General features: G+C 44.8%; 8 protein-coding genes and 1 long non-coding RNA gene across 13 annotated transcripts in view; 8 read left to right on the top strand and 1 right to left on the bottom strand.

Moving 5' to 3' along the window:
• LOC311121724 (uncharacterized protein) overlaps window positions 1-4,952 on the top strand; it is a 16,094-nt gene extending 11,142 nt beyond the window's left edge. For all 3 annotated transcript variants that reach the window (XM_084157994.1, XM_084157995.1, XM_084157996.1), the window contains one exon: window positions 1-4,952. This exon is cut by the window's left edge and continues 143 nt beyond it. In XM_084157994.1, coding sequence (XP_084014120.1) covers window positions 1-2,946 — 2,946 coding nt within the window. In that variant the 3' untranslated portion in view covers window positions 2,947-4,952.
• A 7,120-nt stretch (window positions 4,953-12,072) lies between these two features.
• LOC311122426 lies at window positions 12,073-14,543 on the top strand. Its single transcript, XR_014612437.1, has 2 exons — window positions 12,073-12,243; window positions 12,681-14,543. It is a non-coding gene; the product is annotated as an uncharacterized lncRNA (long non-coding RNA).
• Window positions 14,544-15,048: 505 nt separating this feature from the next.
• Window positions 15,049-28,365, top strand: LOC311121693 (uncharacterized protein). Of its 2 annotated transcripts, XM_084157990.1 has the most exons (4): window positions 15,049-15,304; window positions 21,256-21,430; window positions 21,579-21,713; window positions 23,550-28,365. In XM_084157990.1, the coding sequence occupies exons 3-4, from the start codon at window positions 21,597-21,599 to the stop codon at window positions 27,507-27,509; spliced, it is 4,077 nt and encodes a 1,358-aa protein (XP_084014116.1). In that variant the 5' UTR covers window positions 15,049-15,304; window positions 21,256-21,430; window positions 21,579-21,596; the 3' UTR covers window positions 27,510-28,365. The 2 variants fall into 2 exon arrangements, with proteins under 2 accessions (XP_084014116.1, XP_084014117.1); XM_084157991.1 differs by lacking the exons at window positions 21,256-21,430; window positions 21,579-21,713.
• Window positions 28,366-28,845: 480 nt separating this feature from the next.
• Window positions 28,846-31,961, top strand: LOC311122090 (uncharacterized protein). The gene is made up of 5 exons (XM_084158031.1): window positions 28,846-29,084; window positions 29,403-29,578; window positions 29,763-30,351; window positions 30,616-30,885; window positions 31,151-31,961. Exons 3-5 carry the CDS (start codon window positions 29,787-29,789, stop codon window positions 31,411-31,413), a joined length of 1,098 nt encoding a protein of 365 aa, XP_084014157.1. The 5' UTR covers window positions 28,846-29,084; window positions 29,403-29,578; window positions 29,763-29,786; the 3' UTR covers window positions 31,414-31,961.
• A 1,285-nt stretch (window positions 31,962-33,246) lies between these two features.
• Window positions 33,247-34,693, bottom strand: LOC311122213 (trypsin-3). The gene is made up of 5 exons (XM_084158044.1): window positions 34,605-34,693; window positions 34,289-34,451; window positions 33,916-34,169; window positions 33,642-33,778; window positions 33,247-33,487 (listed from the first exon to the last, which is right to left on the bottom strand). The coding sequence occupies exons 1-5, from the start codon at window positions 34,642-34,644 to the stop codon at window positions 33,338-33,340; spliced, it is 744 nt and encodes a 247-aa protein (XP_084014170.1). The 5' UTR covers window positions 34,645-34,693; the 3' UTR covers window positions 33,247-33,337.
• Window positions 34,694-37,564: 2,871 nt separating this feature from the next.
• LOC311108000 (trypsin-3-like) lies at window positions 37,565-38,424 on the top strand (the record flags this gene model as incomplete). The annotated part of the gene is made up of 4 exons (XM_084150633.1): window positions 37,565-37,604; window positions 37,786-37,830; window positions 37,968-38,104; window positions 38,275-38,424. The coding sequence occupies 4 exons, from the start codon at window positions 37,565-37,567 to the stop codon at window positions 38,422-38,424; spliced, it is 372 nt and encodes a 123-aa protein (XP_084006759.1).
• A 711-nt stretch (window positions 38,425-39,135) lies between these two features.
• On the top strand, window positions 39,136-42,148 carry LOC311121918 (uncharacterized protein). The gene is made up of 4 exons (XM_084158015.1): window positions 39,136-39,263; window positions 39,559-40,287; window positions 40,454-40,879; window positions 41,007-42,148. The coding sequence occupies exons 2-4, from the start codon at window positions 40,032-40,034 to the stop codon at window positions 41,888-41,890; spliced, it is 1,566 nt and encodes a 521-aa protein (XP_084014141.1). The 5' UTR covers window positions 39,136-39,263; window positions 39,559-40,031; the 3' UTR covers window positions 41,891-42,148.
• Window positions 42,149-46,318: 4,170 nt separating this feature from the next.
• LOC311107990 (uncharacterized protein) lies at window positions 46,319-52,718 on the top strand (the record flags this gene model as incomplete). Its single annotated transcript, XM_084150623.1, has 3 exons — window positions 46,319-46,385; window positions 46,605-46,712; window positions 47,171-52,718. 3 exons carry the CDS (start codon window positions 46,319-46,321, stop codon window positions 51,034-51,036), a joined length of 4,041 nt encoding a protein of 1,346 aa, XP_084006749.1. The 3' UTR covers window positions 51,037-52,718.
• LOC311121678 (uncharacterized protein) lies at window positions 52,718-66,427 on the top strand. Of its 2 annotated transcripts, none has more exons than XM_084157989.1 (2): window positions 52,718-53,532; window positions 64,455-66,427. In XM_084157989.1, the coding sequence occupies exons 1-2, from the start codon at window positions 53,400-53,402 to the stop codon at window positions 65,900-65,902; spliced, it is 1,581 nt and encodes a 526-aa protein (XP_084014115.1). In that variant the 5' UTR covers window positions 52,718-53,399; the 3' UTR covers window positions 65,903-66,427. The 2 variants fall into 2 exon arrangements, with proteins under 2 accessions (XP_084014115.1, XP_084014114.1); XM_084157988.1 differs by lacking the exon at window positions 64,455-66,427 and adding an exon at window positions 56,163-61,934.
• Window positions 66,428-69,536: the final 3,109 nt, after the last annotated feature.

Below are 69,536 nucleotides of genomic sequence, written 5' to 3'. Positions count from 1 at the left end.
ACTGGATTGGCATCCTTGTTGGTGCACCAAGCTTCTCATGCAGTTCAATATGACAAGCAACCACCACTATCTGAGAAGCAGCCTCTCTGCACTCACTGTGGTGAAGTGTTTTCAAACAATGAGCTCCTAGACCAGCACTGCTGCAAAGCACTACCTGAGACCCCGGCTCCCTCTCTTTTTATCTGTGATTGTGGGGATGAGTTTCAGAACTTTAATGAAATGCTTGAGCATAAAAGATCTCATGTCTCAACCCCCCAGCAGCAGACCCAGGAGACTGATGCCAGATATTCGAGCCAAGGAGAATGCAATCTGATTGAACCTGCCCAACCAGTCTCCCCTCAGCCAACCCTTAGCCAAACCATTTTGGGCCTCAGTCCCCCCTCTCATTCCTCACCCCTATCTCCTGTCATACCTAGTTCAATTCTCCCACCGCTTAATAGCACATTCACCGTTCCTGAAGTCTATACAAATAAGGGATTTATTGCCCTAACCAGACCTCCAGGCCCAAGTGAGCAAGAATTACAGCCTGAAGGGCTTGACCAACCTGAGAACATCTCTACTGCACAGGAACCCTCAGCACAATCCGTCCAGGATGAGTCTCCTGAGGATACAGACTGTCCCGTCACAAGCAGCGTAGCTTCAGAAGATGCCGGCGCACCTAAGAATAAGACAATAATGAAGATGATAGCAAATGCCTACATGAAACGTTTTCAACCTGCTCAACACTACCCATTAAGACACAAGAGACATGTGGTCCCCAAAAGAGAGCTTATACCAGTGGAGGTAACCACAGAATCCAAACAAACAGCAGCATCCACAGCAGGGCCAACTATTGGCCAGTTACGACACCTGCTTACAAAGTCTGGTGCAAAGACAATAACCCGTCCATCTAGCAGTAGTGGTATCATATCTTTGACTCAGACCTTCTGCCCTGTGGTAGTTCTTGAGACCCGCCAAAAGCTTATTGATTCTAGCAATAGGGCCACACAGGGGAGATATCAATGTGGCCGCTGCCGGAGAGTTTTTCAGGATTTGGACAGCTTGACAGTGCATCATGCCTTACACAGGAAAGAGATAGTGAAGTGTTGTCGTCACTGTAAACAACTGATGATTGGAAAACCACCCCTGCCAGACAACCACATCTGTCCCCTGGCTCCCCAGCACCTTACCTCAGTGGGGAGTAAGTACCCCTCTATCAACAAGACTGCATCATTCCATAATCAAAAGCAAAAGAGGCAACAACAGCAAAGAAGCTTCCAAAATGTTAAAGCTAGGACACCGTACTTTTGTCAAGTGTGCAAGCACAGCTATGCCCGTAGGTATAATCTCAATGTGCACAAGTGTCAGGGGCCACCCAATCCTTCTGCATTTGGGACAAACATTAAAGCAAGGGAGCCTTTCACAGGCATCAACCAGAGGCCTCTGATCTCCAAAAGCATCGGTGTGGGCACTGACATCACTCGTCAGATAAAGGAGGAGGTGATATCTGCAAGGCAACATCCTCAGTTTCCTGATTTGCTCTGGTCCGGTTCACCTAAAAGCTTCTCATCCTTCGATCCCAAAGTTTCCAAACATGTAACACCAGGAGAAATTGATTCAGGATCTGCGACACTACAGCAAGGAGATGGAGTAGGTGAAGATAGTTTTAAACAAGGAGGGAGAGATGGAGAATGGACAATGCCTTTAGATGATTCTGAGATCGACGTGCTGATTGAGGCAGTAGATGCAGAAGACGACGATGATTTAATGCTACAAGAACCTATTTCTCAGGGTAATGTCGAGTCCACCAAGGATGGCGTGCCTTATTTCATAAAAGACGGTGCTAGACGTTTTCCCTGCTATAGATGTCAGAAAACTTACAGTCGAGGGTGCACATTAAAAAAGCATCAAAGGCTGTGTGGAAATAGGTCATTTCTGCCACAATCTACCTTCGGGGCGGTAGCACAGAAAGTCAACAAGGGTCAATTCCAATTTGATTGCCATGTCTGTGGGAGGAGCTTTAACCGCAAAGATAACATGTTGGTTCATAGGAAGAAGTGCCAGTTAAGTAGAACCGTGGCCAGGAATGATAATGGACATTTACAACAGTGCATATCAGCAGCCCAGGCACCACCACGTCTCGGGGCACAAAGTAGTAAAAGTCAGGAGGATAATGGGGCAAATTGGGGTATTATGTCATTGCCCAATGTTCTCCCCAGGAGAGTGACGTGTGAGTGTGGGGCAGGCTTCACATCCCCACGGCTCCTCCTAGAGCATTTGCAAAAGCATGCACAGGAGTCCTACACCTGCCCCACATGTGGTGAGACACTGAGTTCCTGGGCAGACTATGAAGTCCACCTACAAGTGCACATGCAACCTCGGCACCAGATGTACGGGGGAATGCAACCGCAGAGCTCTCCACCTCTACTGCTGAGGTTTCCACAGCAGCCACGTCAACGTCGGCAGCCCCTGCCAAAGCAGCGACCTGCGCTTCCGCAACACACTCTGCCAGCGCAGCGTCCTCAGCCAAATCAACAACCTCTGCGGAAGCCTAGGAAGCAGCAGCCGCGCAGTGTGTGCATACGATGCAGCAACACCTTTTGCAGTCGGGGCGCGCTGCTAAAGCACCTCTCCTGGAATCGGTGCAAAGGTGACAGAGGTGCCGTTTCAGCGAAGGCAAACCACTGTTCTCGCTGCAGCATGGACTTCCCCAATGGCCTCAGCCTCAAGTTTCACCAGCTAAATGGAATGTGCAAACCTGCCTTGAAGCCCATGCGTTGCCCTGTGTGCGTGCGCTGGTTTGGCACTGTGGAGGGACTCCAGAAACACCTGCAAACACACGACCAGACCAATTCGTTCCGCTGCCTCATCTGCCAGCGCCTCTATCCCAGCCTCCGGTCACTGAAAGACCACCGCAGAAAGGTCCATTGCATTTTGTCTGGAGACACAGCGCAGGTTACAGAATAATGAGAATGAATGCTCTGAAAATCATAATCCAAGTGAACATATATGAACAATGATTTTAGCAAAGTAATGTTTTTGCAAGATCGGTTATTGATTTGAGGGATGTCTTGTGTAACCATATAATCATTTTATTGTACTATACTACTTTGATTCTATTTTCACTGTCTAGCAATAGACTTTTCTTGCTCACTTGAACCTATTTTCATGGTCATAGTTGTAAACTGTTGTATTGTGCTGTAAAATGCAATATAATAATATAATATGCCATTTAGCAGACGCTTTTATCCAAAGCGACTTAGTCATGTGTGCATACATTTTTACATATGATGTTCTTAGCTTGGTCTTAAAGGGATACTTCGGGATTTTGGCAATGAAGCCCTTTATCTACTTCCCCAGGGTCCGATAAACTCATGGATACCATTTATATGTCTCTGCATAAAGTATGAAGGAAGTTAGAGGTAGTTTTGCTAGTTACCGTAGACTTTGTCATTGCGCTAACGCTAGTTAGCGAATTCCTTAAAACTGCACGCGGAGACTTAAAAATGGTATCCACAAGTTCATCTGACTCTGGGAAGTAGATTAAGGGCTTCATTGCCAAAATCCTGAAGTATCCCTTTAACTCCTCTTCAGCCATCATTAAAATGTGCCACTTATTGTTCAAGTGCTATTTTAGGTTGTGCTAAAACGTTGATGGTTATATCTTAGTGTGGTAGCTATCAGTGCATTGTGGAGGAAACAATTGTAAGTGAATATACACTACAGAGTATGTGCACACCTGCTCGTCGAACTTCATTCCAAAATCATGAGCATTAATATGGAGTTGGTCCCCCCCTTTTAGGCCTGGCTCGCAGTCGGCGTTCCCATTCATCCCAAAGGTGTTCGATGGGGTTGAGGTCAGGGCTCTGTGCAGGCCAGTCAAGTTCTTAAACACCGATCTCAACAAACCGTTTCTGTATGGACCTCGCTTTGTGCACAGGGGAATTGTCATGCTGAAACAGGAAAGGGCATTCCCCAAACTGTTGCCACAAAGTTAGAAGCACAGAATCATCTAGAATGTAATTGTATGCTGTAGCGTTAAGATTTCCTGTCAATGGAAGTAAGAAAAACCATGAAAAACAGCCCCAGACCACTATTCCTCCTCCACCAAACTTTACAGTTGGCACTGTGCATTGGGGCAGGTAGCGTTCTCCTGGCATCCACCAAACCCAGATTCGTCTGTTGGACTGCCAGATGGTGAAGTGTGATTCATCGCTCCAGAGAACACGTTTCCATTGCTCCAATGGCGGCGAGCTTCACACCACTCCAGCCGACGCTTGGCATTGCGCGTGGGGATCTTAGGCTTGTGTGCGGCTGCTCGGCCATGGAAACCCATTTCATGGAACTCCCGACGAACAGTTCTTGTGCTGATGTTCCAAACTGCATCTGGAAGCTCGTTAGTGAGTGTTGCAACCGAGGACAGACAATTTTTACATGCTTCAGCACTCGGCGGACCTGTTCTGTGAGCTAGATGCTTCCACTTCACAATAACGGCACTTACAGTTGACCAGGGCAGCTCTAGCAGGGCAGACATTTGACGAACTGACTTGTTGGAAAGGTGGCATCGTATGATGGTGCTACGTTGAAAGTCATTGAGCTGTTCAGTAAGGCCATTCTACTGCCAGTGTTTGTCTATGGAGATTGCATGGTGGTGTGCTCAATTTTATTCACTTGTCAGCAACGGGTGTGGCTGAAATAGCCGAATCCATTAATTTGAAGGGTTGTCCACATACTTTTGTTTGTGTGTATGTATAGTGTATCTGAGCACTTCCATCAAAACAGAAATGTATAGGAAATAGCATGTAGTGTGTGTTGCTCCTTGTTTTAATAAAGCCCCATTAATAGATGAAAGATTTGAGTTGATTGTCACTAACAAGGTTTCCAATCATTTTATGTGTATGAATTACCTGACAGAAACTCATGACAGGCCTGATGGAAACAGAACATTTCTTGGTAAAATGTCCTAATGTCGACAAAATAAATATGCCACACAAGTAAACAATGCGATGGTAACCTATTGAATGTTTTAATTTATTTGGTACATAAAAACGTAAGCAAAAAATGCTTTTTGTGTGGGGTCCTAATAGTTTGTAGCCCAAATGGTTCGGACACTACCAAACAGAAGTCGACCTTGCCGACTTCAGACGAGTCTCGACACTTGTGGTGTTTATGAGAGTATCCCCTTTCCAAAGAGTGGTCATAATAGTTTGTAGGTCAAACTACAGACGTTTTCGTGAGAAGACCGGTTTTCGGGATGTCTCATGGTCTGACAACCACTCAAGCCCTTTCACCACAGATGCGGAAGTGCAACACTGGGGGATGTGGCGGATTGAGATGCAGCCAATGCAAAAAAAAAGCATCTAGTTTAAACTGAGTTTTGATGGGGATTTTTTAAAATGTAATTTAGATTAATTCACCAGTGCATTAATCGACTCTAGGGGGCTTACATCCGTTTTTGTGTGCCACGAATTAAGTAGGAGGTAAAGGCTATACTATTTACAGAATCTTCCCATTTAAAAGACTGGTACTATTTGGTGAAATGTAAATGGACCACAGGGGGGGACTGACTGGTTGACCATTAAAGCTTAAAAAGGAGCATCTAAAAACGGTATATTTCACAGACTTGTTTTTAGGATAATGTGTGATAATGAATATGTTGATAATTGAGCATTTTTCCAATCTTTGCCTTCTTCCTAGCGTCGTACAAACCATCCTGATCTCGCGAACTTACATTCTGTGTAGCGGAACGGAATGTTAACTTGTGAGATCAGGATGGTTTGTACTAGGCTAGCTCCCCTCTTCCCTTCATTCACACATTACCAGACTCAACCAGAGATACTGGATATAATGACACGATGCTTGTCTCCACCCTAACAATGAGATTCTTGTCCACAGAGTGGAACAGCGGGCTGTCAAACTCCCGCCTATTCTTCTCTTTGGATTGGTGGATACATCTCGTCATTTTAATATCTATTTGAATATGCAATTAGGGGTGTTAACGTCAACCGCCTGTATTCAATGGAGAGTGAGATTCTATGCTAGCTTCTTAAATATACAGTGGGGAAAAAAAGTATTTAGTCAGTCACCAATTGTGCAAGTTCTCCCACTTAAAAAGATGAGAGAGGCCTGTAATTTTCATCATAGGTACACGTCAACTATGACAGACAAAATGAGAAAAAAAAATCCAGAAAATCACATTGTAGGATTTTTAATGCATTTATTTGCAAATTATGGTGGAAAATAAGTATTTGGTCAATAACAAAAGTTTCTCAATACTTTGTTATATACCCTTTGTTGGCAATGACACAGGTCAAACGTTTTCTGTAAGTCTTCACAAAGTTTTCACACACTGTTGCTGGTATTTTGGCCCATTCCTCCATGCAGATCTCCTCTAGAGCAGTGATGTTTTGGGGCTGTCGCTGGGCAACACGGACTTTCAACTTCCTCCAAAGATTTTCTATGGGGTTGAGATCTGGAGACTGGCTAGGCCACTCCAGGACCTTGAAATGCTTCTTACAAAGCCACTCCTTCGTATTCCGGGCGGTGTGTTTGGGATCATTGTCATGCTGAAAGACCCAGCCACGTTTCATCTTCAATGCCCTTGCTGATGGAAGGAGGTTTTCACTCAAAATCTCACGATACATGGCCCCATTCATTCTTTCCTTTACACGGATCAGTCGTCCTGGTCCCTTTGCAGAAAAACAGCCCCAAAGCATGATGTTTCCACCCCCATGCTTCACAGTAGGTATGGTGTTCTTTGGATGCAACTTTGTCCTCCAAACACGACAAGTTGAGTTTTTACCAAAAAGTTATATTTTGGTTTCATCTGACCATATGACATTCTCCCAATCCTCTTCTGGATCATCCAAATGCACTCTAGCAAACTTCAGACTGGCCTGGAAATGTACTGGCTTAAGCAGGGGGACACGTCTGCCACTGCAGGATTTGAGTCCCTGGCGGCGTAGTGTGTTACTGATGGTAGGCTTTGTTACTTTGGTCCCAGCTCTCTGCAGGTCATTCACTAGGTCCCCCCGTGTGGTTCTGGGATTTTTGCTCACCGTTCTTGTGATCATTTTGACCCCACGGGGTGAGATCTTGCGTGGAGCACCAGATCGAGGGAGATTATTAGTGGTCTTGTATGTCTTCCATTTTCTAATAATTGCTCCCACAGTTGATTTCTCCAATCCAACCTGCTTACCTATTGCAGATTCAGTCTTCCCAGCCTGATGCAGGTCTACAATTTTGTTTCTGGTGTCCTTTGACAGCTCTTTGGTCTTGGCCATAGTGGAGTTTGGAGTGTGACTGTTTGAGGTTGTGGACAGGTGTCTTTTATACTGATAACAAGTTCAAACAGGTGCCATTAATACAGGTAACGAGTGGAGGACAGAGGAGCCTCTTAATGAATAAGTTACAGGTCTGTGAGAGCCAGAAATCTTGCTTGTTTGTAGGTGACCAAATACTTATTTTCCACCATAATTTGCAAATAAATTCATTAAAAATCCTACAATGTGATTTTCTGGATTTTTCTTTTCTCAATTTGTCTGTCATAGTTGACGTGTACCTATGATGAAAATTACAGGCCTCTCTCATCTTTTTAAGTGGGAGAACTTGCACAGTTGGTGGCTGACTAAATACTTTTTTTCCCCACTGTACATAGACGCCTCAATTTTCACCAGGAATAACCAGAAGTGTTTTTTCTCCAAGTAGCCGGGATGTCCCGTGCATCACACTTATATCAGTACACTTGTTACAACCTAAGCATTACGAAACTTCTATTTGATCAAATAAACCTCATGTATAAAAACAGCTATTAATTTTTATCTTGACTAAATTCGACATTGACCCCCATACAAAAACGTCTCTCTTGCTAAGTAATTAATGTTGAAGCTGAACGAGAGATTCACTGAAGATGGCGGAAACGGATGATGAAGTGGAATCTGAATACAATGGCGGGAGAATTGGAGTATTGTTCAAAAGAATGGAAAACTGAGCAAAATAGGGTACAGTGATGAGAATGACCCTTCCTATCTAGTAGGAGTACGGTTTGTTAATAAGGAGCAGCTGAGCAGAGTACCAATCTTGAAGAAACCATTTGAGTTATCCAAACTGGTGGAGAGAGTGGTGGGTAAAGTGAAGGATATGAGGATCACGAGAGGCGGGCTTGTTTAGATTTTTTGTGATTCTGCTGAACAGAAGGAAAGTGCGTTGTGTCTTAATCGATTTGATACGTTTGAAGTGTTGTGTGTGTCTTTTCGGAACAGGCACCCCTTAAGGGGGTTATATCTGGCGTTTCGTGGGAAGTTGATTTGGAAGAGATGAAAAATATTGCTGGAGTGATTGAAGCACGTCGGATGAATCGAATGGTGAATAGGGAAAAAGTGAAGAGTTTATGTTATTTTATTTTATTTTATGGAGTCTCCCTAATGAAGTGCGGTTAGGGTATATTAACTACAGAGTTGGAGCATTTATCCCAAGAACAATGCAGTGTAGCCTTTTTCTGTAGCCTGTCAACTATGTGTCTGTCTATCCCTGTTCTCTCCTCTCTGCACAGGCCATACGCTTCACACCGCGTGGCTGCTGCCGCTCTAATCTGGTGGTCCCTGCGCGCACGACCCACGTGGAGTTCCAGGTCTCCGGCAGCCTCTGGAGCTGCCGTTCTGTGGCCAACAAGGCAGAGTTCATCTCAGCCTATGCTACCCTCCAGTCCCTCGACTTCTTGGCGCTGACGGAAACATGGATTACCACTGAAAACACTGCTACTCCTACTGCTCTTTCCTCGTCTGACCATGTGTTCTCGCATACCCCGAGAGCATCTGGTCAGCGCGGCGGTGGCACAGGAATCCTCATCTCTCCCATGTGGACATTCTTTATTTTTCCCCTGACCCATCTGTCTATCTCCTCATTTGAATTCATGCTGTCACAGTCACTAGCCCATTCAAGCTTAACATCCTTGTCATTTATCGCCCTCCAGGTTCCCTTGGCGAGTTCATCAATGAGCTTGACGCCTTGATAAGTTCCTTTCCTGAGGATGGCTCACCCCTCACAGTTCTGGGTGACTTTAACCTCCCTACGTCTGCCTTTGACTCATTTCTCTCTGCCTCCTTCTTTCCACTCCTTTCCTCTTTTGACCTCACCCTCTCACCGTCCCCCCCTACCCACAAGGCAGGCAATACGCTTGACCTCATCTTTACTAGATGCTGTTCTACTATTCTCACTGCAACTCCCCTACAAGTCTCCGACCACTACTTTGTATCCTTTTCTCTCTCGCTCTCCTCCAACACTACTCACTCTGCCCCTACTCAGATGGTAATGTGCCGTCGCAACCTTCACTCTCTCTCTCCCGCGACTCTCCTCTTCCATCCTATCATCTCTTCCCTCTGCTAAATCCTTCTCCCTCCGATCTCCTGATTCTGCCTCCTCAACCCTCCTCTCCTCCCTTTCTGCATCTTTGGACTCTCTATGTCCCCTATCCTCCCGGCCGGCTCGGTCCTCCCCTCCTGCTCTGTGGCTTGACGACTCATTGCGAGCTCACAGAAGAGGGCTCCGGGCAGCCGAGCGGAAATGGAGGAAAACTAGACTCCCTGCGGACCTGTCATCTTTTCACTCCCTCCTCTCTACATTCTCTTCCTCTGTTTCCGCTGCTAAAGCCACTTTCTACCACTCTAAATGTCAAGCCTCTGCCTCTAACCCTAGGAAGCTCTTTGCCACCTTCTCCTCCCTGCTGAATCCTCCTCCTCCTCCCTCTCTGTGGATGACTTCGTCAACCATTTTGAAAAGAAGGTTGATGACATCCGATCCTCATTTATTAAGTCAAAAGACACCGCTGGTCCTGCTCACACTGCCCTACCCTATGCTTTGACTTCTTTCTCCCCTCTCTCCAGATGAAATCTTGCGACTTGTGACGGCCGGCCGCCCAACAACCTGCCCGCTTGACCCTATCCCCTCCTCTCTTCTCCTTGACTGCTGGCCATGTCCCTTCCGTCTTCAAGAGAGCGAGAGTTGCACCCCTCCTCAAAAAACCTACACTCGATCCCTCCGATGTCAACATCTACAGACCAGTATCCCTTCTTTCTGTTCTCTCCAAAACTCTTGAGCATGCCGTCTCTAGCCAACTCTCCTGCTATCTCTCTCAGAATTATCTTCTTGATCCAAACCAGTCAGGTTTCAAGACTGGTCATTCAACTGAGACTGCTCTTCTCTGTGTCACGGAGGCTCTCCGCACTGCTAAAGCTAACTCTCTCTCCTCTGCTCTTATCCTTCTAGACCTATCCGCTGCCTTTGATACTGTGAACCATCAGATCCTCCTCTCCACCCTCTCCGAGTTGGGCATCTCCGGCGCTGCTCACTCTTGGATTGCGTCCTACCTGACAGGTCGCTCCTACCAGGTGGCGTGGCGAGAATCTGTTTCCGCACCACATGCTCTCACCACTGGTCTCCCAGGGCTCAGTTCTAGGCCCTCTCCTATTCTCTCTATACACCAAGTCACTTGGCTCTGTCATATTCTCACATGGTCTCTCCTGTCATTGCTACGCAGACGACACACAATTCATTTTCTCCTTTCCCCCTTCTGATAACCAGGTGGCGAATCACATCTCTGCATGTCTGGCAGACATATCGTCAGGGCGGCAGGTAGCTTAGTGGTTAAGAGCGTTGTACCAGTAACCGAAAGGTCGCTGGTTCTAATCCCCAAGCCGACTAGGTGAAAAATCTGTCGATGTGCCCTTGAGCAAGGCACTTAACCCTAATTGCTCCTGTAAGTCGCTCTGGATAAGAGCGTCTGTTAAATGACCAATTTATTTATTTATTTATTTTATATCAGTGTGGATGTCGGTTCACCACCTCAAGCTGAACCTCGGCAAGACCGAGCTGCTCTTCCTCCCGGGGAAGGACTGCCCGCTCCATGATCTCGCCATCATGGTTGACAACTCCATTGTGTCCTCCTCCCAGAGTACAAAGAACCTTGGCGTGACCCTGGACAACACCCTGTCGTTCTCCGCTAACATCAAAGCGGTGACCCGATCCTGCAGGTTCATGCTCTACAACATTCGCAGAGTACGACCCTACCTTACACAGAAAGCGGCACAGGTCCTAATCCAGGCACTTGTCATCTCCCGTCTGGATTACTGCAACTCGCTGTTGGCTGGGCTCCCTGCCTGTGCCATTAAACCCCTCCAACTTATCCAGAACGCTGCAGCCCGTCTGGTTGTCAACCTTCCCAAGTTCTCTCATGTCACCCCGCTCCTCCGCACACTCCACTGGCTTCCAGTTGAGGCTCGCATCTACTACAAGACCATGGTGCTTGCCTACGGAGCTGTGAGGGGAACGGCACCTCCTTACCTTCAGGCTCTGATCAGACCCTACACCCAAACGAGGGCACTACGTTCATCCACCTCTGGCCTGCTAGCCCCACTACCTCTACGGAAGCACAGTTCCCGCTCAGCCCAGTCAAAGCTATTTGCTGCTCTGGCACCCCAATGGTGGAACAAGCTCCAGTGGATAGGTCTTCATTGCAGGCTGCAGGGGTTGTCTTACACCAAGAGGATCCTGACATTTTAAAGTTTCAAAAGGTGGACTTTGTGGCCTTTATCACAATGGTGATAAATGGCACTGCCAAGATGGAGAAAAGATCTAGGAAGATTGAAATCATTGTGATTGCAGCAGATCGGTTCCTGGGGCTGAAAGATTTCACAGCAAAGGATTTACATGGAATATTAGCAAAAGACGTACCACCTTCTCAGGTCCTACGGCTTGAGAAAAGAGATCTGGAGAACCAAAAGTAGGAAGAAGTGGAAGTTTTGTTTGTTTTGGCAATGTACTCTTTTTATTAGGGTGGATTGTTAGAATCACTAAGTATGGATTTTATTTTATTTTGGGTTTCAAACCGTCCAGTTGGTGGCGGCAATACAACTGTTGGATGTAGTCCTCCATAAAACCCACAGAAGAAGAATAATTAATGTTCTGTAGACAGATTTTGGGCGGAGTAAACCCTCTCGCTTCGCCTCTTCCTCTTTGACTCAACTAATCAACTTGCATTCTCCAACCCGACAGGCGGCAGTGTTACATTGTATTTGCAAGTTTACCCGCCAACGAAACGAAGTAAGTTGTATTTTCCACCTCGCTGCTGCGTTCCAAAATTCAGCCTATAAGGTTATGAAATATGAATAAGGTTACGTAGCAATGGCATCGCTAGATTACAAATGTCCGAATTTTAGATGATCAATGGCAGTAATATGAACGTGGATAGCAGTGACTCGCAGGTGTAAGGTAATGCTGCTAACGTTAGCTAGGCTAGCTATGTTTGGGGGATGGATAGCTAACGTTAGCTAGCTAACTATACTAACAAACATTTCCTAGGCTGGCTAGCTATATAGTTCGGTGTGTATATATACCAAATATAATTACTTGTGTCGATGTATTATTAAGCTATAGTTTGCAGATTGGGTTTTCGCTTTTGAACACCCTACTGGTCCAAGAAACAAAGACCGCCATATAGTCCATGATGAGGCAGACCCCCAAATATGGACCAGCGCCGGGCTAGTTAGCTAGTTAAGTCTAAAGGCTAGCACGCCCTACAGCTACCTACTGTTGTGTTGCTGAATTATGTGCTCCTCTTTTTATGCAATACTTCCCTGTGGATATATCATTTGTAATCAGTACTGTTGAACAGGCTTTCAAAACTAATATCCTTTTTGTTACCTCAGACACTCCAGAGAGACCCTATTCTACATGAATCATCGCATCAAGGACAGGTCAAGATGCAAAAGCGGAACTATATGAAAGGGAAAAGGGAGCATGGTGATGATGGACCCCCTTTTTGCTTTAGTTGTGAAATGATCTTTCCAGACCAAACGTCATTTCATGACCACTTTTGTCCTGCAGCGGGTTACATCTGCTCCTGTGGAACAGAGTTCTCCATGTATGTTGATATGATGGACCACAGCGGATTACATGAACCAGGCCACACGGTAATTAATTATAGCACCATAAAGAAGGAACAATATCAGAGGGAGAGAGAGTACAAGGAGCAGCTTTCGAGGCTGGTATTGAAGGCGGGGCAGGGAAGCTGGGCTGGGCAGGGAAGCTGGGCTGGGCAGGAAAGCTGGGCTGTGCCTGCACCAACTCCGATGCTATCGGCCCCTATGCAACGAGCCACAAAGCCTCCACCTGGTCCAAGTGCCCCAACAACGGACCTCTGGCACCAATTCCAGCCAGTGGTGTTGGTGGAGACCCTGCGCAAGTTTGGTAGGACAAAGCCCTACAGGTGTGCCTACTGTGAACTGGGCTTTGCAACAAAAGACTTACTCTTATGGCACCACAACACTCATGCAAGAAATAAAGTCCATGGCTGCCTGCGGTGCGGGTTGCTCCTGCTCAGCAACAACAAGTCACCCCAGCCTGGCCACCACCAGTGTGGCTCTTATCGGGCAACTCCTGAAACCAGATTCACCACTGCCACAGTGCTGAGTAACAGGAAACAGCCCGCGGGGTATGCTAAGAAGGTTGTCCAGCGTCAGCACTGTCCTGACCCGTTCAGTGGGGAGCTGCAGCTAGGGATGCATATGGTCTCACAGCAGCCCGTTCCAGGGACTTCTGGAACAAAATACTTGAAGTGTAGAGTGTGTCAGGAGCTCTTCCAAACTGTCAAGCTGCTCGAGAGGCACCGTTGCACAATGGCGGCGTCCTTTTTTGCGCAGGAACTGGGTCAGACGTCTGGCAAACAGCTCAATGGTCACAGAAAAGGGAAGGAGGGGACCAGCCCATACTCCTTGCCTCGAAGGAATGGTGACAAGGAGCTGGCGTTCAACATTCAAACTTCGACGAATGTAACTGTATACGACCACAAGGCAGTAGGCCCGGATAGGGGCACCGGGTTGTCTGCCGTTTCTGTAAAAACAGAGGTTTCGGATGATGACTGTTTTGTGATTGAGGATGCGTTCTCGTGCTAGTCGGAACTAGGAAACTCTGAAATTTCCGACTTGCTAACTGGTTGAACTCGGCACGTGTATAACTACAACCAGTTAGCAAGTAGGACATTTCCGTGTTTCCTAGTTCCGACTTGCACGTGAATGTGGCATAAAAGCGCCTTCACCAAACCAAGTCAGCTGTTATACCAACAATTAACCTCTTCCCTCCCAGTACTGCAGACATGAACAGTGCAAATGTGAACCCACTGCATTTGCAATGGACATAAACATCTTCTATGGGTTATGGGTTTGGTCCCTTTTCGTAAGGTACCATCTTAACTCTTATCTAACTATTCAATTTACAACTAATCTGTCAGTAGCCTAGATTTAATTTTTTACTCCATTTTTTTATTTTATTATGAGTTGTGTGTTTGTCAAATGACATTGAACATTTTTACATATGCAGTATCAAATCAGTCTGTATGGTTCAGATAACTACAAACATTGTATGATAGTTTGTCTTTTGAAAATGCTGTTAGTTTTTTTTACAGGAGTTTGGCTGAAAATGTGTTATAAGCAGCATTGGCCATATCACAAGGACATGTTGGTTCTTTCTAGCCATTTCTGTGATCTTGGAATAAAATAAAGTATTTTTTGTTTCTGCTCTCTCCCTTTCCTTTGTAGCAACTAAGGTGTAATTATCTTTGTGTGTCTTTCATATTTCAGGGACCAATGCAATAGCTGCAGCCATAAGTGATAGCTGGAAAAGGCTATACGGACACTCCTGACCTGCAAAACACATTTTTATTTCAGAATTACTCAAAATAAGGTTACGGTTAGAGGTAGGGTTAAGGTAAGGGTCAGTTTTAGATTTTGGTAGGTTGTTTTACAAGTCACTGTCTGTTATAGCCTCTGCCATTTGAGCATAATGGATATGCAGATAATGTATTCACTGATTGCTTGTGATAGCTCTCTGACATAGTTTGTCACTTGTGTATGAACATAGCATAGCAAAATAGAGGTTAGTCGTCTTAGGATATTTTGATATGAGAATTTTATAAGCACCGCACAGAAAGTTGTTTTGGGAAATAATTTGTATTAATTTTTTTACACCGGTTGTCCACCTTTGATGAGGTAAGCATGTGACGCCATTTCCGGCCTACCGGATGTTGAGTGAGGAGAAAAAAACAATTGAATCACGAATACAATAAGCTCACATTTTAAATAATGTCACACAACATTGTATCTGAACGTTGTCGTAAACATGAATGTTATGTGCAATGCATTATTTATACATTTTGATATTTGTCGGCTTTGGACTACAACACGGTATGTTGACATTAGCTAGCTAGTAGCTTTCATCATGTCGACAGGTATCTAACTGGTGGTTCGAGGACAAGTCTGCACTAACACATATTTGGGTGAGTAACCACGAGTCTTACATTAAACAGATCTAGCTATGGCGTGCATGTTTCTTCTTTAGCTAGCGAGCTAACTGGATTTAGAGCATGTTTTCTAACATGTCGGCCTACCTGCAGAGTTTCGCTATAGCTAACGTTAGTTGACCCAGTGCCTTCCGAAAGTATTCACACCCCTAGAGTTTTTCCACTTTTTGTTGTGTTATAGCCTGAATTTAAAATTGCGAATTTGTCACAGGCCTACACACAATACCCCATAATGTCAAAGTGGAATTATGTTTTTAGAAATTTTTACAAATGAAAAGCTGAAATGTCTTGAGTCAATAAGTGTGCAACCCCTTTGTTATGGCAAGCCTAAATAAGTTCAGGAGTAAAAATGTGCTTAAGTCACCTAAGTTGCATGGACTCACTCTGTGTGCAATAGTGTTTAACATGATTTTTGAACGACTACCTCATCTCTGTACATACAATTATCTGTAAGGTCCCTCAGTCGAGTTGTGAATTTCAGACCGATTCAACCACAAAGACCAGGGAGGTTTTCCAATGTTTTGCAAAGAAGGGCACCTATTGGTAAAAAATAAAAATGCAGACATTGAATATCCCTTTGAACTTGAAGTTATTAATTACACTGGATGGTGTATCAATACACTCAGTCACTACAAAGATACAGGCGTCCTTCCTAACTCAGTTGCCAGAGAGGATGGATCAACAACATTGTAGTTACTCCACAATACTAACATAAATGACAGTGAAAATAAGCCTGTACAGAATAAACATTCCAAAACATGCGTCCTGTTTGCAATAAGGCACTAAAGTAAAACTGCAAATGTGGCAAAGAAATTAACTTTATGTCCTGAATACAAAGCGTTATGTTTGGGGCAAATCCAACATTTACATTTACGTCATTTAGCAGACGCTCTTATCCAGAGCGACTTACAAATTGGTGCATTCAACTTATGATAGCCAGTGGGACAACCACTTATTATTATTTTTTTATGGGGGGGGGGGGGGGTAGAAGGATTACTTTTATACTATTCCAGATATTCCTTAAGAGGTAGGGTTTCAAGTGTCTCCGGAAGGTGGTCAGTGACTCCGCTGTCCTGGCATCGTGGTGGAGCTTGTTCCACCATTGGGGTGCCAGAGCAGCGAATAGCTTTGACTGGGCTGAGCTGGAACTGTGCTTCCGTAGAGGTAGGGGGGCTAGCAGGCCAGAGGTGGATGAACGTAGTGCCCTCGTTTGGGTGTAGGGTCTGATCAGAGCCTGAAGGTAAGGAGGTGCCGTTCCCCCTCACAGCTCCGTAGGCAAGCACCATGGTCTTGTAGTAGATGTGAGCCTCAACTGGAAGCCAGTGGAGTGTGCGGAGGAGCGGGGTGACATGAGAGAACTTGGGAAGGTTGAACACCAGACGGGCTGCAGCGTTCTGGATAAGTTGTAGGGGTTTAATGGCACAGGCAGGGAGCCCAGCCAACAGCGAGTTGCAGTAATCCAGACGGGAGATGACAAGTGCCTGGATTAGGACCTGTGCCGCTTTCTGTGTAGGGTAGGTGGTGATCCGACATCCACACTGATATGTCTGCCAGATATGCAGAGATGCGATTCGCCACCTGGTTATCAGAAGGGGGAAAGGAGAAAATTAATTGTGTGTTGTCTGCGTAGAAATGATAGGAGAGACCATGTGAGGATATGACAGAGCCAAGTGACTTGGTGTATAGAGAGAATAGGAGAGGGCCTAGAACTGAGCCCTGGGGGACACCAGTGGTGAGAGCACGTGGTGCGGAGACAGATTCTCGCCACGCCACCTGGTAGGAGCGACCTGTCAGGTAGGACGCAATCCAAGAGTGAGCAGTGCCGGAAATGCCCAACTCGGAGAGGGTGGAGAGGAGGATCTGATGGTTCACAGTATCAAAGGCAGCAGATAGGTCAAGAAGGATAAGAGCAGAGGAGAGAGAGTTAGCTTTAGCAGTGCGGAGAGCCTCCGTGACACAGAGAAGAGCAGTCTCAGTTGAATGATCAGTCTTGAAACCTGACTGGTTTGGATCAATAAGGTCATTCTGAGAGAGATAGCAGGAGAGTTGGCTAGAGACGGCACGCTCAAGAGTTTTGGAGAGAAAAGAAAGAAGGGATACTGGTCTGTAGTTGTTTTTTGAGGAGGGGTGCAACTCTCGCTCTCTTGAAGACGGAAGGGACATGGCCAGCGGTCAAGGATGAGTTGATGAACGAGGTGAGGTAAGGGCGAAGGTCTCCGGAAATGGTCTGGAGAAGAGAGGAGGGGATAGGGTCAAGCGGGCAGGTTGTTGGGCGGCCGGCCGTCACAAGTCGCAAGATTTCATCTGGAGAGAGGGGAGAAAGAAGTCAAAGCATAGGGTAGGGCAGTGTGAGCAGGACCAGCGGTGTCATTTGACTTAATAAATGAGGATCGGATGTCGTCAACCTTCTTTTCAAAATGGTTGACGAAGTCATCCACAGAGAGGGAGGAGGAGGATTCAGCAGGGAGGAGAAGGTGGCAAAGAGCTTCCTATGGTTAGAGGCAGAGGCTTGAAATTTAGAGTGGTAGAAAGTGGCTTTAGCAGCGGAAACAGAGGAAGAGAATATAGAGAGAAGGGAGTGAAAAGATGACAGGTCCGCAGGGAGTCTAGTTTTCCTCCATTTCCGCTCGGCTGCCCGAAGCCCTCTTCTGTGAGCTCGCAATGAGTCGTCAAGTCACGGAGCAGGAGGGGAGGACCGAGCCGGCTGGGAGGATAGGGGACATAGAGAGTCAAAAGATGCAGAAAGGGAGGAGAGGAGGGTTGAGGAGGCAGAATCAGGAGATCGGAGATAGAAGGATTTAGCAGAGGGAAGAGATGATAGGATGGAAGAGGAGAGTAGCGGGAGAGAGAGAGCGAAGGTTGCGACGGCACATTACCATCTGAGTAGGGGCAGAGTGAGTAGTGTTGGAGGAGAGCGAGAGAGAAAAGGATACAAAGTAGAGGTCGGAGACTTGGAGGGGAGTTGCAGTGAGATTAGTAGAAGAACAGCATCTAGTAAAGATGAGGTCAAGCGTATTGCCTGCCTTGTGAGTAGGGGGGGACGGTGAGAGGGTGAGGTCAAAAGAGGAAAGGAGTGGAAAGGAGGCAGAGAGAAATTAGTCAAAGGCAGACGTAGGGAGGTTAAAGTCACCCAGAACTGTGAGGGGTGAGCCATCCTCAGGAAATAAGCTTATCAAGGCGTCAAGCTCATTGATGAACTCTCCAAGGTAACCTGGAGGGCGATAAATAAGGATGTTAAGCTTGAATGGGCTAGTGACGGTGACAGCATGGAATTCAAATGAGGAGATAGACAGATGGGTCAGGGGGAAAAAAGAGAATGTCCACTTGGGAGAGATGAGGATTCCTGTGCCACCGCCGCGCTGACCAGATGCTCTCGGAGTATGCGAGAACACATGATCAGACGAGGAAAGAGCAGTAGGAGTAGCAGTGTTTTCTGTGGTAATCCATGTTTCCGTCAGCGCCAAGAAGTCGAGGAACTGGAGGGTAGCATAGGCTGTTCGGCAGTTCCAGAGGCTGCCAGAGACCTGGAACTCCACGTGGGTCGTGCGCGCAGGGACCACCAGATTTGAGTGGCAGCAGCCACGCGGTGTGAAGCGTTTGTATGGCCTGTGCAGAGAGGAGAGAACAGGGATAGACAGACACATAGTTGACAGGCTACAGAAAAGGCTACAATAATGCAAAGGAAATCGGAATGAAATTTACCAAACATCTGGGAAAGCGAGAGAGCGGGGCCTCCCTCACTTACGTTTCACTGAAACACTCAAATATAACTCTCCCAACTTCCACTTTAGAAATTATAGAGTACCACTCTTCATATTTTCAAACATGGAGGTAGCTGCATCATGTTATGGGATGCTTGTCATCGGCAAGGACTAGGGAGTTTTTTATTTTTATAAAAATAAACGGAATAGAGCTAAGCACAGGCAAAATCCTAGAGGAAAACCTGGTTCAGTCTGCTTTCCAACAGACACTGGGAGACTAAATTAATCTTTCAGCAGGTCAATAACCTAAAACACAAAGCCAAATATACACAGGAGTTGCTTACCAAGATGACATTGAATGTTCCTGAGTGGCCTAGTTACAGTTTTGACATAAATCGGCTTCAAAATCTATGGCAAGACTTGAAAATGACTGTCTGACAATGATCAACAATCAACTTGACAGAGCTTGAAGAATTTTAAAAAGAATGTGTAAATATTGTACAATCCAGGTATGCAAAGTTCTTTGAGCAGTGGTGTCAAGCTCATTCCAGGGAGGGCCTAGTGTCTGCTTGTTTTTGTTTTTTAACTTTCAATTAAGACCTAGACAACCAGGTGAGGGGAGTTCCTTACTAATTTGTGACCTTAATTCAAGTACAAGGAAAGAGCGAAAACCTGCAGATACTTGGCCCTCCGTGGAATGAGTTTTTGTCACTTGTGTCTTAGAGACTTACCCAGAAAGACTCACAGCTGTAATCGCTGCCAAAGGTGATTCTAACATGTATTCACTCGGGTGTGAATACTTATGTAAATGAGATATTTCAGTATTTAATTTACAATAAATGTGAGAAAAAAAATCTAAAAACATGTTTTCACTTTGTCATTATAGGGTATTGTGTGTAGAAGGGTGAGAAAATATATTGAATCAGTTTTGAATTCAGGCTGTAACACAATAAAATGTGAAATATGTCAAGGGGTATGAATACTTTCTGAAGGCACTGTAGCTAGCTGCCTACAGCGACAAGAGGAATGGATTTGATTTGGGAATTTCCGTAGTTAGTTATTTTCACTTCGATTAGATCATCTGGATGTCAGACAGCCTCTATGGGTTGTGGTGCCTACAACTTATCAATTTGATTCAATGCATGGAAGACAGAAGTTGAAACACTCAAACCCAACAGAACAACAATGCATCAGTGTGTGAGTATGTGAGGTACATGTGGGCTGTTGTTTGGTGGGACAATTTGAATGACAGCATGGAAATAATATGGGATAAAATGTTGCACAGGCTGCTAAATACTGGTGCATAAATACAGATGCAAAATGTAGTGGTATGTTTATATATTTCTTTTTTTCAAGTCAGTAGCAGTAACTGCTATTCCAGTTTCAACTGTTCTGCCTGCGGTTACGAAACCCCTACCTGTCCCAGACCTGCTGTTTTCAACTCTTAATGATCGGCTATGAAAAGCCAACTGAGAGACCTGAGCCCTAGGACCATACGTCGGGACTACCGGCCGTGGTGACTCCTTGCTGTCCCCAGTCCGCCTGGCCTTGCTGCTATTCCAGTTTCAACTGTTCTGCCTGCGGTTATGGAACCCCTACCTGTCCCAGACCTGCTGTTTTCAACTCTTAATGATCGGCTATGAAAAGCCAACTGAGATTTATTCCTGATTATTATTTGACCATGCTTGTCACTTATGAACATTTTTGAACATCTTGGCATGGTTCTGTTATAACCTCCACCCGGCACAGCCAGAAGAGGACTGGCCACCCCTCATAGCCTGGTTCCTCTCTAGGTTTCTTCCTAGGTTTTGGCCTTTCTAGGGAGTTTTTCCTAGCCACCGTGCTTCTACACCTGCATTACTAGCTGTTTGGGGTTTTAGGCTGGGTTTCTGTACAGCACTTCGAGATATTAGCTGATGTACGAAGGGCTATATAAAATAAAATTGATTGATTGAGTAGCACAGCCCCATCCCTGTCTTGTCCCAATCTATGGAAGGGGTGTTCTTGGCCATTCTTGCAAGGGGCCCCACAGGGTGGGGGGATTATGTGTTGTGAGGGGCCCCAGCAAGACTGACTAACATTTCTGCAACGTGTGCAAAGGGGAAGTTAACTCAAATTACAACCTAACATGACTGTTAGTTCGATAACCCAAGACAGTTTTCGGATATGCATTTTGTTAAGTTATGATGTAGAATCAGGTGGCTCAAACTTCTATCTTCTGTTAAGGTACCTGGAGACGGTAGTGGGGGTTACCTGGCTAGTTTGTGGTGGAAGAGGAGAAGCATGTTTTGAACAAAAACTGGATGATCGTTCTTGCCTGGGCTGCTATTGGAGGATCTACGTTAAACATTTACATTTTCCTCATCAGTCCCGCCAGAGAGCCTGCCTAAAAATAAAGACCGTAAGTATTAAAATAGCATAAGAAAGTCACTCATGTGATGGAAATACTAGCGTCTTGTTACTAGTATTCCAGAGGCTAGAAAAATTCCATCCTGAATCTAGTTTTAATGAAAATTCTCCTCTTGCCTATGTTTGGTTTGAAAACACAGAGCAAGAGACTGACTGACATGGGAAGTAAAATGTCCCTCAGTAGAGGAGTCAATGATGAGGAAACGGAGTCAGCCGTATCTGCTGTCCATAGCAACCCTCCTGAACCCTTGCCTGCCCTGACTAACGAGAAATCGGTAACTACTGATACTGGCAATGGAGACACTACTGTTCTAATGTGTCCCTCTTCAGGGTGTTTTCATGTCTATAACTGTGTATCTCATACAATATACAGTGGGGAAAAAAGTATTTAGTCAGCCACCAATTGTGCAAGTTCTCCCACTTAAAAATATGGGAGAGGCCTGTATTTTCCATCATAGGTACACGTCAACTATGACAGACAAAATGAGAAATAAGTTTCCAGAAAATCACATTGTAGGATTTTAAATGAATTTATTTGCAAATTATGGTGGAAAATAAGTATTTGGTCAATAACAAAAGTGTCTCAATACTTTGTTATATACCCTTTGTTGGCAATTACACAGGTCAAACGTTTTCTGTAAGTCTTCACAAGGTTTTCACACACTGTTGCTGGTATTTTGGTCCATTCCTTCATGCAGATCTCCTCTAGAGCAGTGATGTTTTGGGGCTGTCGCTGGGCAACACAGACTTTCAACTCCCTCCAAAGATTTTCTATGGGGTTGAGATCTGGAGACTGGCTAGGCCACTCCAGGACCTTGAAATGCTTCTTACGAAGCCACTCCTTCGTTGCCCGGGCGGTGTGTTTGGGATCATTGTCATGCTGAAAGACCCAGCCACATTTCATCTTCAATGCCCTTGCTGATGGAAGGAGGTTTTCACTCAAAATCTCACGATACATGGCCCCATTCATTCTTTCCTTTACACGGATCAGTCGTCCTGGTCCCTTTGCAGAAAAACAGCCCCAAAGCATGATGTTTCCACCCCCATGCTTCACAGTAGGTATGGTGTTCTTTGGATGCAACTCAGCATTCTTTGTCCTCCAAACACGACGAGTTGAGTTTTTACCAAAAAGTTATATTTTGGTTTCATCTGACCATATGACATTCTCCCAATCCTCTTCTGGATCATCCAAATGCACTCTAGCAAACTTCAGACGGGCCTGGACATGTACTGGCTTAAGCAGGGGGACACGTCTGGCACTGCAGGATTTGAGTCCCTGGCGGCGTAGTGTGTTACTGATGGTAGGCTTTGTTACTTTGGTCCCAGCTCTCTGCAGGTCATTCACTAGGTCCCCCCGTGTGGTTCTGGGATTTTTGCTCACCGTTCTTGTGATCATTTTGACCCCACAGGGTGAGATCTTGCGTGGAGCCCCAGATCGAGGGAGATTATCAGTGGTCTTGTATGTCTTCCATTTCCTAATAATTGCTCCCACTGTTGATTTCTTCAAACCAAGCTGCTTACCTATTGCAGATTCAGTTTTCCCAGCCTGGTGCAGGTCTACAATTTTGTTTCTGGTGTCCTTTGACAGCTCTTTGGTCTTGGCCATAGTGGAGTTTGGAGTGTGACTGTTTGAGGTTGTGAACAGGTGTCTTTTATATTGATAACAAGTTCAAACAGGTGCCATTAATACAGGTAACGAGTATAGGACAGAGGAGCCTCTTAAAGAAGAAGTTACAGGTCTGTGAGAGCCAGAAATCTTGCTTGTTTGTAGGTGACCAAATACTTATTTTCCACCATAATTTGCAAATAAATTCATTAAAAATCCTACAATGTGATTTACTGGATTTTTTTTCCTCATTTTGTCTGTCATAGTTGACGTGTACCTATGATGAAAATTACAGGCCTCTCTCATCTTTTTAAGTGGGAGAACTTGCACAATTGGTGGCTGACTAAATACTTTTTTTCCCCACTGTACCCATATGTTTGTCTGATATGTGCAGTGTTTGCCTGTTTCTATATTTGATTAGGAAAACTAAGACAGCGCAAAAGGAAAGCATTACCATGTTATACCCTTAAAATTTTTTTTATATATATATTTGTTTTTTTTACAGCCATCTGAAGAGAAGATCAGCAAAGAGGTAGACAACTGCCATAACATGCCCCCTATGAAGGAGCCCTTACAAAGGCCCCAACAACAGAGAAAAAGTAGAAGCCAGCAGAACAAAGTGGTAGCTGAATCCTCTGACACACTGTCACTACCAGGTACCCCTGTTTCGGCTGACCTTCCTAATTCCGGAAAGGTAAACTCTGGTGACATTAATCACAGAAGAAAGCGAACAAAGACCCAGGCAAACGTGGAGAAAATGCATGTTAATTCACCTGCTACTGGTCATGCTAAAACTCACTGTGGAAGTGTCAATCCTGAAGGGCATTTATCACTTACTGGGAGTGAGCAAACAATGAACTGTGTCACAAAAGAGCTGGTGGATGTAACAAGGCCAGCAGAGGTAGACGTTGTTAGGAAACGTGGTCGCCCTCGCAAGAAGGCAAAGATGCTGCATACTGTGCTACAAACAGAGCAGAGTTCTTCTCATCTGAGCACTGCAGAATCAAAGGATTGGAGTGAAACAATGACTGACAGAGCGAATGCCATTTATTTTACTACAAACTGTGTAGAAAACAGGAATGACAAGTCTCTCAGAGCTAGGGAAACAAAAGCAGTCCCTCTAAACCGTAAACCAAGCAATACAGTGGTGTCTGTTCTTGACTCGTCGCCCCAAGACCATCAACCAGCCGAATCTAGCCCTGTGGCTATCGCACCCTTGGAACCAAAAAGGAAAAGGGGGCGACCGAAGGGGTCGACCAAGAAACGACCAGGAAAAACCATGAACACTATTTCAGTGCAACAATCCCATGTAACAGAAGACAAAATGGTCATTAAAAAGGAACCTGATGAGATGCTATCTGAGGAAAAGAGAGGAAACATTGGTCCTCAGCCTGAGGAAGCTCCTGTTGAGCCTAAACACAGAGTAGGACGACCACCAAAGAAAACAACGCTCGTGAGGCAGTTTGCATTAGCACAGAGAAAATCATGTTCCATTGCAGCATCTGTGAATTCCCAGGATATTTCACCACAACATCAGAAGATTGAGACTGAACGTTCACTAGATTATATAGCAAGGCATGTGTCTGTTTCACTTAGTCGCGTTGATTCTCAGAGAGGTGGGAGGTCAAGTGGGACTGCTGATGTGATCTCTAATGTGAAGTGTGAGGATATTGAAATAGAGCTGGGTGATTTTAATTCCGTGGCACAGTCAAATTGTCTCATGTCTTTTCAATGCCACACTGACACCAGTGTGAAGGTTGAGCCCTGTAGTACTAGTTGTGACGGCACTGAGTTCAAAAAGCCACTCAAAGTTGACAAACGCAGAGAAACTGCTGGCACTGCTCCCAGAAAGCGATGCCGGTTCGTTTTTGGAAAAATGAAGTACAAGAAGGGAAAGAGGAAAAGGTGCATAGATAGAGGTAGACTCCAACGTGAGATCTCACAGGGAGATCCAGACACCATGTCAAAGCAGGCCGATGAAGGCAATGGTGACGTTGGAGAGGGGATGGACTGTGGCGAATCAGCATGGGAGTATGAAGGTAACACAAATGACAGCTTTTCAAATGGAAGTAAATCAACAGATGAAGGATTTAAAGATTTGCCTGAGAGTCACCTAAATCCAATCATCACTGATGTAAACATATTAGAAACTATGTCGCATGAGTCCTTTTCGAAATCAGATGTCGTACAAGGTGAGGAATTCACAAGTAAGAAAATCAAGAAGGAGAGAGATGGTGTAGGCGATGAAACTGAATATAACTCAACAAGCAGTTGTCTGAAGGCTAGGGGTCGACCAAAAGGGAGACCAAAAGGCACAGGGAAAACCTGTGAGTACTGCGGTCGCCATTTTGATTTTGTGTCTGTATATACCGTCCATCTACGCACTCATACAGGCGAAAGGCCCTATAAGTGCATTGATTGTGACCAAGATTTTGCCCAGCTATCTAACTTAAAAAGTCATATCAAGAAACATAACAAGCGCTGTGGGCCTCTGAAGTGTCCTTATTGCAAAATCAAGTTCAGTAATTCAAAGGAATTGCTTGCTCATTGCAAGTGGCACTCGCAGAACCCGAACCAGGACTCTGAGTTTGGGAGGAATACGAAGGATAACAGAAATGATGCCACTCATACACCCCCTGTTTCCCTGAAAGAAAGGAGGAAAAGGGGGAAAGGGGGGATACTCAAATGCCACATTTGTGGGAAAGTATTTCCCTTTTGGTCTGGTCTACAGGTTCACATACGTATGCACACTGGGGAAAAACCATATATCTGTAAAGTATGTGGGAAAGCCTTTAGTAATCGCTCATCAATTCGTATTCATGAGGTGACACACTGGTCCATTAAGCCTTACAACTGCAATAGGTGTGGGAAGAGTTTCACTCAGTTGTCATCTGCAAAAAAACATCCCTGCAAGGGTCTGCGGGAGAGTAATGACAGAGAGTGCCGGAAGAAGCCTTTCATATCTTTTACATGCCACATCTGCGAAGAGAGATTTGTTCAGCGGCGTCAGTACAAAACCCACCTGAAAACCCATGCTGGTGCGAAGCTCTTTCGCTGTTTATTCTGTGACCAGCTGTTTAGTGTGATGTCAGAATTTGAAGAGCACCACCAATATTGCACCAAAGTTAGGGGGGAGAAGATGACATCCAAATCTGAATTTAGGATTTGGAAACCTAGAGCCCCTAATCAGCAGAGATCGCAGCAGCAAAGTGTCAAGAGTCATTCACCAGTCAAGATTCATTCACCAGTCACCCAATCAGTATTTCCTGCAGCTGCTGATAGTCAACCATTTCAGAACCTTGGACAGAGTTCAGCTTCCTCTGCCTCGTTGCTGAACTGTGAACCTACCCCACAGCAAAAACCAAGTGGTCATCAGTCTTCACAAACCCATCCCAAAAAACCCATTGCTGCAACTCTGCGCCCCTTCCAAACATGCATTATACCCACAAATAATCTCACCCCCCTTGTATCAAAGTTGAACAGCCTAGATCGTAAATCTGACCCGAGGAAGTACTTATGCCCACGTTGTGGACGACTCTTCAGACACACAGGGAGACTCCGAGCCCACATGCTAACTCATGCCCACAGTCAGAGCTACACCTGTGACTGCTGTGGAAAGACCCTGGAAAGCTGGAAAAAGCTTTGGCTCCACCAGCGAGTCCACAGACAGAAACTAGGACGGTTCTCATGTCCAAAGTGTCGTCAAGGTTTCCGCTTCGTTGGGCCCTACAAGCAGCACATGCTGCGAGAACACCCTGAGTACCAGTGGATCGATGAGAGACCAAACAAAACTCTCAAAGGACTTGACCAGCAGCAGTGCCTGCCTTATCAATGTGAGGAGTGCAACACCAGCTTCAGGACACTAGATTTGCTTTTCAATCATCAGCTTTGCCATTCCTCACCAGGTGACCACAGTATGTGGATACAGGACGACTGCTATGATTACTCTCCATCGACACATGAACATGATGTACTTTCCAACATGAATGGATTTGAACCTCACATGAACAGTGGCGTAACACACACCCATCAGGAACTCCACCATAGCTACTACCCTTCTCCACCTCTTCAAGAAAACCACCCACAAGGTTCACATCTCCCTCATTACTTTTCCAATCATTCAGACCTACCCCATTCACTGTCACCCCTTATACCCGTGCCTCCCCCAATGCAACACCCAGGTTTCCAACCAGGCCTCCAGTCATATGACTCCCCCCAGCTGCTCACAAGCTCTCTATCACCTCTGTACTCACAGGTAGAGACCATTCCAAACCCTGACAGAAAAGAAGGGAATGTAAACAGGAAGCGGAGTAGAATTTATGGGAATGCGACTAAACGTGCTGCTAGATCCAAGGAGGGCAAGGCGACAACGGGGGGTTTGGATTGTGCGGAGTGCGGTGTTCAGTTTCCTGCTGTGTCACAACTGTATGACCATTATTTGCAGCATGCCAGGGGAGAGGTGTAAGAAGCGAAAATGAGGGACCTTGTTTTATCACAAAGGCACGTTATCCCCCCATCTCTTGCTCAGAGGTTTACTTCTATCAGTTTAGAAATGACTCATAGGTCAACCAACAAAAATGGCATTTTTAACACATAAGGAGTTGTTTGGTTGTTGTATTGATTTTTGAGTGTATATTCTGTTGAATGGAGATTTTTACTCTGGTTGCTTGTTGGACATTAGGGAAGCTGATGACTTTTGGTTGTTATTTGAATTACTTACACTGATAAATTTTAAGTTGACAGTATTTTATTTTTTATTGGTCCCCTAACTTCACCTTTTTGTGGGAAAATGGAAATCTGAAAACATGGTAAGTGCTTTTATACATTGGAGTAGTTGTAGCAGGTTTGAGACGAGGACAGATCATGGCCTGCAATCTATTTTTCAATGGTAGTTTGAGTGTAAATTACAATGCTTTATCATGGAACATTGTCATACCTCTTAATGTCATTGTTAACCACTTACTGTCAGACTCTGATGCTCAACTGATGAAAAATAATGTCGTAGTTTAGCCTACCAATACAAGTGATTAACATCTATTTTTTTTCTGTCCATTTAGTTAAAAGAAAATTCTAAACCTCATGTTTTGCAAGTTACAGTAATTTATTCTGTGGTTAAGTGTTAATTTGTAACTTTTGCAAGACAAATCTTTTAACTGCAAATACTCTAGTCTTTTTAACTAATATGCCTACATTCCCTCATGTTTACAGAAAGTTATTTTGTTTAGAAAAGCAATTCTTGTTCTGTTGCTGATGAACTGACAGCTGTTTACATACTGTATATTTGACTTTCTAGCTTCACTCAGACAAAAATAAAAGCCACTTTTCTTATGTTGTGTTTATTTAATTGCAGACATATAGCCTAGCACAAGTACATATGTAGGCCTACAGGACACATGTCATGTGGGATTCACATGCTGGTTCGAATTATTTTGTTGTAGAATGCCCTTTTAAAGGCTCTGCTCTCATGGAAGTATTACATGGTTCTGTAGTTTGGTCACTGTGGAGATCAAACAAACTTTTCCCAGATGATGGGCAGTCAATGTAAGGTTAAACATTTTGCAAAAATTTAACTTTGAATTCAGATCGATGTGTTATGGACTACATTTTAATCTTAAGAACATGATCCTTGAGACTAATTTCAATTGTGACTAAATGTAATTACTATTCATTGCATTTCTTGCGCCCTTATATATAGTATAACATTGTAATAAAGCCTTATTATAATGTTGAGGCGCCGCTAATATTTTATTACGGTTACAAACGACAGAATGGGCCGTGATCCAAATGGGTGGCAGTAAATCAGTCACGCCACCTTCAAAACATTGGGGTGAAAAATATTTTCTTCACAATCCCATCATCGGATGCGCACCGGTTGACATCGAAAATGGAGAAGATGCATATAATTTAGTTATAATGCAAATATGTTGTTTCTTCTACTGCAAACAAGATATGTAGTTTACCGGTATCTTTGAAATATTTTACACCCGTACATTAAACCGCAAGGGACAGAGGATCCATTGAATCTTGAGGAGCAGGCAAGGTAGGCGACAGAATTTGAGGTTAATGACGGTCACAGCCATATTCCATACATGATATCTTGCACCAATTAGTCACCGAGTTATCCTGCATGAATGCGTTCTGTTTTGACCAAAATTTGTGATCTTTACTGCGTAGGCTATAAACTGAAGAAATAGCTCAAATGTGTTATTCAACCATGTGGGAAAAGTAGTCTGATCTGTGACCAGAGTATGGTTCTACAGCTGACAGAGTGTTTATAGTAAGCCTTAGCAATAAGGACCAAATGTTCAAGCCATTTCTTTTTGATCATACCCTATTGATGTGCCCACTAATCTCAAAGAAACAGTCTGATGGACACGGTATGTGGTAAAGGAGGGACATTGGATGGTGACACACTGATGGTCAGCATTAAACAAGAGGAAGAAGACGATATGGAGCAGATGTCCAATGGTCCATTGTCATCTGACATGCTCATCAAACAGGAGAAAGAAGAGGGCCTAGAACAAGGCAGTACAGGTGGGTCCAAATAAGTGTTTAGGAACCTGCAAGCCAACACTTGCAGAGAAACAGAATTGTTGTATTGATAATTTTACAACACATGATACAATATATTAGTCTCATATTTTCAACCTTGATAGTCAACACATTTTCTTCCCTCGCTCATGCTATCCCACTATATCACGGTCGCATTCAACTCCAGCTCCGGACGACCAACTCCCTAAGGATGAACCAGACACCCTGGAAGAAGCAGAGGAGGTTAAAGACAGAGGAGAGGTCCTGGTCTGCTGTTGAGACTGAGGATGTCTCTGGGTCAGACTCGAGTTGGCGCTGCAGACTGTGTCAGCGCTGCTTCAGTTCCTCCTGGGAGCTGACGGGACACTGCTGTACCGGCATCGCGGGGGAGGACGGGGTCGCCAACGGCCACAAGGTCAAACTGGAGTTCCGGTGCCCAGTGTGTGGCGACCGCTTCCTCCGGCCCACTGCCTTCATCATGCACAAGCGCAGCCACATGGGCCAGTCCCAGTACGTCTGTGGGGTCTGTGGACGGACACTCAAGAGCCTGCGCAAGCTGGCCTCCCACAGGCGCTCACACTCCCGCTGCCGCAGGCCTGTGGCTGAACGACAGCAGTGCCATGACTGCAGCCGGAGCTTCTGCAACCTGACGGCACTCAGAAGCCACCGGGAGAGACCGCACGGAGAGGAGAGGAATTGGGAGGATGAGGCGTACAGGGCGGAGGGAGAGGAGGGAAGCACTGCAGTGATCTCTAATGATTCAACCAGAGTTTCAGGTAAGGCTGGTTCTTTATTAGTATTTCCTCTTGTTTAGGCTATGGATTAACCTCTCATTTGCAAGGTACTTGGAATTCTGTGAACTTGTGTCTTGAATCTGATTATTCTGATCTAGATATGGTATGTATCTTGTTATTTTCTCTTTCCAATGACTCAGTATTTACCTGTATTTGACAACCCTTCCTCTTTGCAGCAAATCACCACATCACTTGTGTATACACTGGTTCTCCTGACCCTGTCTAATTTGCTCTCTCTTCCCCCAGCACAGCCTCCCCAGTCTCCTCAGTGCCATCAGTGCTTCATGACCTTTCGGGATGCAGAGACAGAAGAGAGGCATTTACGCTTCAAGCACCCAGTGGAGTATGAGAGACATCTCCGAGGTCGCACAGTGTTTGCCTGCTGTGTCTGCGACCTTACGTTCCCGTCCTCCCGCCTGCTCTCAGCTCACCAACGCACCCACAGCAAGTGGAGTCTGCCCCCCACTGGCCCAGAAGTCTCTTTGCAAGAAAGCACAGGCAGAGGAGAGGCAGAGGGTATATAGAATTTTTGAATAATTTTAAAACAGTCTATGTACATATTATTTGTTTCAGTTGTCACATGTTTTATAATATTTTATTTTCAGTGTTTTATCAAATAAAATTAAATGTTTCTATTGTCACACACCGAATAGGTGCAGTGAAATGTGTTGTTTTACAGGGTCAGCCATAGTAGTACGACGCCCCTGGAGCAAATTAGGGTTAACTGTCTTGCTCAAGGACACATCGACAGATCTTTCACCGTGTCGGCTTGGTATTTCAGGTATGGACAATGAAAAAAACAGAGCTGGTCCAACGAGCTGTGAGCACTGTCATATCATCTTCAATGACCCTCGAACCTGGGAACGTCACATGACGGCCAAGCACCCCCCATCTCTGTCGACACCTACTTCACCAGGGAATGCCTACCTGACTTCTAGACCTGCCAGGGGTCAACTTCGACCCTATCGCTGCTCCACCTGTGGAGAGAGATTCATACAGGAAAGCACCCTGACCAAACACTGCACCGAGGCACACGCCAGCTGAGAGAGGATGGTTCTGGGAGCATAGATACCAAGATGAAGAGGACAAGAGGCAAGTTGGAGCGATATATAGGATTGTTTTCCAGGAGGACCTTGACTAACTATTTACAAAGTTGTTTAATGAAGAAATGACGTGTCACTTATGAGCTGGATCCTATCATTTCATTGTAGGCCTTAGTGTCAACCGTTATGCCAACTCTCTCCAACACCAACAGAATCCTCACAAAATCTATTTTGAATTCATATCTCTTCTAGGGCTGTGACGATACCAGTATCGCAATATTTTTTCCATGGCAAAAATGAAAACACGAAGCAGAGCTGACTCTTTGGTTCTTTTATTTTCCAAGCTATAGCTTTGAAAATAAATACATGTGATTCTGGATGAAAACGTAATGATGTTTGTTTCCAACATTAGGGCTGTTTCCCTAAGTTAAATGCACTTCATTTGTTTCCTTGCCACAATACTAACGAGTATCGCGATACTGGTATCGTCCCGGCCCTAACAACATGAAAAGCTTGTGTCAAAATGGAGTTTTCAAAATTAAATCACATAAAAAAAATTATTCACCTGTGCCATGATTAAAGATAGGATGAAAACAGACCAAACCAGCTTTTGATCATTTTGATAGCAATAATGTCTGTGCTACGACATGTACACTACATTACCAAAAGTATGTGGACTCCTGCTCGTTGAACATCTCATTCCAAAATCATGGAGTTGGTCCCCCCTTTGCTGCTACAACAGCCTCCACTCTTCTGGAAAGGCTTTCCATTAGATGTTGGAACATTGCTGCGGGGACTTGCTTCCATTCAGCCACAAGAGCATTAGTGAGGTCAGGCTCGCAATCGGCGTTCCAATTCATCCCATAGGTGTTCGTTGAGGTCAGGGCTCTGTGCAGGCCAGTCAAGTTCTTCCACACCGGCATTGTCATGCTGAAACAGGAAAGGGCCTTCCACAAACTGTTGCTACAAAGTTGGAAGCACATAATCGTCTAGAATGTAATTGTATGCTGTAGCGTTAAGATTTCCTGTCAATGGAAGTAAGGGGCCTAGCCCGAACCACGAAAAACAGCCCCAGACCATTATTCCTCCTCCACCAAACTTTACAGTTGGCACTATGCATTGGGGCAGGTAGCGTTCTCCTGGCATCCGCCAAACCCAGATTCATCCGTCGAACTGCCAGATGGTGAAGCGTGATTCATCACTCCAGAGAACGTGTTTCCACTGCTCCAGAGTCCAATGGCGGTGAGCTTTACACCACTCCAGCCGACGCTTGGCGTTGCGCATGGTGATCTTAGGCTTGTGTGCGGCTGATCGGCAATGGAAACCCATTTCATGAAGCTCCCGACAAACAGTTATTGTGCTGACGTTGCTTCCAGAGGCAGTTTGGAACTAGGTAATTCAACCTAGGATAGACAATTTTTACGTGCTACGCACTTCAGCGCTCGGCGGTCCCGTTCTGTGAGCTTGTGTGGCCTACCACTTCGCAGCTGAGCTGTTGTTGCTCCTAGACGTTTCCACTTCACAATAACAGTTGACCGGGGAAGCTCTAGCAGGGCAGACATTTGACGAACTGACTTGTTGGAAAGGTGGCATCCTATGACGGTGCCACGTTGAAAGACACTGAGCTCTTCAGTAAGGCTGTTCTACTGCCAATGTTTGTCTATGGAGATTGCATGGCTGTGTGCTTGATTTTATACACCTGTCAGCAACGGGTGTGGCTGAAATAGCAGAATCCACTAATTGGTGGTGTCCACATACTTTTGTATATATAGTGTATGTTCCTCTAGAACAGGCATAATCCAACCAGTTAGTGAAAAAATTACCGAAGACGGTGTTTAAAAGTAAAATATATTTTATTTTCTCATGACAGTTGTTGTTATCATGGGTTTCTGTCTTAGAGAAGATGTCTCTTCCAGTCTAGATAATTAGTTGGAGGACATGGTGCTGCTGATCCAGGATTTGTAGTTGCAGACCTTGGTGTAGACACCAGGCTTGTTCCTCTGGGCACAGCCATAACCCCAGGACACAACACCCTGCAGCTGACCATTGCACACCACAGGGCCACCAGAGTCTCCCTAATAGAGAGAGGGGGAGACAGAAATTAAAGGTGAGCAGATTTGTTTCAGGGTATCAGTCAGTCTAGGTTGAAGAATGGTTATTCGAAATTATAGAATCATATTTTCATTAATGCTGTTAATGGATCAGTGGAAGTGCTTCAACTCAGCTTACCTGGCAAGAGTCCTTGCCTCCCTCCATGAAGCCAGCGCAGAACATGTTTGAGGTGATCTGTCCAGGATAGGCACTGTTGCAGCTGCTGCTGCTCAGGATGGGGAGATCCAGGCACCTCAGAGTGTCGGGGTAGTTGCCTAGAGACAGGCAGAAGAGGATTAGTTTCTCAAACATTCTCTCTTTGGTTCTGAGTGGTCAGTGATATAATTTATCATCAGTTTGATAAACAATGAATACCAAAAGTATTTGTGGGCATATTGTTGATGCTACTCACTGCTGCTGCCGGATAGGTTTCCCCAGCCAGAGACCAGACAGCGGGTGCCAGAGCTGGCACAGCTGGAGGGCAGAGCCACGGTGCTCACATAGCTGTTCAGAGAGGCGGGCTTGCTCAGTTTGATCAGCATGATGTCGTTGTCTAGGTTGCGGCTGTTGTAACTGGGGTGCATGATGACCTTCACTGAGTCGATGAACTGCTCAGTGCCCTCGTTGATGGCAATGTTGTGCTCACCCAGGCGCACCTGAATGCGGCTGGGGAGAGCGAGAGGGGAGGGTTAACAAGATGTACTTAGCCAAATACAGTTTCATGTCAAACATACTGTAGATGGCTTTGGTAAATGTTTTTGAAGAAAGTTTCATCAGTCACTTACGACTTGTAGCAGTGAGCAGCAGACACCACCCATGTGCTGGAGATCAGGGAGCCACCACAGAAGTGGTAGCCAGACTGCAGAGACACCTGGTAGGGTGCAGAGTTCTTTCTGCACTCATACCCTCCAACAATCTTGTCATCCTCATCCTCAATGGGGGCGGCGACTGAGTGGGAGAGTAAAGGAGAAATCTTTGTAAAGAAAAATGTCAAATGTACCAAACTTTTCAAGCAGTGTATACATAATTCAGTTTTATTTTCATGCAGTCTCCAATCTCTAGGCCCACATATTCTTTCCTGTTGAATGGACCGGTACTCACATGCCACAGCGAATAGAGCGAGAAGAATAATGGTCTTCATGGTTGAGTCCGTCTTTGCCTCGGTGCTGAGCTACTGTCAGAGCCCTTTATAAATCCACTCTGTCCTCTGCCATTGGTCAGTCCCAAGGACATACATGTATACATTTCCATTGGTACCTGTCTCTCAAACAGTAACTTGCGTGTGAACGGACAGATGGCTAACGAGGCTCCTCAACTGATGATGTGTGCTTAACGGCATTAGCTTACATCCCTATGTAAATTCCTATAATGTTAAACTGAATAGACATTTCCCCTTTTTTTGACTCCTCATTGAAGCAATATAGAAAAGTGTATTCATACAGTGCTTGGTTTTGTGTCACAAACGTTCTCCGAAATAGATTCATTATGAGGCCACAAGGGGGAGTTTCATGACCCAGCATTTAAGGTAAGCCTGGCATTTTGCAACGGTTTCCAGTCTTGGTCAGAAAGGAGTGTGTCTAAGGGTTCCTCAGCTTAATTGATCAATATAGGCTGTTTGTTACTGAGCCTGTTTCATTTATATAAAAAGAGCTTTAAAACAAACAGTATAACAACATGAATCATATGATCATGATATCTAATTGTTGTAATCTAATGATATCATGTTTTTCTTCCTTTATTGGTTTATTCACCTCAGACATACCTATACATCCTGTACAGTATCATAGATGGTGTTACAAATACAGCATAATGTCACTCATCATTTGCACATTTTCAGAATGTATTTAATTGCATATAAATTAATGAAAGGCATTATTTTTCCATATTCAGGGTAGGAAATTATTTTTAGATTGTGACTAGAATGTAATTCAATGGAATAGAATAATGTAATGCTCTATTATGCATTAGGAATTTTTCTTGGCATCATTACAGGCAAAACATGGCAGATATGACAAATATAAACACATAACATGACATAACAAGGTTAAAACGTTTGGTACAATGTGAACACAATGAATAGAATAGATGTTTAGTCTGGACAGGAATAGTCGGTACTGTTTGCTCAGTGAGATTATGATGTCATGGGGAATTGTTTCGGCCTTACAGGTGGTGTGTGACATGTAGGTGTGTTTGCCCGTGTTTTTCTGAAGCATGTACCAAGTCGAGCGACTGATCAGACAATTTCTCGTAAATCCAGTGCTGCCGTGAACTACATCTTAGATCATTCCAGTTTCTCTCTTGGTCATTGAAGGTGTTAACCTCAGCACAGTCCTCATTAGAGTTTATAGTGGCACCATTTGGCTCACCAGGAGACCAGAACCCTGTAGTCATTGGTGTCCCGTCCACCCATTTCCAAGTCCCCTTTGTCTCTCTGTCAGTCAGACCAATCCAGAAAAACTTTTTTAATGTACAGATGAATTCCTGTTCCTCTTATAATCACCAGGTCTGCTCCTCTCTTTAGACAGTTCTGTCTGCTCTCATCTCAGGATTCAGTCCTATCGGAGATGTAGTTCAAACTGGAACCAAACTTCTTCCATACTTCAGGGCAGGTTTGATTCAGCATAGTGTACCTTCTCTTTAGATCTGTCTTTTCTTTATCAAGGTTTTTGTTTTGGATCTGTAGCTCGTCTCTCTGTTCAGTCAGGTTGTTGTTGCTGGTTCTATAAACTAACAACCTCTCCTCCAAACTGACAGTGACTGTATTATAGTAGACAAACAGGACCATGATCCCAGCCAGTAGGAGAAGACACAGCAGGCCCAGACACACTGCAGCAACTCTGGAACGTCTCCCCATCGAGCTCTCAGAGCCTGAGTTACTTTCTCCAGGTCTACTCTTTGGTGTGGTGTCTTCTGTCTTGGTACCGGAATCATGTCCTTTCAGGGTCTCTACACTGACAAATTTGCCCGTAGTCCACTCATCATAATCACCACAGTCTCGTTCCTCCCTTTTAATGCATTTTGTGTTGTCAATGATACACTCAGACATTGTCATGTTATTTTCCTCTGTCATTCCAATTAAACTATAACATAAACTGTACTCTAATGCGTCTCTGTGCTGCTCTGTGACTGTGCAGTGTACTCACTGTGCTGGGGTTAAGACCCTAGGGAACAGGAAGACATTTTTCACACCCGTGAGAAAGGAAACGACAATGGAACCACCCACCATGCAATTGTTAAAAGTGTACAAATATACAACTACGTTTTGTGTGTATAAAAATAAGAATTTGAATAATCCGGATGCTTGTGTCACTTCAGGTGGACATAATGTTTTTTGCATGTAGGGTAATGTTTGAGCGTCAGATATAGGCCCACTGTTCACAGAAGTGCAAATCCTTGTGAAGATCAGATAATGTGGCCGGTGGAGTGGGTATATAACAGTTTGTCTTCATGATTGAGTCCTGTTTAGCAGCCAGTGGTGTAAAGTACTTAAGTCGTTTTTTTTGGTATCTGTACTTTACTTTACTATTTTATATTTTTTACAACTTTTACTTCACTACATTCCTAAAGAAAATTATGTACTTTTTACTCCTTACATTTTCCCTGGCTCCCAAAAGTACTTGTTACATTTTGAATGCTTAGCAGGACAGGAAAATTGTCTAATTCACACACTTATCAAGAGAACCTCCCTACTGCCTCTGATCTGGCAGATCCACTAAACACATGCTTCGTTTGTAAATTATGTCTGAGTGTTGGAGCGTACCCCTGGCTATCCGTACATTTAAAAAACAAGAAAATGGTGGCGTCTGGTTTGCTTAATATAAGGAATTTGAAATGATTTATACTTTTACTTTTGATACTTAAGTATATTTTAGCAATTACATGTACTTTTGATACTTAAGTATATTTAAAACCAAATACTTTTAGACTTTTACTCTAGTATGATTTTACTGGGTGACTTTCACTTTTACTTGAGTCATTTTCTATTAAGGTATCTTTACTTTTACTCAAGTATGACAATTGGGTACTTTTTTCACGACTGGTAGCAGCCAAAAAACACAATCATGAAGTACGTTATTCTCCTGGCTCTGTTTGCCATTGCATGTAAGTCCTTGCTTTACTCAATGAGAGAAATTCTCAGAAACGTTGTTTAAGTTCACATTGGTGTTCATCCTGTGGTAATACTTGGTGAATAGTGAATATTTACTGAACACAGGCACTGTTCTGTTTGCATTAGTTGTATTTCCATGCAATTTCACACTGATTCTTTCTGTCTGTATTTCAGTCGCTGCCCCCATTGAGGATGAGTATGACAAGATTGTTAGTGAAGGTCATCATGCACCCAAGTTACAACAGCCACACTTTTGGTATTCGTTGTTTATCAAACTGATGGCAAATGATATCAGTGACCTCTCAGAACCAAAGGGAGAATGTTTGATATACTAATTATCTTCTGCCTGTCTCTAGCCTTCTACCCCGACCAACTGTTCTGCCTGGATCTCCCCATCCTGAGCAGCAGCAGCTGCAACAGCGCCTATCCTGGACAGATCACCTCCAACACGTTCTGCGCTGGCTTCATGAAGGGAGGCAAGGACTCTTGCCAGGTAACCTGAGTTGAATTCATAGTGCACCTTTCCACTGTTGTCCTTTTCATTTGATTTGTTAAAAGCTCTCATCTGTTGTGATTAACCAGCTTCAACCAATATTGAAAGATGCACCTCTAACCACCTTTCTCTTGTCCCTCTTCCTTACTCTCTCTATCTCTTTCTTTCAGGGAGACTCCGGTGGCCCCACGGTGGGCAACGGGCAGCTGCAGGGTGCTGTGTCCTGGGGTTACGGCTGTGCCCAGAGGAACAAGCCTGGTGTCTACGTCAAGGTCTGCAACTACAACTTCTGGATCAGCAGCACAATGTCCTGCAACTAATTTATTTATACTGGAAGAGACATATTCTCTAAGACAGAAACCCATGATAACAACTGTTATGAGAAAATAAAAACATCATATTTTGACATTAACCACTGTCTTTGACTTATTAATTCTTTAAAGTGCATTACTATGAGTGCAATATGTGCTTTTAGGAAGGTATGAAACAGGTATATGGCTAGTGCTTATTATGTCTAACTTCTAAAGCAAAATAGTTGCAGACAACAGCTAAATCTGTTCAATTCCAATTGTACACTGTCTCCTATCTGTTTCCTCTCCATGCTAAAATGCACTGTTAGCAGGTGAGCCATTTCCTGGAAACTTGATGACATGAGAATGCACATCTGTCAGTGGAAATATGATGACACGTGAACTAGCAGCTGCAATAGACATGAGTAGAACATATTTTTGTTTATCTCTTCATAGGTTAATTAATGGACCTTTTACACAAATGTATTCTTTCAGCTGTATAGAAAACATTTTAAATGAAGTAGAATATTCTGACAATATACATACAATCCAATTAACCTAAACGTGGAGCATTCCAATTGTGTATTAAGAATATTCAGTCTCAGCTATTCAGCTACAACAGCTAATGAATAAAGGTTTGTATTCGTTTGTCTGCTGATTGTTGAATTGGTGAACTTCAAATGGCAAATGCCTCACAAATTCCTATTCCCTTTATCTAGCGCTGGGAACATGTGAAATGGTGACGTCAATATTCAGCGACGCTCTACGGTTTGTGTACAATTTCAAGCTTGATGGGAGGGTTACGTTTAAGACTACTGCATCAAATTTGTCTTTGTTTTGTCTTGTATTCCTCGTGTGGTAATCGTGAGGTGAGTAAAATAACATGTTATCCCACTAAGTGTATTGACATTTTCGCGATTAAAGCTAGCTAACTTGAAGCGTAGTGCCCTGCATTGCTAGATCAGCGTCACCGTAATATATGCGGAATGCGCAACCATTGCGGATGTGGTGCAGAAAAAATGCGCATCGCTGCGACAAACGCAATTATACAATTATAAAGGTGCTAGACGTCATCATCAAGTTGAAACCTATGTTGTAAATTATTTGATATTTGTAATTTGTGTAACTATTTGGTAACATGTATTATATTTCTCTCTTTTGTAGATTTCCCTCGATCCTCTAGTTACTCAAGTTTATCTACACTTCTGCGTATCTCTGTTGATGGGTACTGTCATATAGTTGTTTTTGCACTAATATAAAGGAATTGAAAGGCTCGTTTTCAGAGAGAGGGCATGTCTCTCTTGGCCAGCTTTTACAGTTGATGAACGTCTGCCCCAGGACTTTAGCTGTAGGCTACCTGGTATGAATGAAGAATATCTTATGCAAACGAATGCACATTACAGTGAATGTTGATCCCAGTATGTCCCTGCACAAGATGCTCTCCTAGCGCCCTTATTTGTTTATGTGCCACTTAGTTGTAGCCTGTGAACATATGCCTTATGCTGCCCCTACGGAAAGATTACTTAGTTGTCAGGCAGATATTGCTCAAGTCCCCAACAATGGTGTGGTACGGCCAACCATCTGTCGCTGTGTGAATGGAACTGTCAGTTGGTCTGTCTGTAAACCAGGCCTGACTCATGACTGAGTACTACGAGGAGGGGGGGCTGCTGTATGAGCACTCGCCTCCCATGCACATCAAAGTGGAGTCTCCGGAGGGCCCCTTCGGAGGGGGCGTCTCAGAGGACGGCTTTCCCAGGGAAGATGAGGACTCAGAGGGCAGCTGTGACCACAGCAGTGGGCTGCCTGGAGGACTCCCCTTCAACGTGGTGGTGGTGCATCCTAACATCATGACCCCTGGCATGTCCTCAGATGACCTCCTGTCCATGGAACAGCGTAAGCTTTAACCAACTTTTAGCTATTAAACGCATGTCTATTGTTCAATATTGATGCTTGCAGTGGTGCTCTGTACTGTTATGGTAAATAGTATAATGTTTTGACTATTACATTTTTATGTTTCACCTCATATGACATAGTAAACATTATCCCTGTCTTTCTGTAGACAGAGGTATGTCCTCTGCGTTGGCAGCGGGGGGTGCAGGCAAGAGGAAGAGTCGTTTTAGCGGTGCAGAGCTGGAGGTGCTGGTTTCTGAAGTGACGCGGTGTGAGGGAGAGCTTTTTGGTCCCGCTGGGAGGCTCCGGCGCAGGGAGAGAGAGAGAATCTGGGCAGGGATCCTGGAGCGGGTCAACGGCGTGTCCAGAGTCCCTCGCACACTCCGCGAGGTCAAGAAGCGCTGGGACGACCTGAAGAGACGCAATGGAGGCAGGCTGGCAGACGCCAGGCACCGCACTTGTTACCTGCCATCCAGCAGAGGGGCTTCCATGCTGGGACGGTCAGCTCAGGCAAGCCCCAGGCTTCACCAGGCCAGACAGAAGCAAAGCACCAGAGGGAAGGCCAGTTTCACGTGCTTCACTGATACAGAACCAGGTAAATCTGAACACTAACAATGAGGTAAAGCCTTAGATTCAAGCCTTGTAGGAACATTCAAGATAATGCATATAAAAACTGAATTTTTTAACCACTGTTTTCTATTCTATCCTCTTGTTTACTGCAGTGGGTGGAGGTGAAGGGTCGGAGAGGGACGGCTTTGAGAAGGAGGAGGATAGTGGCGAGCGGGAAAGGGAGGTGGGAGAGGCGGAATGCGAGGGGGCAGAGAGCAGCATGGAGGAAAAGCTGGGTTTAGGACTGGGAATAGGACCTCCCCCTAACTCGGAACGCTGGCTGCCTCCCTCTCCCCTCTACAGCGCCCCTTTCCTCAATGGCACCCCTCAGCCTAGTCCCCAGCCCTCACTAGGGGCCCAGCAGGGACCGCTGGAGGCCCCTCCTCGTGGCTCATGGCTGGAGGACGAGCTCCGTGGCGTGGGGGAGGCAGCTCTGCAGCTGGGGGATCGGGTGGAGCAGAGTCTTCGGGAGTTTGGGGAGGGATTCAGACGAGATATGAGAACACTAGTGGCCTCTCAAGAGGCACTGGCAACCAGCTTACAGCAAAACAATGTTCTCCTGCAAAGGCTGCTGGCAGTCCTAGAGGCGCAACAACAACAACAACAACCACCACCACCACAGCAGCAGCCACATCATTCCCAAAAGCAACAGCCACAACAGTCAACGCAGCAACCGCAGCAGCAACCACAGCCTCAACAACCAATTCAGCAGCAGCAGCAACAAATACAGATACAACCACAACAGCAACAACTGTTCCTGCAGCAACCCCAACTGGCACAGCAGCAACAACCGATACAACCGCTACCACAGCAACCGCAGCAGCTACACCCCCAGAGTCCAAGTAATCAACCAACTTTAGCAGTTGCCCCTGTACCACCACCCCCAGATATTCTTGATGGTACCACCCGTCCTGAACCACCCACAGTCATGAATGGAACCGTCCAACGGCCAAGGCGGGGGAGAATTGTTGATCATAGACGAAGAAGAAGGCGTTAGATAAAGATGTAAATAAGCGTTGATGTACTTGATTTATTTTCTCTTATACAATCTGATTTGAATTAATTGTGTCCCTCCAATTTCAACCAAAGTTGAAAAAGTTAACTTTATTTTAGTACATTTGTTATATAGAGTGTGCTCTGACCATAAATGAACTTATTTATATACACTACCAGTCAAACCTTTGGACACACTTACTCATTCAAGGGTTTTTCTTTATTTTGACTATTTTCTACATTGTAGAATAATAGTGAAGACATCAAAACTATGAAATAACACATATGGAATCATGTAGTAATCAAAAATGTGTTAAACAAATCAATATATATTTTATATTTGAGATTCTTCAAATAGCCACCCTTAGCTTTGATGACAGCTTTGCACATTCTTGGCATTTTCTCAACCAGCTTCACCTGGAATGCTGTTCCAACAGTCTTGAAGGAGTTCCCATATATGCTGAGCGCTTGTTGGCTGCTTTTCCTTCACTCTGCCATCCGACTCATCCCAAACCATCTCAATTGGGTTGAGGTCGGGGGATTGTGTAGGCCAGGTCATCTGATGCAGCACTCCATCACTCTTGTTCTTGGTAAAGTAGTCCTTACACAGCCTGGAGGTGTGTTGGGTCATTGTCCTGTTGAAAAACAAACGATAGTCCCACTAAGCCCAAACCAGATGGGATGGTGTATCGCTGCATAATGCTGTGGTAGCCATGCTGGTTAAGTGTGCCTTGAATTCTAAATAAATCAGAGACAGTGTCAACAGCAAAGCACCCCCACACCATAACACCTCCTCCATGCTTTATGGTGGGAACTACACATGCAGAGATCATCCGTTCACCCACACCACATCTCACAAAGACGGCGGTTGGAACCAAAAATCCCCAATTTGGACTCAGACCAAAGGACAAATTTCCACCGGTCTAATGTCCATTGCTTGTGTTTCTTGGCCCAAGCAGGTCTCCTTTTCTTATTGGTATCCTTTAGTAGAAATGTTCCGTATTCACTGACCTTCATGTCTTAAAGTAATAATGGACTGTCGTTTCTCTTTGCTTATTTGAGCTGTTCTTGCCATAATATGGACTTGGTCTTTTACCAAATAGGGCTATCTTCTGTATACCCCCATACCTTGTCACAACACAACTGATTGGCTCAAACGCATTAAGAAGGAAAGAAATACCACAAATTAACTTTTAAGAAGGCACACCTGTTAATTGAAATGCATTCCAGGTGACTACCTCATGAAGCTGGTTGAGAGAATGCCAAGAGTGTGCAAAGCTGTCATCAAGGCAAAGGGTGATTATATTTGAAGAATCTCAAATATAAAATATATTTTGATTTGTTTAACACTTTTTTTGTTACTACATGATTCCATGTGTTATTTCATAGTTTTGATGCCTTCACTATTATTCTACAATTTTAAAAATAAAGAAAAAGCCTTGAATGAGTAGGTGTGTCCAAACTTTTGACTGGTAGTATGTATGTGTATATACAGTGGGGGAAAAAAGTATTTAGTCAGCCACCAATTGTGCAAGTTCTCCCACTTAAAAAGATGAGAGAGGCCTGTAATTTTCATCATAGGTACACGTCAACTATGACAGACAAATTGAGAAAAAAAATCCAGAAAATCACATTGTAGGATTTTTAATGAATTTATTTGCAAATTATGGTGGAAAATAAGTATTTGGTCACCTACAAACAAGCAAGATTTCTGGCTCTCACAGACCTGTAACTTCTTCTTTAAGAGGCTCCTCTGTCCTCCACTCGTTACCTGTATTAATGGCACCTGTTTGAACTTGTTATCAGTATAAAAGACACCTGTCCACAACCTCAAACAGTCACACTCCAAACTCCACTATGGCCAAGACCAAAGAGCTGTCAAAGGACACCAGAAACAGGCTGGGAAGACTGAATCTGCAATAGGTAAGCAGCTTGGTTTGAAGAAATCAACTGTGGGAGCAATTATTAGGAAATGGAAGACATACAAGACCACTGATAATCTCCCTTGATCTGGGGCTCCACGCAAGATCTCACCCCGTGGGGTCAAAATGATCACAAGAACGGTGAGCAAAAATCCCAGAACCACACGGGGGGACCTAGTGAATGACCTGCAGAGAGCTGGGACCAAAGTAACAAAGCCTACCATCAGTAACACACTACGCCGCCAGGGACTCAAATCCTGCAGTGCCAGACGTGTCCCCCTGCTTAAGCCAGTACATGTCCAGGCCTGTCTGAAGTTTGCTAGAGTGCATTTGGATGATCCAGAAGAGGATTGGGAGAATGTCATATGGTCAGATGAAACCAAAATATAACTTTTTGGTAAAAATTCAACTCGTCGTGTTTGGAGGACAAAGAATGCTGAGTTGCATCCAAAGAACACCATACCTACTGTGAAGCATGGGGGTGGAAACATCATGCTTTGGGGCTGTTTTTCTGCAAAGGGACCAGGACGACTGATCCGTGTAAAGGAAAGAATGAATGGGGCCATGTATCGTGAGATTTTGAGTGAAAACCTCCTTCCATCAGCAAGGGCATTGAAGATGAAACGTGGCTGGGTCTTTCAGCATGACAATGATCCCAAACACACCGCCCGGGCAACGAAGGAGTGGCTTCGTAAGAAGCATTTCAAGGTCCTGGAGTGGCCTAGCCAGTCTCCAGATCTCAACCCCATAGAAAATCTTTGGAGGGAGTTGAAAGTCCGTGTTGCCCAGCGACAGCCCCAAAACATCACTGCTCTAGAGGAGATCTGCATGGAGGAATGGGCCAAAATACCAGCAACAGTGTGTGAAAACCTTGTGAAGACTTACAGAAAACGTTTGACCTGTGTCATTGCCAACAAAGGGTATATAACAAAGTATTGAGAAACTTTTGTTATTGACCAAATACTTATTTTCCACCATAATTTGCAAATAAATTCATTAAAAATCCTACAATGTGATTTTCTGGAAGAAAAAACTCTCATTTTGTCTGTCATAGTTGACGTGTACCTATGATGAAAATTACAGGCCTCTCTCATCTTTTTAAGTGGGAGAACTTGCACAATTGGTGGCTGACTAAATACTTTTTTCCCCACTGTGTGTATATATATATATATATATATATATATATATATATATATATATATATATATATATATATGTTACTTAAACGAAACACAGTAGGCTAATTGAAGGTTCAGCCCTCATCCACATATATTAGCGTAATGCATTGTTTGGAAGTTGCTGCAATAGAACCAAGAAATGTCTGCGATTTCTGTATTGTCCAAATCTTGTAGATAGACAATCAGCATTACATTGACAGAAAGCACTTTGGAGTCTGCAGCAATCTATCATTAGAGCATATTAGTATAATAGTAAATTACCATTGAAATGTAATATACCAATGCATATGTACATTCTCTGATTGCTCTTCCAGTTTTATGATACATATTAAACATGCATTGTGTGACAGGCTGGACATACACATGCAAATCTTAGAAAAAAGCATTATACAATGTGTATTTACCATGTGATGATAAATCATTATAATAGGGCTATAATGTTTAAGATATGGAAATGTTTCCCTACATAGCACTTAAATGAAAATATGCATCAGTATGTATTTTGCTTCAGATTTTCATGATCTGTTTCTCGTGATGTTATCAATTTATTAAGCATTATCTACAAGTATGATGTATGTGTTATTATCTTGCATGCAGTGTCTGTTGTGTAGACAATAAAATGCAAGGGATCTGTAAACAAATTAAGCATTTGTGTACCATTTTGAACAATTTATATACGTAATTATAAACTGGGTGGTTTGAGCCCTGAATGCCAATTGGTTGACAGCCGTGGTATATCAGACCGTATACCACGGGTATGACAAAACATGTATTTTTACTGCTCTAATTACGTTGGTAACCAGTTTATAATAGCAATAAGGCACCTCGGGAGTTTGTGGTATATGACCAATATACCACGGCTAAGGGCTGTGTCCAGGCACTCCGCATTGCGTTGTGCTTAAGAACAGCCCTTAGCCATGGTATATTGGCCATATACCACACCCCCTCGGGCCTTATTGCTTAAATATAGTTGAAGGGTCTGACTGTTCTGAGACATGTATTGACTAAAGATTAATAAAGGCAACCCTGAACTATATCTCATCACAGCTCTTCAATAGCTCTTTATTCAGACAAGTGCTGATGGTGCAATCTGTTGACTGATGTGAGTGAATGCCCATGGATAAATGCTTTTGTTTCAATACTCATGACAATCTGAAGTGGACAAACATAACATCACCGAAAGAATGCAGGGCAGGCGAAGACCTTTTACTTCACACCATCACACTCTAGCGGCCAGTAACGTCATATACAATTTGATTCGCCTTCTGTTTTCACGTTGAGGAAGAGGGGTCATAGAGAACCATCTTTGGATGAGTGCTGCATGGGTAAAACATGGCTGCTGTGCATTCATCAGAGATACGCCAGGGCGACCCTAACGATGAGCTGGGGGACCCGGGGGGTGTAGCACAAAAATGTGAATCATCTGAGTATAAATCGACAGACCCCGATAACACTTTTGCTGATGAAGAAGACAGAATTCCTGAGGATTCCAATGAAAATAGAGAATCTAGTATTGTTACCGATGGGCTTGCTAGCCAGACTGAAGCTAGCATTGCGCTTCGAGCTAATTATAAATCAAATATAGGTAATGATGTGGTCGATTTAACATCTTCTGAAGAAAAGGCCCACAACACCGATGTTTCCTACAACAAGCAGCGGCATTTCGATTGGTCTGAGACGGAGGACGAGGAAGACGGCACGGATGCAAAAGAGAATGGAAACGACGGTAAGTTTATGTTCGCTAACTAGCGTTGACTGTTTCTTTCTTCGAATAGCCTTATCAATATTAACTATGTAAGCTCACCGTCTATCTAGTTTGGAAAACAGTCGTGTGCAAAAACAGACTGAAATGTACGGGATATCCCTGGAAACATGCAGGATGCAGCATTGACTGTAAATGTGCTCATGCTCACTAATTGCCAAGATGCTAGCTAGTTGTCTCATGGGCTGAATGAGCTAGCTAGCTTTGTTATTGGCCAACTGTTTATCCAATAGGATATTGATCATATAGGATATTGATCATACTATCCGTTCCCTTTGATGTCATAAAGGCCTTTATTCATAATATTTTTGTGGAGATAGATTTTTTTTATAGTAGGCCTGTTTTCGTATTTAGTCTAACGTTTGTATTCATGCTTACTCATGAACTCATGACAATGTGTTGTATTTATTTTGTATTTACAGTGCATAATGATGATATGGGGATAACTCCTGAGGTGCAGCAGGATAAGATTACTGACGATATCTCAGATGCAGAGGATGTGGAAAAAGAAAAATCACATTCTGACGAGGATATGGATGTATCAAAAGACACGGGTGAAGAAGATGGTAAAGGAGGAGAGGAGGAGGAGGAAGAAGAAGAAGAAGAAGAAGAAGAGGAAGTAGGAGGAGGAGGAGAAGAGGAGCGAACAGTGAAACGGAGGAGATGTAGTCTGGAGTGCAAAGATTGTGGGAAGAGGTTCACCCGTCGGGAGACATTCAACCTGCATCGTCACTTCCATGCTCACCAGGATGAACTGGCCTCACTCACCTGTAAGGAGTGCGGCCTTACCTTCCAGCACCGCAGCAGCCTCATCAAGCACCGCAGTGAGCACCAACAGAAGGTTGAACAGCCTGTGGAGCGGAAGAGGAGAAGGAGCCCACAGGGAGTCCACAAGGAGGAGAGGCCAGATCTCCAGTGTGACCACTGTGAAGAGACTTTCCCATCACTGAGCAAACTGAGGCTCCACACCTGCAACTGTGCCCCAGAAAAGGCTTACCGCTGCCCCCTGTGCCGCAAAGAGTTCCGCATGAAGGTCTCCATCACCAGCCACATGCAGACCCACTCCCTGAGCTCCCGCCCTTTCCGCTGCCAGGAGTGCCACAGGAGCTTCTCTGACTGCTTTACCCTGCGTGACCACCAGGGCTCCCATGCCTCCCTCAAGCCCTACGCGTGCCCTGAATGTGGCATGGTGTTCAGGCACCGCTCTGTCATGGAGGACCACCGTCGTAAGCACACAGAGGACACGCAAGGCCCCCACCAGTGCAACATCTGTGGGAAGCACTTCAAGTATTCCAGCCTCCTGCAACAGCACCAATACCTTCACACAGGCCAGAAACCCTTCCGCTGCCCAGACTGTGGCAAAACGTTTGCCTTAGCCCAGAACATGAAGGCGCACTGCCGCCAGCATAGACGGCACCCTCACGCCTGCCCTATTTGCCCCCTCACTTTCCCCGACCAGGGCAGTCTGCAGGCTCACGTGTCAAGCCACGAGACAGTCGCGGGACTAGATAAGGAGAACACAAACCACGGGGTGGAGCAAAAACGTATATTCAACTGTCCCCTCTGTCCTCAGAACTTTCCTTCACCAGCTGACCTGAGGGCTCACATGCTGATCCATGAAGGAGAGCATGAGAGGATGGAGAACGGGGCGTGTAAAGACTGGGAAACAAACAGTTACACCTGTCCCCACTGTCCTGCCACCTACTCTGACCAGTCTAATATGATGGCCCACCTGACAACTCACGCATCTGCCCGGGTCAGTGTAGAGAGGCAGGGTAATGGACTTGAAGTAGGGAGATCTGCTCCACTTAACACTGCCAACATCCCAGGGAGGTGGCATAGGGAGGAGATGAGTAGTAAGCCTTTAAAGTGTCCAGACTGTGGCAAGTCGTTTCGTCACCGCTCAGTGTTAACACTGCACATGCGTATTCATTCCAAGGACAAGCCTTACCAGTGCAAGGTGTGCAATAAGTCCTTCAGATTCAACAGCTACCTGCAGCAGCACATGATAATTCACACCGGGGAGAAGCCATACAAGTGCCCAGACTGCAGCAAGGACTTTGCTTTCCTGCAGAACATGAGAACCCATCAGAGGCTGCACACACAGAAACCGTTCCGCTGCACAAAGTGCCGTAAGGGCTACAGCGACGAGAATCAGCTTCAGCGCCATTTGCTGTCACACAACGGCGAAAAGCCCCACAAGTGCCACCTCTGCGAAAAGAGCTTTGGGCTGGCCTACCTGCTGCGGGACCATCTGAACACCCACACAGGTGAGAGGCCCCATCGCTGTCAGGAGTGCCACAAGACATTCCCCTGGCTCGGCAGCCTGCTGGTGCATCAGAAAATCCACGCTCGAAAGCGCCAGGGGTCGAGTCAGCCTTACTCTTTTCCAATGGCCATGAGGATAAGAGGCAGGGGTAGCAGGGGCCGGAGCGGAGGCAGGCTGGCATCAGGCTGGCCCAGGTGGGGTGGAATGGGGCAATCAGGTATGGACACCCCCCAACAAACACCTCCATATCAAGTCCCAATGTCAAGGAGTCCTGAGTGGCAGAGGAGGCCGGCCCAGCCACAGCCTCCCATGTTTTCATCCCAGATGGATATGCAGCAGCCAGGGGAGAGGTCTGCGAGAAGGCCTCCACCAGTCCACCAACAGTGGCGGGTGGAAGGTGGAGAACTGAGGCCTGTCCCACTGCCTAACCAGTCTCAACCGTCTCAGGATCCTGAAAGACAACCAGCACCTGTCCAACAGCAGCCATCTCCACCAAGACAGCCACAGCAGGTACCACAGTCTCCATTGATACAACAACAAGTACAATTACAGCTACAGCTACAGCCACATCTACAGCCGCAGCTGCTCCAACAGCAGGTTCAACATCATCTACAGTCTCCGCTGATCCAACAGCAATTACAGTGGCAGCAACAAGGTGGACAGCTCCAGCCCCAGCCAGTACCACAGCAGCAGTGGCCGCCTGACAGACAGTTGGTCCAGCTCCAGCAAAAGCTGCCCTGGTTACCAGATGCTCTGCCCCGGCCCGCCCCACCACAGCATCCCCAGCAGTGGCAGTCAGAGGGCCTGCCTCGGCCACCCCCACAACAACAGCCTGGCCTTAGTGCATCTCAGAGCCTAGAACCCCCTCCTCCAGGAGAAAGTGGAGGGACCATGCCCTTGGATAACAAAACACCCCCAGTGGCCAGGCCACAGAACCCCAGCCCATTAGCTGTGAGTGAGCAGGAGCAACACCGGCAACAGCCGAAGCCCATGAGCTGGGGTAACACACCCACTACACCACCAGCCCCCACACCGAGCTCTGTTCAGCTTGACTTCCCTGGGTCCCCCATTTACATGGATGGGGCTGCTTTGTGGGGTGGGCTGAGGACCTCTCCAGCAGTGCCAACATCCCAGAGCTCATCAAACAAGCTGGGCCAAGAGCTTAAGCTGCCAAGATGGTCGAGCGTCTCAGTGCCAATGCAGAAAGCTGTTAATGAATCATCCACACCTCCTAGAAAAGAGGACACTAGAGTTTGGGACTTTAATGCACCTCTGGTAATGTCCCCAACTGTTAGTTCATCAGAGAAAGCTGGGCGTGAGCAGAATAAACAGTGGTCTCCAGCTCTACTCAGTACATCCTCCTCAGCTCAGATGGGCCACAGCGCTGTCATGTCAATTTCAAGCCCTCCATCTCATGGGTTGGGAGGTAGTCCTTGGGATTTCAAAGCATCCCCCTCACACAAATCAGGCCTTAGCCAGGAGTTAGAGCAGCAGCAGCAGCAGCAGCAAAAACATATATCCTCCAGCTGGACCAATGTACCCACATCCACCCAGAATGTTCCCATCTCCATTCAATATGACCCGCAACGTTTCACTCACGGGGTGGGACCCACTGTGTGGGGTTTCCAAACCACTCCAGCTGGCCCTCAGCAGCAGCCAATGGTAACAGGCACTCAAATCATCATAAATCAGACCTCTCCTTTCTTCTCTCCTCTCCCTCCGATCCCTCCTCTTAGTTTGCCTGGCCCACACCCTCTTCACTCTGTAGCGGTCGGCTCTCTACCAAGGCCTCCACACCCAAACATTTTCTTCACGCCACAGGCGGTCATGAGTGAGAGGCCACACATGCCACAGACCCTGTCACTACCTCAGCTAGCCCCACGGCCTGTTCCTCACAAACTGGGCCGTTTGCCTTATGCCCGAGACCGCCTTCTCCAGTGCATGATCTGTGGGTGCTCTCTACCCCGGGAGTTGGACTTGCAAATGCACTACATGCAGCATGCACAAGGAGAGATTTGACACTGGCAAAGAGAGTGTGTGTACCACTCTGTTTTTCCAAATGTTTTTAATGTACATGTATTGTATAACTAGCAATTTAGCTGTGTTTTGTGTCTGTTTTTGACATTGTCTATGTTGTTGATCTCTCACTATAAGAAAGGGTCAGATACTCTCAAAAAGTGTGTATTTTGTTAACTTGATCAAGCACGGTTGTCAGTTTTCTGTGTTCACAGCTTTGCCTTGAACTGCAATGAACTTAGAAATATGACTGTGTAATGGGTTTCTTGGCCAGTACTATTATATTTACTGTGTTTTAAACATACCATGGACAGTGGCCCCGTTCACGAAAATGGTTAGCTCCTACAGACAGTGAGTCACGTGGCCGTGGCTTGCTATATAAAGTAGGCATACAGGCATTCGGTTACTATTCGATTGAACGTTAGAATGGGCAAAACAGGCGGGCCACAAACAGGCAAATAATGGCGCAGTACAACAGTGGTGTGCAGAACGGTATCTTGGAAAGCACAACACGTCGGTCCTGGTCACGGATGGGCTATTGCAGCAGACAACCACACCGGGTTCCACTCCGATCAGCTAAAAACAAGAAGAAGCAGTTCCAGTGGGCACGCAATCACCAACACTGGACAATTGAGGAGTGGAAAAACATTGTCTGGTCCAACGAATCCCGGTTCCTGCTGCGTCATGCTGATGGCAGAGTCCGGATTTGGCGTAAGCAGCATGAGTCCATGGCCCCATCCTGCCTGTTGTCAACGGTATAGGCTGCTGGCGGTGGTGTAATGGTGTGGGGAATGTTTTTCTGGCACGTGTTAGGTCCCTTGATAACAATTGAGCAACGTTTCCATGCCCCAAAGAATTCAGGCTGTTCTGGAGGCAAAGGGGGTCCGACCCGTTACTAGATGGGTGTACCTTAATAAACTGGCCACTGAGTGGATATGTCAACATATGGATCTTTGTTAGTTTTTTTTTTCTCTGAACACTCCTGTCTTTGTTACACAATTTTCAAATTCAAGTTTATTCCTCAAACAAGTGGATTTCACCTGTGTTGCACTGTATATTTGTGCCTTTGTTTCAAAACACTCTGCATGTTCTTTCTCTCTCTTAATGTTGTTGTGGGTGTTATTCAAATTGTCAGGTCTCCGAATAATTAGTCATTTGGATGAGTAATTTCTTATTCTGTCTACTTTTGGGTGAAAATGTATCTTTTGGTGCTAAATTCATGAAATTAGAGTTATTGGGAGGAGCACACATTTTATCCAAACAGTGTGGCATGGGTTAGTATACAAATTAATGTATTGCATTAAAATGAATAACTAATTAACTTTACCTGTTGGGTTTGTGATATTATATCAGCAACATCAGGACAATGTTGCCAGAAGATATGCTTGTTTCCACGGAGCTGCACTGGGGTCGGAACGCAATCATGGTTACATTAAGACACTGTGGAGCCGATGCGTGATATGGGTCGGAAAACGTACCTCAATGCAGGGATGGGATATTCCACTGTCTTAATGTAACCATGATTGTGTTCAGACCCCAGTGCAGTGTAAACAAACGTAATGGTAGGGTCGGTATCTTCTGGCAAAACATAATGTAACATATTTGACGTTTTACTACATCTGTCCAGTAGCTGTAGTTTTAAATATGTAAATACCTGGTAATAAAAATCCTTGGGGAAAATGTTATATTGTCTACTATGTTGTATTCAATAAAACACAATGACATAATAGTCCTGCAATAATGAAAACAGTCTACCAAATTGATTGTTTTCAACACAAAAAGCTTTGCATAATGTCCATTACATTGCATCTAGAGAACTAATTGTTGGGTCTAATGGTGCTTTCAATAGGAGGTAAAATCATGACGGCAGTGATCTTCAGGTCGGAGCTCTAGAAAGATGCCCGAGTTCCCGACTTGTAATTCCGAGTTGGATGACCGTTCAAAACGATTTTTCACAGTCGTAACTCGTTTTTTTGCGAGTTCCCATTTGTGTTATGGAACACTCGGAAGTCGGATATATCCCACTTCCGAGTTCCCAGTTGTTTTGAACGCGGCATGATTCGCTGACGTTCTCGCGCCATCTCTGTAGCAAGGAAGTTGTCGTTTGTCGTAATTTCCTACGACGGAACCACTGCAACAACAGTGTGCGGAGGAGAAGAGCAAGAGGCGCTCCGAACAGCATTCTAGGCATCCTATATCATTGTTTACCCCGCGAAAGGAGTTTTATTTTTGCATGCATTAGATGAGGCCCCCCTCTGAGAAATATCAGGGGAATTTAAGTAATAGAAGCGGTAAACACAAAGAACTTAGATCCAAGTTGCAGTGGCCTAGTAACAGCAAACCAAGCACCACGCTGAGTGTTAGCTATGGAGGATGCCTCCGCTGTAACGGTCAAAGACGAGGGAGGAGATGAAGAGGAGTCGGAAGATGTCAGTGAACATTCAACCAAGAAGACCGAAAACAGCGCCAACAAGTCTGCCAAAGATGACAGTACCGATAGTAAGTGACCCCATCCTTCCACAATCATCTAAACACAACTAGCTAATTAGCTAACGTTAACTAATGCTACAACATGCTCATATCCATGTTTGCTAGTTAGCTAATTAGCGTTAACTAACTATTCTAACATGATCATATCCTAGCTAAATGGCTAACTAGCTAAGGTTGCCGTTATTGTTAGGTAGCCATTGACCAGAAATCAATTTGTCCCATTTTATCTTGTGCACATTTTTAGCTAACTAGTTGGCAAAGTAGCTAACTAGTGGTGACTAGTAAGTGTGCGTGGTATAGTCGGTAACGTTGCTTGGGTTGCTAGTTAGCAAGGGGTAAATAGTCGTTCATCATCCGAATGACATCAGTACCGTTTTAGTTAAATGTCTACTCTTTGATCTTACGGTTTCTTCAATGTTACGTGAAATCCAGTAGGCTGTCATATATTGTGATAAATAATACTGGGGTGTATTTATTACGCCTATTCTGTTGCAAAACATTCCTTAAACGGAAGTGAACGAAACGGGGAGCGACCTACCTCAATTTGTCCAGTAGAAACTCTTGTTTTATTTGCTAAATGAAACGTTTTGCAACTGTTTGGCTAATGATTACGACCCTGGACTAGCGTGATCACCTCCCCAATGTTTTGGAACTTGTAAACGTGACGTACTTCCCCGTAGGCCAGAGCCGTCTAATTGTCCCCCACGATTAAATCGGAGCAAGTGTGGGTAGCTGCAGACCAATATGGCGACCGGAGTGTGGGTGTGTCGGAAGGAGTGGGTCTATGGAAAGTGAATCAGCTAATTGGGCAGATATTGTATGTTGCAACTCAAGACCGTTTTGCGTTGCTGATTGGGCTGCATGACGAGTCGATAAGCCGGCGTCCAGTACACCAGTGTTGTATGGACATGCCTGTCGATCTGATACCTGACCGTGATACACAGGAAGCGTCCTACTGGGTATCACGGTCCTGTCGCAGGCGGTAGCTAACGTGCCCCCCCCCCCCCCCCCCCCCCCATTGATAACCATCTAGATGTAACCTTGATACATGCACATACAGTATACTCAATGGGGAGGTCATGAATGGCAACAACACCAGGACACAGTGCCCTTCGCTCCCGTTTGATAAGCACTACTGTCTTTCAGGGGCGTGGGAAGTAGCTACCTAGTATCAGGGAGACAGTCACAGTAAGCACACGCATACAACCCATGAAGAAACAGTACACCCACCATCAGTACTTTTAATGAGAAATAGACAATGGACAGTTTTAGAACTGAAACTGTACAATTATTTGTGTAAAACAGTGAAATGAGACTCATACTAATCATCTGTCTTCAAAACAGAAGTACTCTCACGGTATGGTAGCTCAATCAATTTACAGTAGTTGCGTGGTAAGAAACGGAAGGGGAAAAAACACAGCTCAGTCAAAACCGTCTAGCCTATAGCAGAGTGCTTTCGACACACCCACTACTTTCCTTTCGGCATGCCCATACTCGGTCGCCATATTGAGCTGCCTCTACCCACCTCTCAATTGTAGGGGGGGACTATGGATCTGTCTCACACGCGATATCTCAGACACCACTGGCACGAAACATTTGCCCAGGAGCTGAATAGGTGAATCTTTGATCATTTTATTCAATATCTTCTGGTGAGATTCTCCTATTTGAGACATGATGAAATGTTTGATAGAGAACTTCATGGGGTCTCTATAGAGTAGACCTACATTTGGCTCCATAACCTGTCATTCACCTCAAGGGGAAATCATATGATCCCAATTATTTCTCTGTCCACTGGTCAGTAGTGTATAGGATAACTTGACTGATCTGAAAAGCGTGATGAATATTTAGGTTAAATCAAACTTTCCCAATACAGAAGTTAGGTTGAAATCCTTTAAATTAGGCTGCTTCACACGTTCATGTTTTAAAACAATTACATTTCAACAGAATATTATCCACAATGAGTTGACTCTCCATCGTTAGGTTGATATGCCCTTTAGCAAAGATTATTATTGTCAAGCAAAATGTATCTCTGTCAAAATATACATCCATCCAAACAAAAGTTGTATCTATTGCTACATTTTTATCTTGACGATAATATGTATCATTGTAATAAAATATGCTTAAGTCTTGTTTCTTTTTGACAGTCATGGAATTTTGGATGATGGTCACCGTTTTATAATCGTTAGAATTTTTTTAAGACAAACATTTTCTCATCTCCGCTCCTGAGCTGTGCTGCTGCAGGGAGGGGGGTGTTGCCTAGGCAACCAAATACTTGTTTTCTACCAAGCCTTGCTTGTTCAGCAAAGAGCAGCAAAGTTTCATTAAGTTGTAAGGAGTCTGTTACCGTGGAAACGGACTCAACAGCATAAATGCCCAGCCGTCCCGTCTTCAGTCAGCTGTTCTTTCCACAAAAAAATAAAACGGTTATGACAGTTATTTTAATTTTCATGACTGTCTTCATCCATAATCATTGGTTACACGATTATACGGTAATTGTGCAAGCCCTAATTGTACTTGGAGGCACATAGTCATTATCTGATATAATAAATATTCATTTGTGTTATTGTTTAGTTTTCTTTTCTCTTTTCTTTGGCAACAGGAGTCGCCCTGACCTCCCATTTTCCCCTTTCTATTTGTAGGGGATGGGCTTTTCCGCTGTCTGGATTGTGGAGAAGCCTTTGAGGAGGAGGCGGCCTACCAGGAGCATCAACATGAGCACACCCATGATGGCCCCATAGTCTGCCTGGACTCTGACTCCCAATTGGATGGCTTGCTTGTTTCAGAGAGTGGGGGCCAACGAACACTATGTTGCGCTCTTTGTGGGCGCAAATTTGCAGACTCAAGAGGTTTTTACTCACACCAGGTCAAACACCGTAATGAAGCCCTCAAGCAGTCAACTCCTGTTTTGCAATCAACTCCTGTTTTGCAATCAACTCCTGTGTTTCAGTCAGTTGTTGGGCCCCAGTCAACTCCTGATCAGAGCTCAGGGGTGGCTAAGCAGTATGTCTATGAATGTGAAGACTGTGGTAAATCCTATACTTCGATGGGCTCTTTCATCAGTCATACACGCTCACACAAGCAAGCTTCCAAATCAGTTTTCCATGAGCTGGCACACCTGAAAAAGAAGTCATTTGAGTGTCAAACTTGTGGTCGCTGTTACTCCCGTGCATCAGCTCTTGACGCTCACCGCCGTTGTCATGAGGTCAAACTAATCCCGAAGTCCCGCAAAAGGGGTGCAGAGAAGCGACCTCCCGCAGAGGAGCCTGCCATTGCAACAGAGGACAGCAACAAAGCTTCTGAACAGATACATGGGGCACAGGAAAATCTGTTTGGGTGTTCATGTGGCAAAACATTTCGCGCCCAGTCTGGCCTGAAAACACATCAACGATTTAGCCACAATGACAAATGTTCTCCTGAAAAGCTTAAGAGAAAACCCAAAAAATTTGACTGCAGTGAGTGTGAGAAGACCTTCAGTTCTTACGCCGGCATGCTCTGCCATCAACGCTATCATATGAAACGAGGTGGTAGTGGTGGCAAAAGGTTTCCATGTGAGGAGTGTGGCAAGGTCTTCACAACGCTCACATTCTACTACAAGCACCAGCGTTTGGCTCATACTGAAGAGACTCCAGCAAAGTCTTTCCTTCATCAGGTTTGCCAGCTCCAGAAGAAAGCGTTTGAGTGTCAGGAGTGTGGGCTCCGGTTTTCCAGGGCCTCGGCTCTCCAGTCCCATCAGCTTTGCCACCACTATGTTTTTGGAGGGACTGAGAAAGAATCCCAGACACAAACATCCCCACTACCTCAACATAAGCTATTACTGGATAACAAGACAGAGACTGAAATATTTGCTTTAGGGGCCATTGTCTACCCACAGGACACCCCTCAGACCCCTGTGACGGAGAGAGACTCATCTTTCTATGAAACTGATGGGGATGCAGAGGCTGATGGAACTGATGATGTCAATGTAGAGGTGATCAGTGTAAGTACCTCAGATGGCTCTGTAAGGGATGAAGAAGAATCACTACAAGAACTCAACCCTGATCTTGAATTACTGTGTGAATCAGACCAGGATGGAAAAGAGGAGGTGGATGCTGTGTTGTGTCAGACGGAGTACTTCTCTAGTACACTTAAGTCTAAACCAGAGATTGATCTGAAAATTGTACAAATTGACTTTCTGCCATTTGAAGGCGAAGGAGCTCAAACGGAGAAGGTTCAGGAACAAGACCCACCTAAAAGATTTAACTGTCCTGAGTGTTACCGCTGGTTCACCAGTGCTGCATCTTTGCGCTCTCACAAACTGTGGCACAGAGTAGATGGCAAAAAACTATGGAGTCCTGAAAATGATATTTTCAAGTGCAATGTTTGTGGATTTGACACTACACATCGGAAAACGTACCACAATCACATGCGAAAACACGATGGCCGAAAACCCCACAAGAGTATATTGTACCAGCTTGCCGGACTACAGAAGAATAGCTTCAAATGTGAGGTGTGTGGACAGTGTTTCTCACGCATGTCTGTCCTACACTCTCATCAGCAACAGCATCCAAAAAGCAAAGCTCATCCATGCCCAGATTGTGAGAAGACTTACTCTAATGCCAGTGGTTTGTACAACCACCGCAAAAGCTGCCGCGCTCAAACCCCCACCCAAAATGAAGTACCAGACACTAAAAGTGAAGTGTTTAATCCAAAGAAGACTTTATTAGGCCCAAAGGTTTATTATTGCGAGCGATGTGGAAAGGGCTTCTGGTCTTTGGGTGCTTACGCTCACCACAAGCAGAATCAAGCTCAGTGTGCACATTTGAAGGAGAAGAATGAGCCAACCGTGTCTTCACATTCTGCCAATGGCCCTCCACATGTTCGTGGTAAAGTTGCCTGCCCTGTATGCGGAAAGAAATTTCGTCACCAAGGCATTATGAAATCTCATATGAGGAAACACGAGAATGGGAATCATAGATGTGAACTTTGTAGCAAGTCTTTTCGGATGTTCTCAAGCCTCCTCAGGCACCAGGTTGTACATAATGCTCGAATCCTCCCGCCTCCTATCAAGTCTTTTCAACATCAGGTAGAACAAGTGAAGAAGAATGCATACAGCTGCCCTGATTGTGGAAAACTGTTTTCACGAGCCAAGGCACTTAAATTCCACATGAAGAGCCATGGTTATGAGACTGACTACTCTGCCTCATCGCCTAAATCTGCTCTTGAGCTAGAGGGGCTGAGGTGTTCAACATGCCTTGCCCATTTCATCAACATATCCTCATTGCACACTCACCAAAAACAGTGTGGCAAGATAAAGACTGTCAGTAAAAGCCACAAGGAGGATATTGCCCAACATGACACAGTTCCTAAGGCGAAGAAATTCAAATGTCCCTCCTGCCCTTCTCTTTTCAACAATTTACTGTCATTGCAGTATCATCGAAAAGAATGTGGCAAGTCGAGGGCAATTGGAGGCTTGGATGTAAAAGTGAAAGGAGGTTTAGAGAAGGAGACACAGTGCGTTGTCCAAGACCTTTTGAAAACAGCTCAGTCAAACAACTCCGGCACTGAGAAAATGACTCAATCTGTTGCTGAGAAGGAATGTGGTGAACAAAAGGAGACCAATGAGTCCCAAACCTTGAAGAAAGCTGCCACAATCAACGCAACTGATTTGAAATACAAATGTAAAGAGTGTGAGAGAAGCTTTGCCGTTGTAGGAGCACTGAATTTCCATAAAAGGATTCATGTTCTGGGTCACAAGTCTAAAGTAAAACCAAAGCTGAAATTGCAAGTGGCCGCAAGCCCTGAGGAACCTAAGCAACCCAAAAAGGTAGAGCAAACAACTAAAGGCCAATTCTGTTGTTCAGAATGCGGAAGACGTTTTATCTCCAATGCAGCCCTTGGCACTCACAGACGATGGCACACAGATAAGAAGTTTGCTGGGTCACTGATAAAAGATGACAAGACAAATTCTGTTGGACACAAGTCAGTGGATGAGGGTCCTTTTCAGTGCAACAAGTGTGGAAAGGGATTCTTCTACCTGTGTGTTCTCCGCCGACACCAGTTGTATTATCCGCCATGTCAGACCAAAGCCGAACCAGAGCCTGCAGCTGACACCAGCATGGAAGGCAACCGCAAACCCTCACACGCTGAATTTGCATGTCCAGAATGTAACAAAACTTTCGTAAAGGGCTCACTTTTATCAGCTCACTATGAAAGTGAGCATAACAAACCCATTGAGTCTGCAGATCTTCAGGTGGACCAGTCCATGACCATGTCCATTGAAGAGGTCCCGGAGCAGCCTGCCACGTCACACAACAAGTCTGACGCCTTTCCATTAAAGAAGCCAAAGCTTAAATTAAATCTTCACCAGTGTCCTCATTGTGATATGAGCTTCTTGAAAGTTCGAGGCTTGCGTGCCCACAAATGGCAGGCCCACTCCCAGAGCAAGAAGGTTAAGAGCAAGGGCACTTTGGCTGAGAGCAGGGACTCTGTTGCCATAAACAACTTGGATACCAAGGGAAATGAACTGGTTAATGAGAGTAAGGACTTGGTTACAGAAAACAAAGGCACGGTTGTCAAAACCGAACACTTTGTTACAAAGAGTAAGAATGCTGTTGGCAGAAGAAGGAAGAAGGGTCGACCGGGTTTCAAATCCATCCCTTGCGTTGACTGTGGGAAGAGATACAGTTCTTCTGGGGCACTCTATAATCACAAGAAGATCTGTGGAGTGCTCAAGCAGGAAGTTAAACCAGGAATGGCAGAAGTAGTTGCAGAGGAACCCTCATCACCAACCCGCCTCTATGAGCAGACAATCAAATGCCTCTTCAAGTGTGACAAGTGTGGCAAAGCTTTCCCAACTGAAGAGCAACTAGGAGCCCACAAGGACTTGGCAAAGAGCCGACCTCACTCTTGCGCCCTGTGCTGCCGTGGATATTGGACTGAGACTCAGCTGCAACAGCACCTGGCCTGGCACGACGAGGTCCGCCGGCGACTCCCAACAGAGCTTCGTTACAGACTCAGTGCTTCTGTAAGCACAGGGCCCGCTAAGCTCAATGTCCCTCTGCCTGATTTGAAGGCGAAGTCATCCCTCAAGCCACCACCTACACCCCCCTCCCGGCCACAGAATAGCCACAAGTGCCAGCACTGTGGAAAAGCGTTCCTATCTCCAGGTGCTCTGCATAAACACGAGGCTCAACACGACAGCGATGGCTCCTACCGTTGCTCCCTTTGTCCCCGGACCTTCAGTGAGATTCGGGACCTCATTGACCATCACCAGGAATGTATGGGTGATGACAAAGTGCATAGAGATCCCTACACTGCTGTCTCCTCAAGAGATACTGATGGCCTTACTTGCATTGAATGTGGAATGTGTTTCAGTCGAGAGTTGGAGTTGCACCAGCACTACATTGAACATGCTCGTGGAGCATATTAGATTAACAATGGAACTACTACAAGTCAGGAGATATTAGAAGTCGAATTTGACTTTTTCATGCACTTATGCACCTCTTTCTACTTCAGTTCAATTTTCTCCAGGTTATTTTTCAAAGACTAAGTGTCCAAGAGACTTGGTAAATTTGACTATTCTAATTATATTATAGAATGGTGTTAACAGCATTGCAAATATATCCACTAAGTGCTTATTTTAGCTCTTGACACTTATTCTATCTTTCTCAGGCTCTATTTCACACTGGACCTGTACAGAAATGTAAAAATGTCTAAAGAAAAACGCCTTTTATCAGTTCCCCTTTTAAAATGTGTCCTCTTGGTGTAGAAAAAGAGAAAGTTTGCTAACTGCGGTTACATTTAGAAAATGGTGCTATGTTTCTCTATGCCGAGAAATGATTACATCCTGTAAAGTACAGCAATTTGTCTGTCAAGGGAAGCACTAATTAAAGTTTGTTTTGCTTGACTTAGTATGCAAGGGGAGAAGACATGAGTCACCCACTTTCAGTAACATGCACTTGACTTTCTTTTGAAAAATTAATCAAGTTCTGGCTTTAACCTGTCTATATAAGATGGATGTTTATAGTATTACTAGTACCTATTTTTGTCTGTTTTCATTTGCGAAATATTACCACACTAACATTGTATCATTCATGATTAGAAAAATTGAATATTTTCCTGGATTTCACTACCAAAGTTCCCCAAATACTAACAGTTGATTTGTTACTTTTCTCTTACTTTCCTGTGTTGTGAAAACATTTATCTATCGTAATGAGTTTGATTTAACCAACTGGTTTAGCATTTGTTCATGGAGTTATGTTATTTTCCTTGGTTTAAATGAAACCTTAAAGTTTTTAGACTATTGCTAATCTTTTGAAGTCGTTACCTTTATCAATTTCAATGTAACCTTTTCCTTGTACCTTTAAACTACTACTGGTGTCTTATTTAACTAATGCAGACATGAAGAGTTTGAGTAAATGTTTAAAACTGTAGTTAAGTTTCCTGTGTGGTTCATTGTGTTGACTAAGTTACTGGTGTTAATGGGCCTTTTAAGCTTGACACAGAGTTTTTTTGGGTACCCTTCCCCAGTCCTGTCTCTGAGCTCTACGGACAATTCCTTCAACCTCATGCCTTGGTTTTTGCTTTAACATGCACTGTCAACAGTGGGACCTTTTTATATAGACAGGTGTGTGCCTTTTCCAAATCATGTCCAATCAATTGAATTTACCAGCTCAGTTGGTAGAGCATGGCGCTTGCAACGCCAGGGTTGTGGGTTCGTTTCCCACGGGGGGCCAGTATGAAAAATGTATGCACTCACTCACTGTAAGTCGCTCTGGATAAGAGCGTCTGCTAAATGACTAAAATGTAAATAAGGTATTTCTGTTTCTTATTTCTTATAAATGTGCTAACATTTCTAAACCTGTTTTTCGCTTTGTCATTATGGGGTATTGTGTGTGTGTGTGTGTGTGTGTGTGTGTGTGTGTGTGTGTGTGTATATATTTTTTTTAGTCAATTTTAGAATAAGGCTGTAACATAACAAGGTGTGGAAAAAGTGAAGGGGTCTGAATACTTTCCCAATGCACTAACTTTTTGGGCGACCTGACCAAATTCACATAGAAATATGTGTTATAGAGCTGTCATTTTCATTGAAAGCAATTCTAAGAAGCGGTAGATACATTTTATGTGCGTTATTTCTATGCTTCCCGTTCTTAAATTTTAGTTTTTGTCTTTTACTTTAAAGGTTTTGTACACCAGCTGAAAATACAATATTTTTGGTTATGGGAAATATATTTCACAGCAGTTTAGATGGTACAATAATTCTCTACACTATACTTTGCTTGTTTTGTCACAAACTAAAAATAGGTTAACTATTTTAGCAACCAGGAAATGGCGGCGTGATTTCTGCGTAGTTAATCTTTTTAATTGTTTCACACTTTCAAATGATAAAACCTATACAGTTGTTCCAGTCTAAAAACTGAACCATGAAAAACATCCTCAGACCATTATTCCTCCTCCACCAAACTTTACAGTTGGCACTATGCATTGGGGCACGTAGCATTCTCCTGGCATCCACCAAACCCCAATTCGTCTGTCGGACTGCCAGATGGTGAAGCGTGATTCATCACTCCAGAGAATGCGTTTCCACTGCTCAAGAGTCCAATGGCGGCGAGCTTTACACCACTCCAGCCGACACTTGGCATTGTGTATGGTGATCTTAGGCTTGTGTGCGGCTGCTCGGCCATGGAAACCCATTTCATGAAGCTCTGACAAACAGTTATTGTGCTGACGTTGCTTTCAGAGGCAGTTTGGAACTCGGTAGTAGTGAGTTTTGCAACCAGGACAGACTATTTTTACGCACTTAAGCACTCGGCGGTCCCGTTCTGTGATTTTGTGTGGCCTACCACTTCGCGGCTGAGCCGTTGTTCCTCTTAGATGTTTCCACTTCACAATAACAGCACTTAGTTGACCAGGGCAGAAATTTGACGAACTGACTTGTTGGAAAGGTGGCATCCTATGACGGTGCCACGTTGAAAGTCACTGAGCTCTTCAGTAAGGCCATTCTACTGACAATGTTTGTCTATGGAGATTGCATGGCTGTGTGCTCAATGTTATACACCAGTCAGCAACGGGTGTGGCTGAAATAGACAAATCCACTAATTTGAAAAGGGTCCACATACTTTTGTATATGTAGTGTATCATTTCAAATCCAAAGTGCTGGAGTGTAGCTTTTGTAGCTCACTGTATATGTTGGGGGTGTAAGTGGTGTGTGTTTGTATAATGTGATCAGTCTTGCAGTGTATTCTAATAAAGTATGTATCCAATCATGTTAATGATTAATGAGCCTAAATATGGAACGTTTTGAGCATACTGATCCTAGCAGTGGAGAGAACTACATACCTGTAAGTTTGAGTTTTCTGGTGCACTTAAAGCTGCAATATGTCACTTTTTGGGAGACCTGACCAAAATCACATAGAAATGTGAGTTATAGATCTTTCATCCCCATTGAAAGCAAGTCTAAGAAGCGGTAGATTGTTCTGTGTGCTATTTCTATGCTTCCCGTTCTTAAGCTTCGTTTTTGCGTCTTTTACTTTGTTTTGTATACCAGCTTCAAACAACTATTTTTGGTTATTTAAAAGCTATTTCACAGTGGTTTAGATGTTACAATGATTATCTACACTATACATTGCTTATTTTGCCACAAACTATTAGAATTTTAGCAACCAGGAAATGGCAGAGCGATTTCTGCATATTGCACCTTTAAAACACAATATGGTTGTGCCTGTGCTAAAATGTGTCAATTGGTGAAAACATCTTGCTTGTGAAAAATATGCACCTTCATCCTAAATCCCACGGTGATGCTGCTGATAGTTTATCTCAGATTGAATTGCCAAACTATCTTTACAAAAGAATTGAAACAAGTTCAAATAAATTGTTGAAAGTTTTTAACAAAATTACAGGCATGTCATGGTACTATATTGTCCTAATTTATGCTCCCTTTCTCTCCTCCACAGTGAAACTAGCCAGCATGAGGTGTCAGGACTGTGGACAGCAGTTCACTCGCTGGGAGGCCTTCAAGACTCACCTTCGCAAGCATGTCCTGGAGGAGGCGATGGCGGAGGAGGAGGAAAGAAGGCAGAGCATCAAGAGAGCCCTGGAGACTAACAGGAGCAACAGCAATGTGGAGTCAGCAGCACCTGAGAAAAAGCAGAAAAAGAATGACGACGGTGATTATGAAGAGAACAGTGACGTAGACGTGGAAGGTGATGAAGAAGATGAAGAGTTCTTCGACAGTTCCTGGCAGGTCAGACCATCAGAGATCGTCACGGTTCGTCCCCGCGTCGCCATGCTGTCTGAGGAGGAGAAGCCAGTCTTCAGCAGCTCCCACAGGGTCTATGCATGCTCCATCTGTGGGAAGGTCTACTCCTACCTCGAGTCGTTTAGAAATCACCAGAAGACTCACGAAAAAGAAGAAAAAAAACAACCCACGGAGAACAAGTGCCCGGACTGTGGGAAGGTCTTTGCTCGCCCATCCCTTCTGGTGACTCACTTGAAAGTGCACAGGCCTCCCGTGCCGATGGAACCCTCCACTCTGAAGTGCGATCAGTGTGTAAAAAACTTCAATTCCCTGCAGACGTATTTGATCCACATGGACCTGCACAAGCAGAAGCCCTTCTGGTGCCTGGCCTGTGCCAAAGGCTTTAGGGATGAGCTCTCTCTGGACAAACACCTGCAGGGCCACAACCTGAGGCGTCACAAGTGTGACATCTGTGAAAAATCTTTCCGCGTGCCCGCTGAGCTCCGCTACCACTACAATACTCACACCGGCGCCAAGCCCTACAAATGCACGCTCTGCAAGAAGAACTTCTCCCAGCTGGGCAACCTCATCACACATCGGAAGAAGCACGTAGGGGTCTACGTCGGGGCCAGTAAGACCCCATTGGGACCCAGGAACCACCAGTTTGCTGGGAGGAGAAGGGTGACTGAGATGAAGAGGCTGGTGTTCACAGGGATGGGTAGCACAGAGGAGGCGGAGGTGATAGATACGCTTCAAGAGGAAGAGGAGGAGGAGGAAGAAGAGGAGGAGGATATTGAGGTGGCAGACGAGAAAGTGGGTGAGGAGGAATCTGGATCAGAAGAGTCGGGGTCTGAGTCTAGTTCTGAAGATTCTGGCGCTGAGGAGGAGGAGTCGTCGTCGGGTTCAGAGTCGGGATCGTCTAAATCAGATTCATCAGACTCCTCTGGATCTGATTCCTCTGACGACTCTGATTCCTCTGGTTCGGGAGTGGAGGAGGAGGAGCAAGAGGGGAAAGAAGAGACTGCACTGGAAGCACTTGTGGCGGAGCAACAGAAAATACATAAGGAATGGGAGTGTTTTGAATGTGGTGAAGGGTTTGATCAAGAGTCTTCGTTGCACCTGCACTATATGAAACACGCCAGTGGGGAGCTGCCGGTACAATGACGGCCCAGTACATGGTGAGATTAGCGGTGAAATTATTGTTGAGTTGGGCACTGTTCAATGTGTTTCTACTACTTCAGAATTGAGTCACTGCTGAGCCCTTGAATTGAAGAACACTGAAGACAATTCCTAATGATTCCTCTTCCCATTGTTGATCACCAGTATTACTTATTTTTGTCCTTTTTTCTGCCCTGTCTGGGTTTTTTTTCCGGCCTCAAGTTTAAATGTTTTGAAGTGTGGGTTGAATGGGTGACTTTAGTTGTATGAGTTGAAGGCCGTGAGGAAGTTAGCTTTTTTCTTGCTACTTTGTCTTTACATTTTAGATTGTTTCTCACTAATCCAAATGTTTTTGTGCCTTTTGTCTTCGATACAACCATATCACTCACTCTTCTATCAGTCTGATAACCTATTCAGCTATATGTTTTTTGAAAAAGCTTCACATAGGAATTTTTTTGGTCTGGATGAAATTCCTGTTTTTGTTATCATAAAAATGTAACTTGTGTGATTAATAAATTAAATGCATTTTGAGGCCTCTCTTTGTATGTTCTTTACAACACAATTGCCTTCTCACTATGGTCTTAAATCAAACATTTCATTCAGATTGTAATGACTGTTTGTCATAAGTATTTCAGCCATTTTAGACTCCAACCCTGAATTTGTGTGTGCTTGGCACGTTTTCTGCTCTGTGGGTTGCAAAGGGTGACATCTACTGGCCTATGTGCATTTCTCCAGTCACTGGTTTTTTATTTATTTTACCAGGCAAGTCAGTTAAGAACAAATTCTTATTTACAATGACAGCCTACACCGGCCAAACCCGGACCAATTGTGCGCCGCCCTATGGGACTACCAATCACGGCCGGTTGTGATACAGCCTGGAATCGAACCAGGGGGTCTGTAGTGACGCCTCAAGCACTGAGATGCAGTGCCTTAGACCGCTGCGCCACTTGGGAGCATGACTCTTGTCCATTGGTTTTGAGGAACCTGTCTGATAAGTAATGTTTGATTGCTGGTTGATGTATGGCTGAACAGATACTAAGTTTTAATATTTTTTTATATGAATATTGCTATAGTAATCAAACATACATTTATCACAATGTATGTTGTCATGCTTTATAAGCTCACCAAATCATAGCTGACTAAACTCAACTCCATGGTGAAGGAAGTTTCTGATGAACTCCACCAACGGAGTTGAGCAGAGACCAGGCTTTGTGGAATTTGGCTCCATCTACATCAGTGGTTACCAACCTTTTCTGAGTCCAAAAGCAAGCAGAGATCTACCACTCAGATATTTTTTTTAAACATGTCTTAAAAAACATAAGCCTATGCAACAAGAACCTATTAAAAACAGTTCTGTAGCAATGAGGTTTGTGCTGTAGGCTATAGGCCCAATACATTATCATTGCATATTGGCTATGCTTGAATTGCCCTGCCAATGTTATTCTCAGACCATTTTGAAATTATATTTCAAAAATGTAGGTATATGATCACACTGGTAATACACTGCTCAAAAAAATAAAGGGAACACTACAATAACACATCCTAGATATGAATGAATGAAATAATATTATTAAATACTTTTTTCTTTACATAGTTGAATGTGCTGACAACAAAATCACACAACAATTATCAATGGAAATCAAATTTATCAACCCATGGAGGTCTGGATTTGGAGTCACCCTCAGAATTAAAGTGGAAAACCACACTACAGGCTGATCCAACTTTGATGTAATGTCCTTAAAACAAGTCAAAATGAGGCTCAGTAGTGTGTGTGACCTCCACGTGCCTGTATGACCTCCCTACAACGCCTGGGCATGCTCCTGATGAGGTGGCGGATGGTCTCCTGAGGGATCTCCTCCCAGACCTGGACTAAAGCATCCGCCAACTCCTGGACAGTCTGTGGTGCAACGTGGCGTTGGTGGATGGAGCGAGACATGATGTCCCAGATGTGCTCAATTGGATTCAGGTCTGGGGAACGGGCGGTCCATAGCATCAATGCCTTCCTCTTGCAGGAACTGCTGACACACTCCAGCCACATGAGGTCTAGCATTGTCTTGCATTAGGAGGAACCCAGGGCCAACCGCACCAGCATATGGTCTCACAAGGGGTGTGAGGATCTCATCTCGGTACCTAATGGCAGTCAGGCTACCTCTGGCGAGCACATGGAGGGCTGTGCGGCCCCCCAAAGAAATGCCACCCCACACCATGACTGACCCACCGCCAAATCGGTCATGCTGGAGGATGTTGCAGGCAGCAGAACGTTCTCCACGGCGTCTCCAGACTCTGTCACGTCTGTCACGTGCTCAGTGTGAACCTGCTTTCATCTGTGAAGAGCACAGGGCGCCAGTGGCGAATTTGCCAATCTTGGTGTTCTCTGGCAAATGCCAAACGTCCTGCACGGTGTTGGGCTGTAAGCACAACCCCCACCTGTGGACGTCGGGCCCTCATACCACCCTCATGGAGTCTGTTTCTGACCGTTTGAGCAGATACATGCACATTTGTGGCCTGCTGGAGGTCATTTTGCAGGGCTCTGGCAGTGCTCCTCCTGCTCCTCCTTGCACAAAGGCGGAGGTAGCAGTCCTGCTGCTGGGTTGTTGCCCTCCTACGGCCTCCTCCACGTCTCCTGATGTACTGGCCTGTCTCCTGGTAGCGCCTCCATGCTCTGGACACTACGCTGACAGACACAGCAAACCTTCTTCCCACAGCTCGCATTGATGTGCCATCCTGGATGAGCTGCACTACCTGAGCCACTTGTGTGGGTTGTTGACTCCGTCTCATGCTACCACTAGAGTTAATGCACCGCCAGCATTCAAAAGTGACCAAAACATCAGCCAGGAAGCATAGGAACTGAGAAGTGGTCTGTGGTCACCACCTGCAAAACCAGACCTTTATTGGGGGTGTCTTGCTAATTGCCTATAATTTCCACCTGTTGTCTATTCCATTTGCACAACAGCATGTGAAATGTATTGTCAATCAGTGTTGCTTCCTAAGTGGACAGTTTGATTTCACAGAAGTGTGATTGACTTGGAGTTACATTGTGTTGTTTAAGTGTTCCCTTTATTTTTTTGAGCAGTGTATATAATGTGTTGTAATTCTTGTGAGGCACAACTGAGAGAGCATAATTATTTTTTAAATTTTACTGGGCAGATAGCCTGCATCTGATGGTCAGTCTGAGGGGCGGGAGAGAACAGCGGTGAGTGCCTCACCGTACTCACCGTCCCTCCCTCTGCTGAGAAAAGGGGACACAGGCTTCCTGCTGATGGCGAAACTCAAATCGCACTGCATAATTTCTGCCTCATGCACCAATTCATGTTGTATATATTTCTCGATATTAAAATCCGCTAATAATAACAATGCAAGCTTATCGAAACACTGCTATACTCATTCATAGCTGCTGCAATGCTGGTTGTAGCGTGAGTGGAAGTAGGGAGAATGCGCATTTTATGGCTTATCAAAGTGTTGACAGTGCACAACTTAAACAAACTTTTTAAAACAGCAGCTCTTTGCTGTATTCATTGAGTCTCTCTAGTCATGGTTTTAAACGTTTTGAAATCTCACCGAGTCAACTTTGCTGTGCGCTCGGGGCTTCTTTTTAGACATGGTGATCTGAGCTATCTGATTGGCCAGTGGTAGGTCTATA

Source organism: Coregonus lavaretus (assembly GCF_964263955.1).
Source record: "Coregonus lavaretus genome assembly, chromosome: 3".
Classification (NCBI taxonomy): Eukaryota; Metazoa; Chordata; class Actinopteri; order Salmoniformes; family Salmonidae; genus Coregonus; species Coregonus lavaretus.
The sequence above is the reverse complement of the archived record's forward strand: the minus strand, read 5'-3'. Positions and strand labels throughout refer to the sequence as shown.

Bases quoted from the DNA above. Each gene is read 5' to 3' on its own strand.
- LOC311121678 (XM_084157988.1), top strand. From the start codon at position 53,400: ATGGAGGATGCCTCCGCTGTAACGGTCAAAGACGAGGGAGGAGATGAA. The intron at 53,533-56,162 runs GTAAGTGACCCC...TTCTATTTGTAG, and splicing joins CAAAGATGACAGTACCGATA to GGGATGGGCTTTTCCGCTGT.
- LOC311121693 (XM_084157990.1), top strand. From the start codon at position 21,597: ATGGGAAGTAAAATGTCCCTCAGTAGAGGAGTCAATGATGAGGAAACG. The intron at 21,714-23,549 runs GTAACTACTGAT...TTTTTTTTACAG, and splicing joins CCCTGACTAACGAGAAATCG to CCATCTGAAGAGAAGATCAG.
- LOC311122213 (XM_084158044.1), bottom strand. From the start codon at position 34,644: ATGAAGACCATTATTCTTCTCGCTCTATTCGCTGTGGCAT. The intron at 34,452-34,604 runs GTGAGTACCGGT...TCTCCCACTCAG, and splicing joins CGCTCTATTCGCTGTGGCAT to TCGCCGCCCCCATTGAGGAT. The intron at 33,779-33,915 runs GTGAGTAGCATC...GCCTGTCTCTAG, and splicing joins AAACCTATCCGGCAGCAGCA to GCAACTACCCCGACACTCTG.
- LOC311122090 (XM_084158031.1), top strand. From the start codon at position 29,787: ATGAACCAGACACCCTGGAAGAAGCAGAGGAGGTTAAAGACAGAGGAG. The intron at 30,352-30,615 runs GTAAGGCTGGTT...CTCTTCCCCCAG, and splicing joins TGATTCAACCAGAGTTTCAG to CACAGCCTCCCCAGTCTCCT. The intron at 30,886-31,150 runs GTATATAGAATT...TTGGTATTTCAG, and splicing joins AGGCAGAGGAGAGGCAGAGG to GTATGGACAATGAAAAAAAC.
- LOC311121918 (XM_084158015.1), top strand. From the start codon at position 40,032: ATGACTGAGTACTACGAGGAGGGGGGGCTGCTGTATGAGCACTCGCCT. The intron at 40,288-40,453 runs GTAAGCTTTAAC...GTCTTTCTGTAG, and splicing joins CCTCCTGTCCATGGAACAGC to ACAGAGGTATGTCCTCTGCG. The intron at 40,880-41,006 runs GTAAATCTGAAC...TGTTTACTGCAG, and splicing joins CTTCACTGATACAGAACCAG to TGGGTGGAGGTGAAGGGTCG.